The following is a 72089-nucleotide window of genomic DNA, read 5'->3' as shown; positions in this document are numbered from 1 at the left end:
TGAACTGGCTGCTAGCACACAGATGGACGGAAAAACAACCTGTGCATCTCATGCAGGTGAAGACATCGGTATGCCCACGTGAATGAGGCCTTAGCAACTGGTACTAAATTTAGTTCACTTGTTAGTAAGTCCCTTGTGATATTCTCTGTAATTATGTTATATGTACAGTGTGTAGGAAGGGCAAAATCAGGTACCAGCATCACCACCATCCGAACAAAAAGATTTGTGTTTTGTCTGTCTGTGGGTTTTGTGGGCGAGCTACAAGCCACGGGCTGCTTGTTTCCTGAGTTAGCACTATAAATCTAGCATAACTCAGACTCTACCTATATTATCTTGGCCTTTCAAGACTTTGAACATTTGTTAAAACATCTGTTTTTTTTCCTAGTATTTCCATATGTTGTTTTTTTTTTTTTTTTTTTACCACATGTTCAATTAGATATTTTGTATGATCCTATGTTGAGTTCAGTCTGCTGTTATTAAAAATTTATTGCAACACAGTGAAACAAAAAATGGCCAAAATCAAAAGTGGTATCTGAATCTACAAATATTTGCAGACCAAATTAAGTAACAAGTGTTAAACCTGAACAAAGTGCTGTTTTAAATTAATATACTATGGCAATCATAAAGATCTGATGAGATGATTTAAACAATGAGAGTGTAGCCTGGGTAGAGATAGAGACAAGATCGGGGAATAGTTGGTTAGACTTGGGATAAGTATGAGGTGAGCCTGTGCCACATAGAGAGTATTTTTTAAAATGTGTGCTTATGCCTGACATCTAAGCTAAATTGGGGTAGTTTTATCTATCCTATCTAGATGGCAGCAATTCAAGTTTGCTAGCTCCCGATGAAGAATACCATGTCCCTGAAACGCGTTGAGCGGAAAGACTTATTATAAATCACTGCAGTGGTCAAAAAAATGACTTTTTTATAACTGTGTTTTATTATATGTCTACTACATGCTGAAATACATTTTTTTTAAGTGAAATGAAATAAAATGTTATAAATCTTACAAAAGAGTTGTGCCTCAAAAGTCCCTTATGTTACTATAGTTAGTTTCGATACATTAGCTTAAGAATACATTTGGAATTTCAAATTCTTAAAAAAAAGATCAATAACAAATTACCTTAGTTGCCAAAATAGCCATTAAAAAATTATACAAACTATGGGTGATCGAATTTGAATATGCAGTCTTTTCCTAGACTTCTAAGCTTTAAAAAAGAATCCCCTGGGTTGAGTACATCCCAAACTATTCCATTAAAGAACTCAAATAAGTGTAGGAGTAAAAACATTGTCCTTTCATTTTTGTTGCCTGTGTCCTATTGGGGAGATTTGCCATAATTCTCTAGCCTGGATGACACAACAGGAAATTAAAATAAATGTATACAGTTGACACCAAAACAGGTATTACCACTGGAAGATTTGCCCTTTCTTTTTGTTCCGTGACAAATAAAAAAATTTGGACTTCCCACCAATTGGCAGTGGTCACCTTGGGCAAGTAGGAGAAAGTGTGAATCCATCTAATGGGGATAAGAACAAAAATAAGAACTTGACAGGGGTTTAAATTCTTTCATATGCTATCCAAAACTAAAACAATCTGTACATACGCTTTAGGAGGCACTTGTCATGCTGGTAGGTCATACACCCTATTTTCTCTCCTCCACCTTGCTATCTTTCTTTCTTTTCTTTCTTCTTCTTTTTACCAAACTGTTCCCCTTCTAGCTTATCTTCTTCCGCCAAACGCAATTGCTCTCTTTGTCATACAGGTCTCTACTATTTTGAGTTCCGCATTGGGAGCTGCCATATACAGAAAGGTCTAATTGCAGAAAATTTAGTTGCAAAAAAAAAGACATAACCTTACATTTTTCATCTCTTTCTCTAATTAAATGGAAAACACACATATGACTGGATATAGAGAAAAGTGAAGGTACATTTAGCTTAGTGAATAGGATAAAGCTCTGTTCACTTAATTCATCCAAACACATGCAAGGCAAAAATCATGTTGTGCTTCTTTTTCTCATGATTGGGGGTACAAATTGAACACCTTATTCCAAACACTAAATGAAAATCCTCTACCCATTTAGTAAATTAACCCCATTTTCTTGTGTCTATTTTGAGCAATTTTATTATTCTTTAATCAAAATATTAAAAACAATAATGTTAGCAATTTTAACACAAATCCAGATGTACAGCATATGACCTTTTGATTTATATAATCACGTTAGGTAAGCATTGTTTGCTAAGGGCCATGTTTTCTAGACATGTGCACACTGAAATATTTTATTTCGGAATTTCGTTTTCGTCCAAAAAATACATTTATTTAGTTACTCCCGAAATTCGTTTTTATTTATTTCGGTTTTCGTTAAAAATTGCATTCGTCCGAAAATCCTAATTATGGTTGAATCTGTCATTGAATGCTTATGGTGTCTGTCGAATGTTCAAAGAAGATTCGACGGAGCAGCTAAACTGTGCAACGCCATATAGTTTACCTGCTCCGTCGAATCTTCTTAGAACTTTCAACAGACACCATAAGCCAAAGTACGTGTGTACTTAGTTCTAGCTATTTTACTGCTCCTCCTCTTTGGTTACAATCAGCCAATAACATTCATCATCATCATTATTTTTATTTATCTTTCCTCCCTTACGTCGAATCTTTTCTCCCCTACGTCGAATCTTTCCTCCCCTACGTCGAATCTTTCCTCTCTACGTCGAATCTTTTCTCTCTTTGTAGAATAATCTTGGACTAATAGAGTTAAGGTTAGGCACATTCGACCACAGGTTTGATGGACAGATTGTTATTGTCATCATCATGTCGAATCTCCTATCTATATCGAACTGTTGTAGCAACGAAAACTAAAATAAAGCATTTGTTTATGTCGGATCTTTCGTTTTTCGGACTCTGCACTTTCGTTATCGTTTGTTAAAACGATAACGAAAATACCTGAAATTCGGACGAAAATGCATTCGGACGAAAACGAATGCACATGTCTAATGTTTTCTGAAGTACAATGTGAGGTGATTTGGGCGAAGCAAGCCTTTACTTTCACTTTAAATGTCCAATGATAAGGAAGAAACCTTTAAAATAAAATATTGCATAAGATTGGATGGTTGAAGTGATTTCTTTCAACTCCCTTCATTTAACACTTTAGTAATTCAAGGCCAGTGCATTGTGAACATATTAGTATTTTATATAGATTTTATACCATGGAATGGTATTTTTTGCACTGTTTACGGAGATATCTATATTTAGCAGTCAATGGCCACACACTCTGCTACCCTTGCCACAGGCAATGAAACATTACAAAGGTAAAGTAATGGGGTGGCGGTAGAATGATATAGAAACCAAAAGGAACTGATTCAACCAACCAATATATATACACTGAGCAAAATTATGAAGACAACACTTTTGTGTTTGCCCCTATTTATCATGAGCTGAACGCAAAGTTCTCCAACTTTTTCTATGTACACAAAAGGCTTATTTCTCTCAAATATTGTTCACAAATCTGTCTAAATCTGTGTTAGTGAGCACTTTTCCCTTTGCCGAGATAATCCATACATCTCACAGGTGTGGCATATCAAGATGCTGATTAGACAGCATGATTATTGCACAGGTGTGCCTTAGGCTGGCCACAATAAAAGGTCACTCTAAAATGTGCACTTTTACTGTATTGGGGGGAGGGGGTCCGGGGGGGTCCGAAAACCAGTCAGTATCTGGTGTGACCACCATTTGCTAACGCAGTGCAGCACATTTCCTTTGCATAGAGTTAATCAGGTTGTTGATTGTGGCCTGTGGAATCTTGGTCCATTCCTCTTCAATGGCTGGATTTTGACGGGAACTGAAACATGCTGTCGTATACGCCGATCCAGAGCATCCAAAACATGCTCAATGGGTGACATGTCCGGTGAGTATGCTGGCCATGCAAGAACTGGGATGTTTTCAGCTTCCAGGAATTGTGTACAGATCCTTGCAACATGGGGCTGTGCATTATCATACTGCAACATGAGGTGATGGTCGTGGGTGAATGGCACAACAATGGGCCTCAGGATCTCATCACGGTATCTCTGTGTATTCAAAATGCCATCAATAAAATGCACCTGTGTTCATTGTCCATAGCATACGCTTTCCCATACCATAATCCCACCGCCACCATGGGCTACTCAATCCACAATGCTAACCTCAGCAAACCGCTCACCCACACGACGCCATACACGCCGTCTGCCATCTGCCCTGTACAGTGAAAAACGGCGTTCATCCGTGAAGAGAACACCTCTCCAAAATGCCAGACACCATTGAATGGGAGCATTTGCCCACTCAAGTCGGTTACGATAACAAACTACAGTCAGGTCGAGACCCGATGAGGACGACGAACATGCAGATGAGCTTCCCTGAGATGGTTTCTGACCGATTGTGCAGAAATTCTTTGGTTATGCAATCCTATTGTTGCAGCAGCTGTCCAGGTGGCTCGTCTCAGACGATCTTGGAGGTGAAGATGTTGGATGTGGAGGTCCTGGGCTGGTGTGGTTACACGTGGTCTGCGGTTGTGAGGCCGGTTGGATGTAGTGCCAAATTCTCTGAAACACCTTTGGATATGGCTTATGGTAGAGAAATGAACATTCAATTCAAGGGCAACAGCTCTGGTGGACATTCCTGCAGTCAGCATGCCAATTGCACGTACCCTCAAAACTTGCGACATCTGTGGAATTGTACTGTGTGATAAAACTGCACATTTTAGAGTGGCCTTTTATTGTGGCCAGCCTAAGGCACACCTGTACAATAATCATGCTGTCTAATCAGCATCTTGATATGCCACATCTGTGAGGTGGATGGATTATCTCGGCAAAGGAGAAAGGCTCACTAACACAGATTTAGACAGATTTGTGAACAATATTTAAGAGAAATAGGCCTTTTGTGTACATATAGAAAAAGTTGGAGATCTTTGCGTTCAGCTCATGATAAATAGGGGCAAACACATAAGTGTTGCATTTATAATTTTGCTCAGTGTATACGTAAGCTGATATGAGATCAAGTTAAATGCAACCTGTACTTTCTGTTTCTGCTTCTCTTATACTAACCATTTAATTGCAAATTTTGCAAGCTTTCGATTAGCTTTTGACTTAAACGTGATTACATAGAGTTCAATCATTCATGGCAACTAGTCAAACACAGATTTGAATATTTCATGGTTTGGGTGACCAAATGATTAAAAATTAACTGTAAATTGATTCCAAGTGGCTTTAGACTGCCATTGCAGTGTTTTCAATATGATTCTTCAGCAGTTTTGATCTTTTGTTTGCTTCATAAATGGAAAAGATGGATATAAGTGGTAGCGGATCACTATAGTTGAAAATTGATGGTACATTTTACAAAAACTGCTTAGTGTATTTCAATGTGTTTGCAAATGTGTGCGGACTAAACCCCTGTTTTTAACGCATACTGTTAGACAGGTCAATTTGGTTGTCTGCGAGCTGGTAGTAAGTAGGCTTGGAATTTTTTCCTGGGCATTCCCCAGGCTTTGTTTGTATCTGTTTGTAGCCCTCCAATGCCGCTTACTGCGATAGCCAGCTATAAATGAGAGTGGTGGCAAGTTTTTTGAGATCACGTTTGTGTGTGTATTGGTCCAGCAACGCACCAGCACCTTTGCAGCCATGGTGCTATCTGCTGGGTGTTTGGTGTGCTCCTGTACCTTTAAGAAGGGGTGGGCTGCCCTTCAGTCCACCTACCCACATTTATCCATCAGAATGCATGTGCCTCCACTGTGGGGACACTCATATTTTAGTGTTAGGACCACAGATATCAGGGTGCCGTGACGAGGCTCTGTGGCTTATGCATGCGTTTGCAAATGCCTGTGGACTAAACCCCTGTTTTTAACGCATACTGTTAGACAGGTCAATTTGGTTGTCTGCGAGCTGGTGGTAAGTAGACTTGGAATTTTTTCCTGGGATTTCTTTAGGCTTTGTTTGTATCTTTAGTGTATTTCAAGCTCACTTCAACAGACTGCATTATTTTGCTATGTTTTTAAAGCGCATCTGTCATAAAAGAGATACAGTCATAGCCAAAAATATTGGCACCCCTGCATTTCTGTCAGATAATGCACCACTTTGCCCAGAAATTGTTGCAATTACAAATGTTTAGGCACTCTCATGTTTATTTCTTTTGTTTGTATTGGTATGACACAAAAAAGTGGAAAAGCAAAAAGCCAAATCTGACACATTCCAGGCAAAACTCCAAAATGGACTGGACAAAATTATTGGCACCTTCTCAAAGTTGTAAGAAATAATTGCATTCCAAGTTTGTGATGCTCCTGTAATTTGTAATCAAAGTCACCTGTATCCGGTAACATGTGCTGACAATATAGAAATCACACTGGCAACCAGTTAAAATTGTGAAAAATTCACTCAACCTTTCTATTGTGTGTCTCTGTGTGCCAAACGAAGAATGGAGAAGAGAAAGAGCAGCAAAGAATTGTCTTGAGGATTTGAGATAAAAAAATGTGCATGGACAATCTTAAGGTAAAAAGTCCATCTCCAGAGATCCTAATGTTCCTGTGTCCACTGTGTGCACCATTGTGAAAAAGTTTACAGCCCATGGCACTGTATCTCCCTGCATATGGACGAAAGAGAAAAATTGATCAAAGATTGCAACAAAGAATTGTTTGAATGGTGGATAAAGAACCTTGACCACTTTCCAGACAAATTCAAGCTGACTTTTAATCACAGGGTACAACTGTGTCAGCTCGCACTATACGTCTCCATCTTTATGAAAAGCGAAAGTATGGTAGAAAACCCAGGAAGACCCCACTGCTACACAGAAACATAAAAAAGCCAGATTTGGAGTTTGCCAAAACTTAACTGAGGAAGATAAAATCCTTTTGGGAGTATGTGCTGTGGACAGACGAAACAAAATGTACAGCTTTTTTGGTAAAGCCTGTCAGTCTAGTGTTTTCAGAAAAAAATGAGGCCTTCAAAGAAAAGAATACAGTCCCTACAGTAAAACATGGTAGAGGTTCACTGATGTTTTGGAGTTGCTTTGCTGCTGCAGGCACTGAATGTCTTGACCGTGTGCATGGCATTATGAAATCTGAAGACTACCAAAGAATTCTGGGGTGCAGTGTAGGGCCCAGTGTCAGAAAGTTGGGTCTCTGTCAGAGGTCATGAGTCTCACAGCAGGACAATGACCTAAAGCACACGTCAAAAAGCACCCAGAAACGGTTTAAGACAAAGTGCTGGAGAGTTCTGAACTGGCCAGCAATGAGTCCAGATTTAAATCTCATAGAGCACCTGTGGAGAGATCTCAAAACAGCAGTTGGGAGAAGGAACCCTTCCAATCTGATAGACCTGGAGCAGTTGGTTAAAGAAGAGTGGTCCAAAATTCCAGTAAAGAGGTGTAAGAAACTCATTGATGTTTACAGGAAGCGATTGATTTCAGTTTTTTTTTCCAGGGAGTGTGCTACCAACTATTAAATTGAGGGTGCCAATAATTTTGTCCAGTCCATTTTTGGAGTTTTGCGTGGAATGTGTCAGATTTGGCTTTTTGTTTCTCACTTTTTTGTGTCATACCAATACAAACAAAAGAAATAAACATGAGAATGCTCAAACATTTGTAATTGCAACAATTTTTTGGGTCAAGTGGTGCATTATCTGACAGAAATGCAGGGGTGCCAATATATATGGCCATGACTGTAGATATGTGTTATGGCTACCAGGTCTGACCTCTCCATCTGAAGTTGCTGGTTAAGTCAGTAAGGCTGATACTTAATACTTTAATCTTCCTGAATAACTGACTGAGAACAAGTATAGATACAAGGAATTCTGACTTTCTTCAGACTTTAATTTCAGTGATTCCCAAGTTTTAGAGTCAGACACAGGCAAGTAGCAATTTAGAAGGAGACAGGAGACAGGTTGGCCACCCGCACATTTCTCTCCTAAAGTGTACTTTAACTCTTTCACTGCTGCTGCTTTAACTGTTATGGCGGAACATCAGGTAAGTACCCTTTACTGCGACTGCATTTACACATAGTGCAAGTTCATAGTTACTTCAGCGATCCTGAACTTGTACTGACATGGTACCCAGAGTGCTATCAGCGTAGTCAATGAATATGTTATGTATTAACTTTAAACAGTTCAACTTTTTACATTTCATTAAAATGTTGTAGTTTACATAGTGTTCATGTGCACTACCAGCAGTTGGATTGCAATTTAGTAAAAAATACAGCTTGGCTGAATATGCTTTGATTTACTATGGAATGTAGAAAACCACGAATCCTGCCTTTTTGTTCTACAGCAGGGGTGTCCAAACTTTTTTCAAAGAGGGCCAGATTTGATGAAGTGAACATGCTTGAGGGCCGACCATTTTGCCTGACATTCTTTAAACCATTAAAATTCGGTCTAATGCCCCGTACACACGGTTGGACTTTGTTGGCACATTCCGACAACAAAATCCTAGGATTTTTTCCGACGGATGTTGGCTCAAACTTGTCTTGCATACACACGGTCACACAAAGTTGTCGGAAAATCCGATCGTTCTGAACGCGATGACGTAAAACACGTACGTCGGGACTATAAACGGGGCAGTGGCCAATAGCTTTCATCTCTTTATTTATTCTGAGCATGTGTGGCACTTTGTCCGTCGGATTTGTGTACACACGATCGGAATTTCTGACAACGGATTTTGTTGTCGGAAAATTTTATATCCTGCTCTCAAACTTTGTGTGTCGGAAAATCCGATGGAAAATGTGTGATGGAGCCTACACATGGTCGGAATTTCCGACAACAAGGTCCTATCACACATTTTCCGTCGGAAAATCCGACCGTGTGTACGGGGCATTAGTGTGTTCGTCCGAGCACTAATACACTGCCCAACAAGGATTCTCTTGCCTTTGTGCTCTGTGTGGTGAATAGATGAGCTTGGGTGTGTTATTTGGATATCGTATTTATCGGCTCATAACGCACACCTTAACTTTAAAAAGGAAGTTTCAGGAAAAAAAATCTTAAACTTTAAATAAAGAACTGTGAAGCAAAATAAGGGTCAGTGCCCATCAATGCAGCCTAATCAGTGCCCATCTGCAGCCTCACAAGTGCCATGAATGCAGCACCCACCGTATTGCCATGAATGCAGCACCCAACGTATTGCCATGAATGCAGCACCCACTGTATTGCCATGAATGCAGCACCCACCGTATTGCCATGAATGCAGCACCCACTCCTTTGCCATGAATGCAGCACCCACTCCATTGCCATGAATGCAGCACCCAATACATTGTCATTAATGCAGCACCAACGCCATTGCCATTAATGCAGCACCCACTCCATTGCCATTAATGCAGCACCCACTCCATTGCCATTAATGTAGCACCCACTCCATTGCCATTAATGCAGCACCCACATTGACATGAATGCAGACTCACCATTGCCGTCAGTGCAGCCTGATTCATGTCTAACTGCAGCCTTGGAGGAGACAGGGAGGGGGAGGGACGAGCGCCGACAGACATACAGGAGAAACTCCTGTTTTTATCGGCAGCCACTTTAATTGAAAGTCCCGCCTCCTATGTTGGACAAAGCAGTTGTCCAATGGCAGTGCAGGAGATGGGACTTCCTTTTACACAGGACGCTATGTAAACAGGAAATACTCCTCTCCTGTATGCACAGCACTCTTCCTGTCCCCTCCAAGGCAGCCAGCATATCTATCTTTTGTGGCCCCCCGGCACTCGGGGATTCGTTGGGGGCCACAAAAGATATATATGTCAAAATTACCAGGTGGGCCGTCCAAAACCGGATTGGCCCGTGGGCTGGACTTTGTTCTACAGGACATATGCTTCAAAGTGCCTTGCAAGCTAGTATACAAATTGCGAACATGACCATGGCAGTGAAAGCATTATAGCCCAGGCTATTCTACCTGTGCTCTATTCATTCCTCCTATTATAAAAATAGGTAACACGTAATTATCCTGTCTCAACCCCCTTAATAAACAGTGAACAATTATGTGTGGTAAAATTGAAGCTACATTCAAAGACGTTGCAACACTTATGACGGTTTTGTATGTTTCACAACTTTTAATGTGTTATTAAATTAACCCAAAAAAAGCCTGTCGCAATAGTTTCAAACCTTAAAGAGAGGTTTTACGTAAAGTAATATTGCACCAAGTTTAAACAAATTTAAAATCTTGTATACCTAGCCGTAACGCATGTATGCAACAGCCTAGAGCACTGGCAGGTCAGTGTAAAATAAAATCTAGAGTTGTTTATATTTGTATATGTCACAGAGTAGCCAGACAAATTCTGAAGGTAATTAAAAGGTTTAAATTAAATATTAATTCTCCACTGACCAACAATGTATGGGGGCACTTCTTCATTGACCACAAATGTAAGAAAACATTTCTTCAATGACCAACAATTTAAGAATTATTGGTTGAACTAGATATATTTGTGTCTTTTTTCAACCAAACTAACATATTTAACTATAAAAGAAGAAGCTTCTCCACTGACCAGAAATATAAGGGGACCCTTCTCCACTGACCAGCAATGTAAGGTGATGCTTCTCCAATAGCCACAATTATAAGGGGAACCTTCTCCACTGACCACCAATGTAAGGGGGCACTTCTTTGCTGACTATTAATATAAAGGGGCAGTAACCCACTAACCACCAATGGAAAAGGGCACTTCAGCACAGACCAACAATTTAAGAGCCCTTCTCTTCTGAACACCATTACAAGTGAATCTTTTCTGCTGATCACCAATGTAAGTGGGCCTTGTCCACTGACCACCATTGCGGAGACTGTAGAAGGCACCAGTGTCTTCATTAACGAAAAATATATAGGAACACAACAGTTATCTCTGTCTACATTGTTTGTGACCATTACTATTATTCATTACATTTCATCAATATTATTGAAATTTATTTTGTTTTATACGGCGTTGGGTATTAAAAAATGATCCATTCATAGTGTCACTTATGCTGGTTATGCCACTGACAAGAGACTAAATTGGGATGTAAAGGCAGTTTACAGGTGGGAAAAGCAGAAGGAGGAACTTATGAGTTTGGTAGTGTTAATATACTGTCCAGTGTGCCTCTGTGCTAAATAAATATTTGAAGTTAAAAAAGGAGCTTAGAACTGGACTAGCTTAAGGGCTTAATTGAGAACCTTTTTTGTAGTTTCAGGTCATGTTGCCTGGGGTACTCTTGCATTGGAGCAAAGCAAAAAGTAGAGTGAGGGTGGAGGCAGGAAAGGGTGTCATCCACTTAAGTCAGGGGTGGACAACTGCTGCTCTCCAGCTGTTGCGAAAAACTACAAGTTCCATTATTCCTCTGCCTTTAGGAGACATGCTTATATCTGTCAGTCTTGCAGTGCCTCATGGGACATGTAGTTCCACAACAGCTGAAGGGCCACAGTTTTCCCACCCTTGATTTAAGTGAACCTTTTACTTTTCCCTTCTTTGGGGAAAGCACAGGTTCATTTTAAACAGAGTTCTTCCTTGCCTAGAAGGTTATCGAAGCTTACACAATTTTACCATGGTAGTTTCTATAGCCTTCTGGAAGAGATGCAGAATAAACTTTGAATGGCACAAGTGCTTTGAGAAGCTTTGATAAAACAAGCCTCTACAGAGAGGCAAACTTGAGGAATGCAAGTCTTTTCACGCGGTAAAGAGATTTTAGTTGCCCTTCGGTTTTTCTTTCTGCGGCCTTCCCAAAAAAACAGCACAGCCAAGTATATTTAAGCTTAAACAGGCCAAGGGCATGTGTTATATTTGATTGAGGTTTTTTTTTTCTGTTGTCATTTTAGAAACATGGTCAACTGGGCCACACATACCAGTGTATGTAAGTAATGGGCATGGCCTTAGAAAGTGTGGTCCCCAGGTAAATATTATGATAGGTTCTGCCTGATGCACATTGCCAGTTAGGTTTGGTGCCAGAGCAGATGGCCTACTCTTCCACCTCTAATGTAGGTCTGTGTAAGCATTTTCCCACCTTTAAGAAAAATTTTGTTAGAAATCTGGTAGGAAGTGAAATTCCTAATTTTAAAGTATAGTATCCCATAGCAAACAGCCTGATTTCAGTTTACCGTAGTCAAATCGGATGATAGATTAATTCAGACTGGGTGCCATGAGTACACTATAAAATAGTCTTTGCAGAATGCGCTAAATTGAAACTGCTTGTGGGATAAGACGGGGGTTAACAGAAATCTACTGTAAGTTTAAAGCATTAATAATTCATTCAAATAAACTAGGTTGGGAGCCACATGAATATTATAGATATTTCTGATTCCATTTATGTCAGAAAAGAGGATAAAAGGAAACATGTTGGTGCACACCCAACATGTGTCACCCACCATGAATATACCAAAGCAATTTTCCTAATGCATTGTTTATTTTTTACTGTACATGTATATATGACTCACAGTTACAGTTAATGCTATGTTTTTATTTTCAGCATTCATAATCATTGATCTGCCCATAAACAATTCAGTTATTAATATTATTACAAAAAATCGCCAAATTGAAATATATGAAAGATATGATCTAAGTTCTGGAAGACAAAACCTCTAGTTTTCATAACCCATCTAAACAATTTGATATCAAGAATCGGGCAGATTATCTCAGACTGAGTTCACTGTACACATCTCCACCCTCCTCGCTGTCTCATCTGCTTCTCCCCACCCTACTCTTATTTCCCCCTTCACCCCCCCCCCCACAGGATGATGGGCTAACTCTGTGGTCACCATTAGCTGCAAACATATGTCGAAATATGTACATCTCCCACAGACTTTCATAGAAAAGTAGAGGATGGGGAGAGACAGCAGTAAAGAAGTGAGAGAGCAGGTGAGAGAGGGGGACAGATAAGGGCAGATACAGGGGCTTGCATAGGTAAAATATGATAGGGAAACAAGATGAGGATTAATATTGTGGACATCTGGTAAGACAATTGCTAGAAATAATCTAACAAAGAGATGAGCATGGAGAGAGAAGATTCGAGACGGCCAGTCATTTAGTTGTTTCACTTCTTCTTGTGTCTGTTTCCTTGTACATTTATAAACACATATTGCTATATATACATATATTCCTTTATTTATAGAGCTAAAACACACTTCTGTTCCTTCACTTCCCACCCAAGTCTATGTCTGTCACGAACATGGATGTTAATAAGAAACCACAAGTTACCAGAGAAAAGAAGCATATTCAAGGGGGGAGATAGGTGAAATGTCCTTATGTAGATGTGAGTTGATATTGCATGAACCATTGGGAATCAGTAACTGTACATTTAACAAGCCTATTCTTGTATTATGATTAGCTCTAGGCTATCTTTTTCCACATGAAGTCAACAGTTTTTAGTGATCACATATCAGAAAGAAAGATGTGTGATAGGGGAACCAATGCAGCTGGTTATCCCAAAGAAAAATGTCTACCACGTTTTTGCTTTAAGGCTCCATGCACACTGGCTTAAAAAAAACGTTGCTTCTACAGGAGTTTTGTGTTCTGCCTGTAGAAGCAGCTCAATGTTATCCTATGTGTCCATGCAGATTAGGATGTTTAGAGGCATAATTTGAGCTCAAAGTTTAGAGACAGGAAAAAAAAAACCTTCTGGTTCGCGTTTCTGATTGGAGCTCACTGGCAGAAAAAATGTAAAACTCTTCTAAAATCATCTAGGCTGTACAAAAAATGCTCTATATGAGCGTTTTTTACTCCCAAGAGAACAGACTAGTGTGCATGGAGCCTTAGACAACAAGAAAACCAGTTTGTATTTCAGAGGAAATAACTGTTATACAAAATTGATATACATTATTTAACAGCTAAAAAGGTGTTTTAAAGGCATTTTATGGATGTTGGTTCTCTGGACAATGAATGTAATTACTTTAGGAGTGTTCAACAATTCATACGTTTAATTTCAAAAGAACAATAATGGTAATTCCAAAGTACATAATGAAAAATACAGAGTACTATTTTACCTATATGAAAAACAACAGCCACAAATATATCGGCTCACATCCATAGTCCACACTACAGAAACATATTATCAAATTTTTCATACAGCCAGTTAGGCCAGTTAGTTGTACATACGAGCTTCAGGTAGTGTAAGAACAATTTGCACAGCAAGGTTTTTCAAAGCATTTGAAAGCTTAAAGAAGGTTTCTTGAAGCCTTTAAAGAAAACTTATGTTCCAGTTTAGTGATGTTAATGGAAATGCTGGCTGTTCCTTTAAACAAGCTACCATCAAGGTTCAAAAGGCTTTTAACACATTTCAAGTAGTGCTGAAGCTTGTTGAAAGCCTACTGAAGTCTGCTAGCAGCTTGTTTAAAGCTACTCTGCAACTAAAATAAAAATGTAAAGCAAAAGGGGAATTATTAAAACTGAAGTAGACAGAAGTTGGAGCAGGAACCAATCAGTGCAAGTACCATCCTTTGTGCTGATTAAAATAAATAAATAACCAAAGTCTTTAACATCTCTAAACTGGAGTTAAAGAGGTCGCAAACCTTCGAAAAAAAAAAAATACTCTGCAAGACAAAGGCATAATGAGCTAGCATGCATCGCATGCTAGCTCTTTATGAAATGCTTACCTTACAACGATGCCCTGCAGTGCTGCCCGCACTTTGCTTCCACGGCTGACATCTTTCAGTGGAGTTACTTCCGGGTTCGCGGACTCCGGCGCTGTGATTGGCTGGAGCTGCGATGAGGTCAATCGCGCGGGTGCCGCCAGTCACGGCACGGGCACTGAAGAAATGGCACGAGCAGCCATTTCTTCAGTGCGCATGCGCTGATGACGTCGGCAGCAGTGCATATAGTGAATATCTCCTAAACTGTGCAAGTTTAGGAGATATTTACAGTACCTACAGGTAAGCCTTATTATAGACTTACCTGTAGGTACAAGTGGTGTAACAGAGTTTACAACCACTTTAAAGGTGGCTTTAAATGCGTCAAAAAAGCTGACTGAAAGTTATCTAAATGTAAAAGTTTACTATAGACACTGTTTTTATACAAACTAAAGGGCATATGTAAAAGACCTGAACATTTACACAGATTGCCGTCTTAGATAAAAAACACATGTGGTGAATACTTTCAACAGACGTGTTGTACCAGTAATGTAACATGAACTAGTGCCAGCCTAGAATCAGTTTGTATACAATATATCTTTATGCAAAACTAATCCTTTTTATTCTTGGATGTACATTTATTTAGGTGAACACAGGTCCCACCCAGAGTCTATTAAAGCTGGTATACTATAATAAGCCCTTTTCAATCATTATTTATGGCTTTCAGTTACAGCCACCAGCTCCTTTGGCTAATGCAGCCGCCTCAGGAATTTGCCTGAAAACCCCTCGCAAAGCTTCAAGCTCTTGGTTCAGCTGTTGTATGCGACTACGCAGCTTCTCATTCTCAGCCATGAATTCTAGGGCTCGCTGCTGAGTTTCCATATTTCTGCGTTTGGCTTTGTCGCGGCTCTTGCGCACTGCAATATTGTTTCTCTCTCTACGTAGGCGGTACTCCAGACTGTCTTTACTCAGTAGCTTTTTTCCTTTGTGGCCTGGCTCTTTCATTGGAGAGGCAGGCAGCATCCCTGAGAGAGGTCCCTGTAGACAAAAAAAAAAAGAGGTTACAAAGAAGTTGCATTAGGAATTTTAAAAAGTTTTCATACCTAAGGGTTTCTGAACAATCAGGTAGAAATGGCCCATGGAAGATCACTTATTAAACTGACATGCACATCCTCTGGTCAGTGGTTTATCCACACAAACAAGCGTACAAACAAGTGTACTCCATGCTTTTAGAATTTTTTCATGAGATAAAGTTCTACAATAGCAACAGACTAATATACAAACTGGGGGTTGCTTCCTCGGCACAGACATCATTCGGAGAACACTTTGCTTTTTCACAAGGAATGCAAGGTGTCTTCTGATTTAGCAAGGTGGAGATTGCGATGTCACAGCCACGCCAATCTATCTCATCCAATCAGAGAATGCTTTGCATTCTTTGAGATAATGCAAAGTATGCTCTGAGAGGCGCTCATGACAAGCAAGTGATCCCCTGTGTTCACAAAGCAGCCTTGCAGCAAGGGACGGATCAGCCCGGTATGCCACATGCATGCTTACATTGGTTCAAGCAGGACCAATGTAAATATGCAAAAATATCCATACCTAAGCTTCAGCAATAAATGCAAGCAGTGTAAGTACTTGAATTTGACCTGGTATGAGCCTCCAGAAATCCTTGTACAGCTGAGCTAAAATGTGAAAGGAAGAAGCAGCATAAGGAGCCAATCAGTTCATGTGTTGATGACCTTGCTTAATGGGAGTTGCCTACATGATGCTGGCCATCAGATTAGGGACATCTAGCAGCAGAAAAAATTTTACAGGGGAAATCTCTGGATTGAAGGTGAACATTACAGAAAAGTTGTTTCTTTTATTTCATTAAAAAAAATCTTTTTAAGAGCAATTCATTTATCTTGTTATCTTTGGCTAGAGTTCTGCCTTTTACTGCCAAGAGAAATGAAATACAGGCATCTAAAGGTTCTTGTGTTGTCTCTCTGTCACCCGGGCCTGGTAGAGACAAGTTTCTATGCTTATACATGTTTGCAGGGCCGCCATCAGGGGGGGACAGCTGATACAACTGTAAGGGGCCCTGGGGCCTGAGGGGCCTGCCCGGGGCAGAAGAAGGTAGGAGCAGGTGAAGGGGAGCCGTATTAGGAAATACACAAACGATTTTGGCAGCTTCTGCTGCACTTTGTCATTGAGCTCAGACATCGAGCTCATTACTGCCACCTCTGGCTACTTTGTGCATGTGTACTCTTCGTGTGAGCTGCCTGTACTGTGTTATGTAGTGTGATCAGCTGCAACTCTTGTGTGTGTCTCAGCAACATGTCAGGTTTGTGAAAATGAGCTGGCACTGGGTAGGAAGACCTTCTTTACAAGTAGGGGCTGTGGAGGAAAGGGAGGGGGCTGTTTGTGTACAGGGAAGGACCAGAGCCTTGTGTGTTTACAGATCTGTGTATGTGGGGGGCTGACATATATACAGGTGTGTGTGAGGGGGGCTGACATATATACAGGTGTGTGGGGAGGAGGGGTGACATTTATACAGGTGTGTGTGTGTGTGTGGGGGGGGGGGGGGGCTGCCATATATACAGGAGTGAGGGGGGCTGACATATATACAGGAGTGAGGGGGGCTGACATATATACAGGTGTGAATGGGGCTGACATATATACAGGTGTGAGTGGGGCTGACATATATACAGGATTGAGGAGGGCTGAGTGCGTACAGGTGAGGTGGCTGGTGTGTGGATTTGTTGGGGTGGCCCGTGGCAAGCCCTGGGGAATGTTGGTGGTCAGGCTGAGGGGGGGGGGGGGGGCAGGCCTAAAGCTGTGTAAGGGGCCCAAACATTTCTGATGGCTGCCCTGCGTGTTTGTATAGGCATGGTCCACTGTTGTCACTACCAGAAATCAGGTCCATAGCGATAAGGTGCAGCCAATTCTGAAGTGAGTGCATGTAGACAGGAAGTGTCCAAAAGATGCTAACGGAAATCATCAGCACTGAGATACAAAGGATAAAAAAAAAATGAAGATGGTATTTTGAGGGAACAAAAACCTGCCAATCGTTTATGAAGCACAATGCTTTAGCAAACAAAGTGTTGAGCAATCAAGATCAAATTAACTTTATGATCACTGGGAGTACTGAATACAGAGCATACATTTATACAATACCAACTGCCTGAATATCTCCTATACCAGAAGAGTTCCCCACATTCCAGGACGCCAGGGGACTTGAGGAGAGCTCTGCATTTGTTTTTCATTCCAATGTCAGTTTAAGCAGTATAATATACTGGTGAACTTAAAGAGAGTATTGTGAATTCCGTTTGATTAAAAAATACAACAAAATTTAAAGTGTCTCCATATTATGTTGGCCAAAGTAACCAAAATGTTGCCTTGAGCTCAGCAGAACAGCTCAGAGGACTTATTTATAATTTACAGTATGATGTATATACAATATTTGTATATATGTATTTATGTTCTTTATGATGCCTCTGGCTTTTCCTATGGACAAACATGTGAGTTTGTTTTGATTACAAAATTTATTGAATCAAATTGCACTGAATGAAGTTGTATAAAAATGCATTAGGCAATATATCATGAAATAGTGTTTTCAAAATCCATGTCTTTCTAAGAGTTGCTTTAGTTCTCAATTAGAAGCAGGGCCAGACTGACACATACAGTACATATAGCATAGTAGAGATAGTGAATAACCCTACTGTATAACTCCTTTATATGCATGTTTATATGGCGCCAAACTGCCCAAGTCCCCACCCCACTTCTTCTGGGATAGAACAGGTACCCACCTGCTGGTGGTTGCATCCCTTGGCCATACTGTGCCAAACTTCTGGCCATAGGACCTTTTACAACATCCCTGGCCATAGGCCTGAATATTTAAAAAAAAAGAATGTCCACACAAGAGACATTCTCCGCACTTTACTTTAGCTTTTAAAGATGGTCGTGACTTCTAACATCACATAGACATATTGACAGAACTCTTCGGGCAGAATGTCATACACAGGAGCAAACATTCTGTAGCTGTTATTAGGGCTGTAATGTCAGCACATAATTTTGTAAGCCATCTTCCCTTTTCATCTCTTCTCCTTGGGAGCAACGCAAAGTTGGGACCACTTTGCCATGTATACTAAGTCCACAGCATTCAGCTTCTGTCACTGAGTCTATTCAAGGTGCTTTTACTTAGTATACCAGACTCTCTCTTTCTGTCCCATTCTATAACTTTGTGCAGGTGTACTAGTACTCACTTCAGAGGACACTGGCCTGAACTAAAAGGCCTTTTGCATCCTGCCCATGGTCCACAGACAACCATAAAAGACTCATTATGACTACAACTGGTCCTTGTAGATGTTAAACTACCTTACCCGGGGCTTCAGCACTGTTAAGGGCCTTTGGCAGTAGCTGACTACATATAAATAAGGGATTTTCACCTCCCACGGCCCAACTCACAAGGCTCCTCTCATCCTGGCATTTATATGGGCACTAAGCTCACCCACTACATCACTACAGGAAGGTTTCCTCTTAAAGGGGCCTAACTCCCAAATACATAATTCCCTCTACCACACTATACAGAACAGAGGAACAGGAACAGAGGAACAGTGCCACCTAGTAGCAGACAAACGAACTGCACCTGCTATCATGCTTCCTGTTCAATACTTTATTAAGGCTGGGTTCACACCTATGCAAATTGGATGTGGGGAAAGCCCTTGACAGGAGATTGTGACCGGCTCTCTATGGAGCTGGTTCACATATCTCCGTTGTGGCTGCGGAGCGGCTTGCACAGGAACGCTGTGCGTATTTGGGTCCGTTTCAGGGCCGAATTCAGGCAAAAATTTGTCCCTCATTCGTCCCTGAAATGGAGAACAGTAACGCACCGGATCCCTGCTGTGAGCCGCATCCGTCAGAGGTGTGAACTCAGCCTTAGACCAAATATTGTGGGTAATTGAGCTCAATAGTCATTTTCTATAGAACATATTTGTTTTTTAAATCCCCTCTACCCCATATAATTGGTTAATTGTGACTTAAAATATATCTGAAAACCAAAACTTTGTTTTTGGAGATTGGTAAGCTTTCTCTTTACTTACTGTGCCATAAAAAACATCAGTAGGCAAGAGAAAACCTTTCTGATTGAAATTTTCTCCCAAACTGGTCAAAGACTCATAGATTTTCGAACAAACATCCATATGAAAATTCTCAGTAAATTTAATGAATGTTGTTTCAAAGTACTGCAAATTTAATTTGCTTATAACATTAGATTTTGGAGTGAATTTTCCCGAATGAAAACCACATACATTACTAGAAATTTGTTTGTTTGAGAAAAATTTCCTTCCTGCTACCTTCTAAATGTTCTCGTCAGTGTGGTCAAAAACAAACGTCGCTTTGACCCCACTAATGATCAGAATATTGAACGAACATTCTTAAAATTAAAATATTTTAAATGGATTCTACTAGTTTAGACAGCTGTCACCACAAGTGTCCCCATTGCATGATTTCAAAGTGTTCAGGATCCTTTAGGATAGTTCTGGGATTTTGGAAGGGCAGGACTAACAGACAATGCCCAGACTAGCTAGTGGCAGAACGAATGTGCAGTTAGAAGACTGACATACTGTACCAAACAACCAATAGGAATCAAGTGATGGTAACACAGGATTTCAGCATGTTAAAGGTAATAGTTTACTGAAACAGCGGGGAGAGAGGCTTGTAGGATGTTTCAAGGCTGGTATGGTGGGTACAGTGGAGAGAGGTAGAGGGAAGCATGGCCAAATGGACACAGCTTATTAGGTACAGAATCCGCCCACCACCTGCTGTGAATTACAGGAGCAAGAGCGGACCTGATGGGGATCTAGTGTCTCAGCTTCCCCATCAGGCTTCCCCCATTGCAGCTTCACTGTTGCTGGAGGCAAGGAGTGGGTAACTGGAGTTAAAGCAAGTCAGGATTTGGTGAGCATGCTCCAGAGACTTGTTATTGCACTGGCAGTTTTGTGAGACAATTCGGGTCACATTCCACGGTGTTTGCCTACACACGTGTTATGTTATTATAGGTGTCAGGGATTGCTACAGTACTGGTTAAAAATTACCTTCCATGGGTAAAAGCTATATAAATATATACAGTATACCGTATATATTTTTTAACATTATAATGCAGGACTTAGGTAAGAGATGAACCTGAAAAGAGTCTTGTTGGCCAAGGGAGAGTTGTTTTTTTATAAGCAACAGGTGGGTGGTCAACTGAATCAAAGGCATCAGAAAGGTGTAATAGTGTGAGTAAGATGTAGTGGTCAATGGTTTTAGCAGTTAGTCAGAGTGTATGGGGCCAAGAAAGCTGCTGTCAGTGAGATAAAAACAAGATTGTGGACTAAGCATTCTTGAAGACTAAAGGTAAATAGGATTAGGTAGATGGGTCTCAAGTTGTTGTTGGGGCCTTTTTAGGTTTGGGGTGACCAGTGCATGTTATAGAGAGGAGGGGAAGAGGCAAGTAGAGAGGGAGAGATTGACAATGTGAGTCAGCAAGCATAGAATAGAGCAAGATCCTCATTGGAGTCGTTGTGAGGAAAAAGGGGCAGGCGGTTAGGTGGGTGTCTGAGAAGACTTTGGCACCCTTCTTTATAGTAACAGGGTTAAAAGTGGAAAGTATTGAATGTGGAGGTAGAAAAGTTAAGGTAAGAAGAGTTAGGTGGGCAGATATCTGGATAGTGGATATTTTTTTGTGAATTGCATTTACAGGCACTCCCCGGGTTACAAACAAGATAAGGTCTGTAGGTTTGTTCTTAAGTTGAATCTGTTTGTAAGTCGTAACAGGTACATTTTTTAAGTGTAGCTTCAGCCAAAAAAACTATTTTTAAGCTTTTTGGATAGCATAGGGAAGGGTTAACACCCCTGTAATGTTTGTTTTGCTGTCTATGCCCCTGTTTAGACGATTTCACCTCACTTCCTGTCCCAATCACAATTGGATTTTGAAAATTTTGGTTTGTTGTGGAAACAATCCTTCGTGATAAAGCATTAGTGGAGGTACCTTTTTCCCATAATAACTCTTACAGGAGTGAATTCCTCTTCCTAGGGGTAGATTTCCTTTCACTTCCTGTTGTCTCCCTCCGTTTGTAAGTAGGAGTCGTTTGTAAGTCGGATGTTTGTAACTAGGGGACCGCCTGTATCTTGTTTTTTAAATGATTGGTAATGTGCTGGGCAGTAAATGAGTTGGTTGGTGGAGGCCGTGGGGGATGAAGTAGACAGTTAAAGTTTAAAAAGAGTATACAAGGACTGGATGAAATTATGTTAGTAGGAGTGGTTAAATAGGTCAGTGTCAGCACAGAGTTATTGTTTAGGCGGGCAGACTTATACTGAGTAATGGGAGATTTAGTTTATGCCATAATATCCTTAGAGCAGGGCTATGTCTGTTGAGATTTCTGGTGTCATCAGTGGTGGTTGAGCCTAAATCTGTGTGTAATGAGTGGAGCAAGTGTGTCCCATGGGGATTAAAGTGTGCTGTTGTAGACAGAAGTGGCCAGATCAGGCAGAAAAAAAATCATCTGGTTCGTGTTTTTGATTGGAGCTTGGAGGCAGAAAAAATGTAAAACTCTCCTAAACTTGTCTAAACTTTGTACAAAAAATGCTCTATATGAGCGTTTTTTCCTCCCAAGAGAACAGATTTGTTTTTAAGCCCAGTGTGCCTGGAGCCTTATGCCGTGTACACACGATCGGATTTTCCGACGGGAAATGTTGGATGTGAGCTTGTTGGCGATAAGTCCGACCGTGTGCTCCATCGGACATTTGTTGTCGGACTTTCCGCCAACAAATGTTGGTTAGCATGCTCTCAAATTTTCCGCCAACAAATGTGTGTTGTCGGACTTTCCGATGGTGTGTACACAAGTCCGTCGGACAAAAGTCCAAAGTACAAACATGCATGCTCGGAATCAAGGAAAAGCCGGAAGCACTCGGTCTTGTAAAACTAGCATTCGTAATTGTTGGTCAACACCCTTCGAACAAAATTCCACGGATTTGTTGTCGGAAAGTCAGATCATGTGTACGAGGCTTTAGAGTTTCAAAAGATTCTACAGATAACTGCTAGTTGCAGGGAAAGGTGGCTGAGGACAGGGAAAGAGTGAAACTGATAAGGTTGTGATCAGAGAGAAGAAAAGGGATGCTGTAGAGGCTACAAGGAGCACCCAGGCTGGAGAATACAGAGTCAAGGGTGTTATCATCAGAGCAAGCAGGTGTGTGTGTCTATTGTGGAAGGTCAAAAGATGAGGATAAGTTGAGATGTAGCCGGGTTTACATTAACAAGGATGTTATAGCCACAAAGAATGATAGTGGGGATTTTAGAAGAGAGAAAGTAGGTTAGCCAGGCAGAGAAGTCATCAAGGAAATGTAACACCAATCCAATAATTTAGAATAACTATAGAAAACAATGAAAGCAGAGAGCCAAAAGATAAGAGAGATAGAAAAGGAAGTGAAGGAAGAACTTGAAAAGTGCTCAGTGGGGGGAGAAAGAAACAATCTCCTCCTCCCATTTGTACACTGGATCTGGGTGAATGAGTGCAGAGGAGGCCACTATGGGAGAGGGCAGCTTTAGAAGCAGAGTCAGATTCCTGAAGCCAGGTTTCAGTAAAAGCATTCCAGAAAGCACATGGTTCTTGGTAGGGGAGTAATAACAAATTGAGTGGATTGCGGTTCCTGTCTTGCACTTTAGGCAATGTACACTTACTCAGTGTGGTACCCCACTCAATTCCTGCTGGATGAAAGGGCAAATAAGAACCTGCGGGGGGGAAAAATAGCTACATAATATTCTCCCCTTCCCCAACTTCCATAATGTGCAGGTGAAGTCATTCCCCCATCGAAGAGATACCAAGGAAGCTGCTCCTGTGTGCACATTAGCCTGGTACAAGCCTGCGGCCATGTGCTAAGGACCAGAGTCGCTCCAGACTGGTCCAGAAGTGAGCTGACATTGGGACCCCTGTTACTGTATCACTGGTACTTGTGAGAGGACACTGCTGCCATTAACCTGTTGCTGCTAACAGGACTGGCCATCTAACTAGCAGCTTTATCAAGTCGCTTCTCACACCTACAGTATTTACTTCTAGAGTGGAGAAGGGTATTCCTGTCTGCTTCCAGAGGATTGATCTGCAGCTGACTAATGACATTGAAGCCCTCCTGGTTCAGCTGAGAGTGACAGATGCCAACCCAGGGAGTTCAAGTCAGGTCACTTCGACAGAAGGAACTGCTCAGCCAGCACCTGTGGCTATGATAGGTCTGAATTTATTGCTGCTCTGGGAGACTTTGCGGCAAAGTTCCAGAAGAATAACCCAATGTACCCTGGATCTGGGTACAGGAAAACTGACGGCCTTTTCAGGGAAATAGCCAGTGCCTTTCATTGAGGACAATTTTGAGGAGTGGCTAGAGCAAGCCACACAAGCCTTGGATGAATGGGACATCCCTGAGGCCCAGAAAAAAACAGAATCACTGAAAGTTTAAGAGGGATTGCCTAAGAGGTTATTTGTAACCTGGAATTCAGCAAACAGGATTGTACTGCCTATAATTACTTACTTACTTACTTATGCTTCAAGGTGTGTTTGGGAGAGCAGAGAAGGCCTCCAACCTCATGTACCAGTTTGAACATACTTACCAAAATGAGGAGGGGAAACTTTCAGAATACATGGCTTCACAAGATAATGCATCAGCTGCTGCTGAAGAAAAGTATAGACCACAGAACTGTAGATGGTGTGAAAGGTTTTAAGGGCAGCTCAAACCCTAGATCCTATCACGATTTAGCTGAAAACTCAAGGGGATGGTGGAATCTTGCAGTATCCTGAATTAATCAGGACTGTACAAGAAGTGGAAGCCATGCTGGAGAAAAAAAAGAATAGCACAAGATCAGAACCTGTTGCTGGAGTCAGGGGAGTTTGTGCAGTCAGTGTGACCCAGAGAGCTTTTGAAAACCCAGATGACCCAACTGATGAAGATGATGACTTTACTGGCGACCAAAATTGTGACATCACCTAAAGAGAGTGTTCCAGGGCTCAGTCAGTCTTCAAACTCTAAGGCTGGTTCTGCTGAGAAGCAAGAAGTCAAGCGATTTGCTTCAACTGCGGAGAAGTGGTACACTACAGATGAGTATGCACAAGCCCACTTAAGCCTGAAAGCCAGCACCAAGAGCGAACCAAGTGCCCATCTCCAACAACCAGATCCAATTCTAAAGAAACAAACAATTGACAATGGTGGCCTAAAGCCTCACAGTGGACTCCCTATGCTGTTTCTGAGAGACTGTCCAACTCACTCTCTTTGACCTCGGGTATGCAGCCCCTGAAGGGCAATGCACACCAATCTCCCAGAACTCAATTCAGACACAACGTAAAACGGCAGCCAGACAAGAAAGGGGTGCAAATACAGACCCCAAGACCTGCTTGCCCCACTGTTCCAAGCAAAATCCCTGACAATTTAGTAGAGCCATCCCCAACTGTACCAGTTCAAGTAGAAGGCATCTACTGTAGAAGACCCTACTGGACACAACAGCACAGGTGACTGCAGTATCAGGACTTCTACTACAAATACCTAAAGCATATACCCCTACAGAAGTTGGAAGTGCTGAAAATTTGGGGTCTTGGAACCCAGATTTTCCCCTATGAAGAATATGTACTGATCAAATTGGCTTTTGACCCCTCTGTAGTTGGGCAATCAGAGATATTTAATATATTAGACATTGTGTGCCCTCATCCACCTGGAGCCAACAAGAGTTCCCTGATAGTAGGAATAAATACCATTCTCATCAGGAGACTAAGACTACTCATTCCCCTTGTCTCCAAGCCTGACATGTAGTCTGAGAGTGTACACCCCACGCTATGACAATTGTATCTGAGAATGGTTCAAAAACAGGAAGCCACAGTGGAAGGAGTGGAGAAGTTGTGGTGACTAGACAGAGATGAGAAGATACTGCAGCCAGGGGAAGTGGCATGTCTATGAGCTACAGTCATGTTCAACTGAGATCAGCCAGAGACTTTTGTTGTCTTTGAAGTTGATTCTCAGGGACGCACACGCGGGCGGAGTTGATCCCTAAAGTAGTGTCGACTAGGGCCTTACAATGAAGTCATGGCAAGATTCCTGTCAGTGTTCACAACATTACTGACTCTCCAATGAAGTTACTGGACGAATGCTGATCAGGCAAGTAAATACAGCTACTCCAGTCTCACCATCTGATCTGGAGGAAAGAGAGCAGTGGACAAAATCCCAGTAGAAAGATTCTACTCGCGGAACGCCCCACTTTCACCCAAAATGGAGGGAGAGAGCAAAAGCCCAACTCTTGAAATGGCAAGAGATGTTCTCCAAAAACAACTTCACTGTGGGATGCGAGTTGAAACGAGTTGAAACGAGAGAGTCACAAAGTTCTTATGCCTCTCCCAGAAGAATGGCTCCCTAAGGATGTGTATCGACTACAGAACACTTAACCAGAGAACTATTCCTGATCAATACACTACCCCATGGATAGAAGATGCTCTTCAATGGCTGTCCAGAGTGATGTGGTTCAGTGTGCTAGACCTAAAGAGTGGGTACTATCAAGTTCCCATGCATCAAGGAAACAGAGAAAGAACAGCCTTTATCTGCCCACAGGGATTCAGTGAGAGCAACAGTATACCCCTAGGCCTGTCAGCAGCTCCAGCAACTTTACAATGTCTGCTGGAACATACAGTGGGAGACATGACTTTCATTGAAGTTTTGGTATACCTAGACAACATTGTTTTTGGCAAAACCCTAGAAGAACCCAAGAAGCATCTAGAGAAAGTGATGGGTTGACGTTGTCTCTAGAGAAGTGCCAGTTCTACCAGCCTTCTGTCACTTAACTCGGGCATGTCATCTCTGCTGAGGAAGTGGCCACAGACCCCAAGAAGCCAGAAGCTGTCACTTCCTGGCCAAGATCAAACAATGTGATTGAGTTGAGGTCATTTCTGGGGTTCTGCTCATGCTACTGAAGGTTTGTTGAGGGACTTTATGAGACAGCCTGACCCCCTGATGGAGACTGAGGATGAGGGAGATAACATAGAAACTGAAACCAACCAAACTAAAGGACCCAGGAAGCCTCGAGAATACATCCAACACCAGTCTACTGATCAGTGTGAGCAGGCTTTCCGTCAGCTGAAGAGGGGCTTAATGAATGCCCCTGTCTTAGCTTATGCTGACTCAACCCAAACCTACGAACTATGTCAATGCCAGTCGAGACAGAGTAGGTGGGTTGTTGTATAAAGAGCATTATACTTGCGACCAGCTGCATATGTAAGCAGAAGTCTTACCCCTGCTGAGAAGAAATATCCCACACACAAGTTAGAGTTCTTTGTCTTGAAGTGGGTAGTGATGGATAAACTGAAAGATTACTTGTATGGAGCTGACTTTGTGGTAAAAAATGACAATAACCTACTCGCATTTGTACTTACCATAGCCAAGTTGAATGCCACCAGGCATACTGTAGGTGGTTGGCCACCTGCAGTATCACCCATGGGTCGGGAACAGAGATGCCAATGCCCTGTCTAGAAGACCTTATGACCCTGAGACTCTTCCAGAACAGTGGACACAACTAACTTCGGAAGGGATAGAAGACTTGTGCCAAGGAGTAGAGCATGGGGCCAGAGCAGCGGCAGGAGCTGAAGCCATTGGAGTCTCAGCTGCAGGGGTCCCAAAATACTACTGTGACCTTTCCCAAGTGAGAGATGAATGCCTGCTCTAGTTTTCAAAGAAACACTGGGGGAAGGATCAGATGGATGACTCTCTCTGCAGGTTAACATTAAAGGCTCTGGAGGGCCAAAGTCCAGATCTGCTACTGCAAAAGAAGCATGTCTTTTTCATAAGGAATCGGATTGGTTACAGCTATGTGACAGGGTGGTTTACTGAAGGGGCTCCTAGGACGATCTCGAAGTTAAAAGGACTGCTGTTCCTGCTGGAAAAGCATAGAGAGACTGCATCGGCTGCTTTGCATGATGATTATGACCCTGCATGCGGCCTGAAATCGAAGGATACTATCACTCCTGCATATGATGCATAAGTGGTATCCCGTGGCAACAAGTGAGAGCCAGCAATTGAGGAGATGCCAAGGAGATGCCAAGGAGTTATAGTTCAGCGTCTAGTGCTGTGTTTGGAGTGTGGGCAAGTGGGACATGGGATCTTTACTTGCCCAAGGTTCTGGAACGCTGCTGTAGTCTGGAAAGGCTGCAGTGTCGCCCTGTGGCCACAAAGAGGCAGTAACTTGTGAGGATGTATCTGTGAGACAACGCACTCAAATGAAGCCAAAGTTTCCTGCTACAGGATATGGTAAGACTGTTGCAGTTTGTGGGACTAATCCCAGTGAAGTGGGAGTGTGTCCGGCTGGGAGATCTGCAGAAGATGTAAAAATGGACTCGCTGAAGTGTGCTACCCAGAGCAGTGGGGAGACACAGATTAAAACCCAGGTTGCAGCAAGGTCAAGGACTGAAAAAGACATATGGACTCTGTATGCACCTAAGGTAATCCAGCAGAGTGCTGGGAAAGATGTACTAGGGGTGACCAAAGCAGTCTGTGTGCCATGTTGCCTAGCAACAGTAACAGGTGCTATGGAGATGCCCAGGGAAACCTCCCAGGAGCCCGCAGTGGTGAGGCACGGGGTTTCCCAGGACAACTGTGGAGTCGCTCTAGTGGGCAAAAGAATCCCTTTGGAGAGGAAGGGTGGTGTGCTGAGCGGCACATAGGGTGCAGTGCATTCTGACCAAAAACAGCCTGCTAAAGCTTATAACACTGCTATGTCTATGAATGCTGATGATAAAGGTATTGCTGATGATACATGTACTTATGTAGATGATGTGATCACTAATAATGAGGAAGGGGGGATGTCTCCCTTGGATACCAGAAGCAGAGCCACAGTGTTGTCCATGGAAATCTCTGGGGGTATCCATATGTTGGAACCAGAGATTGTCCAGGACAGCCCTAATATTGCTCTGGTGGAACAGACTGGGTCTACACCATGCTGTGAGAGTTTGTGTGAGCAGTCCACTTACCCTATGGGTAACCCATTTGATAAGGGGTTAAGTTAGCTGGCCAAAGATGGAAGTACACAGCTGAGTGTGTTAGCGCCCCCAGGGCAAGCTGGCCAAAATGGTGTATTGCGGCCTGTCTTGATTGATGCTGCATTAGCTAAGAGTAAAAGCATGTTGCCAAAATGTGATTTATATAGAACTGACAAAGATACTGTTTGTGCTGCAGAATCACCGGTACCTCCTATAGCAAGTGATGAGGTACTGCGGAGCACTCATAATGGAAGCACAATGGATTGGGACAGTTGGGTCAAACAATTGCTAGCCATGCTGGACAAGGCTGTTAAGCAACAAGGGTGTGGACAGAACAACGGCTATGCCAGACAGGGGGATTGCAGAGCAGCCGGTGGTTGAGGGTGCGTTGGTCCGTGGTACCAATGGGTGGAGCCAGGTAGTACAAGCTGTACTGGGTAACATTAATCACCAGTGGAACTGGTTGGTTCGGTGCTTTTTAACAGTGTGGAAAGTGATCTCCCAGTTCCCTGTGAGGGTGCTTCCAGATACGATTCGGTACGGAGGGCGCTCTGGAGAGCTGAAGGAGACATCGGAGCTCTCTCGGACTTGCTAGTGCGGTCCAATGGTGCAGCTGAGCCGGGATTAGTAAATGGCACGGATGCTGCCTCACCCGCTAGACCTCCTAAGAAGGAAGAGCCTGATATGGACACGGCAAAAACAGAGATTCTGTCTGTCACCTGCAAAGAGGTACAAGTTCAGGTACCCGGAGATGCTCTAAAATATAGTACGTAGAGGAACAAAAATTGTAACATGGAAAAGTGTGAGCTGGCAAACATTGGTACTGCTAGCAACGGGTCATGCGTTGCTCAATGTCAGTTGTTAGGACAACTGCCCACAGAGGTTTGGACAACAGGTGAAGTGAAGCCTTGTGAAGGTCCCATAGGGATAGCTGCCCATCTGTGTTTTCTACCTCCTTAGGCCTGGCCCTAACAAACCCTAAGAAAGAAAGAACTGCTGGTATTGGTAATTGGCGAAATGGCAATTTATTACTGAATGTTAATGTAAATAATGCCCTTATATATTATATATGAAAATGAATCATTTCTTGGTAAATGAACATGATAAACAGATGTAGAGCTCTGGAGATTTGGTGGTCAAGGGTAAAGGCAAAGGAGTTGGTAAACCTAAGAGACCTACTGTGATGGGGAAAACAGGTACCAGTGAAGGAACAAGTGGTTCCTCATCAGGCATAGTGTCAGGAGCAGGTTCCCTACAGAACCCAGAAAGTGTGTTGAAAGGCAAGGGGCCACCAGAAAAGAAATGTGAGCTCAGGAACCCCAAGGACAGAGGGAGAAGGCTGAGGATACAGAACTGTAGGACCCCACTGCAATCCAGGCTAAGGCATGTCTAGAAACACAACCGGAAAAAAGATTGGGCCTACGCAGCTAACAGCTGGTGCTGAGGTGTCCCAATCAAGGATTCGGGCTGGTGTGTTTTTCGCCCTCTTTCGGATTCAAAACGGGGGGGTTATGTGACAGTATGAGATGCTGTCACTGGAAAATTGGTGATTTAAAGGACAAAGAGTATGCACATTGGCTCAGTGTAGGACTACAGAGTGTAACTTTGGAGTGGAGAAAATTGCTTTTGAAGCTTTCTCCATGTTTTGGTATACCTGGATAGGGCTCTGTAGTTGGAAGATCCCATAGTTCTTGGGTGGGACGAAATCTCCAAACCTGTGTCCAGGTTTTGAGGAGGACAAGCATAAAGAGCAGAGGTACTGCTAAAGAGAGAGCCAGTTGGGCTAGCATTTTCTGTTTATGTGTATTTGCTGGAGAAGAACCCCTGCGTGGGAAACCCTAGATGTTTTGAACTTTTTATTTGCCTTTTTAATAAAAATGGGCTACCAGGCCCTTAAAATACAGTTCCTAACTTCAATGAATCATTAGAAAACGCATCAACCACTAGAGCTAATGGTCCCCCATGTTACAAGAAAAAGACTTTACCCACCAGAGTTGCCCCATGGGTGATCTCCAAAGTCAAGGACCAATGGAGTTGGTGTGAATTGGCTTTCTGGGCTTGGAACCTAATTCGAGTGGACAAGGGAATGAACTAATGGTGACTGACCACTTCACCTGGTACGCCCAGGTGTTCCCAACTAGAGAGCAGCAAGCATCTACAGTGGCCAAAGTTCTGGTACAGAAATGTTTTCTCTAATTAAGGCCTGTCTCAAAATATCCACTCTGATGGATAGAGAGACTTTGAGTAGACTCATTAGGAGACTGCTATACCTATTGGGTATTCAGAAGTCCAGAACATCCTCCTTATCACCCGCAAGGAGATATACAGTCAGAATGATTCAACTGCACCCTATTAGATAAGCCGGGACGCTCCCCGATGAGAAGAAACAACACTGGAGAAGGAATATCTCAGCAGTCATACATGTCTATGACAGCACAGAGAATGATGCCACAGGGTACTCCCCCTATATGGTCATGTTCTGGAGAGAGGCTCTGACTTGCCATTTGGCACATCTCTAGCCTGGGTGTCTATGACATTTAACAGGGGTTATGTACATTGCCTGAGGAAGAATCTGAAGACAGTGTATGAGCAGGCTCAGTCAGATTCAGACATCCGTGGTCAGCAAAACTAAAGAAACGCCAGTCTGAGTGTGAGGGTGCAGGACCTGCAACTGGGTGATTGAATGTTGCTGAGAAATCCCAGCTCTATATTGTCTGTAAGCAGTTGCCCAGATTGCTGATATACCAGATCTGCCCAGAAGAAAGAACCAGCCCATTAAAGACCTGGCACGGTAAAAATCTCTTATCAATCATGGAAGCAGTTTGTGAACCTCAGCAACCAGATTCACAACCTCCTCGGGCTGTTTCTCAAAGGCTATGCCCAGTGAGTAGATCTCAGTTTTTTCCACCGGACACAGACAAAGGAGAGAGCAGTGAAGAGGAAGGTGGATGTCTGCATGGTCTGGTTGTGGCCTCCTATACCCCCAGAGGTCATCCTTCCCCTTCTGGGGAAACAGATCCAGGAACCCTCAGGCCTCATGGAATTCATACCCCATGGTTACTCACTAAAAATTTAAGAAGACCCACCAACTTCCCTGACAGCAGTGAAGACAGAGACTTCTCAGCTATTCATAAAACTAAAGAGAGAGCCGGTTAGAGAAGGGCCCTCCGAGTTGAAAGAGCAAATGAACAGTTCCTCCCCCGAGGAGACTTCGCACACTTTAGGTGAGAGTTCTGAAGGAGCCATTTTCAATACTCAAAGGACTTGTGAGACACCAACCCTTCCCACTGCAATTGGCTAGAGACATAGAGTGATTTAAGGCACTGTGCTGCAGTGCTGTCTGTGCTCCCGATGGACTTCAGCTGAATAGGTTAACACTACCTCGCCTGCATTCACCAGGGGGAGCTGACAAGTAGAAGGAGCTCAAGAGACTTGATGGTTGGCAGCACTGAATCATGGGAGATGAAGTTCAGGAAAGAAGCTTTAATATGGCAATTATTGGATGATTGGACTACAATTCCCACTGCAAACCGGGTACAAAGACAGAGAGAGCTGTATTTTCTCAGGATGAATACCGAGGGATTTCTCCTTTGCTGTGAGAGGACCGAGGTGTGCACATTGCTGCTCCTGTGTGCACATCAGTCTGGTACAAGCCTGCGGCTGTGTGCAGAGGAACGGATTCACTTCAGACCAGTCCAGAAGTGAGCTGATATCAGAACAGCAGGACAGCTGTTGCTGTAATGCTGGGACTGGTGAGAGGACACTGCTGCCATTAACCTGTTGCTGCTAACAGAGACTGAGCACATAGGGACTGGCCATATAACTAGCAGCATTTTTTACTGCATGCAGACTATACTGGGACTATATTCATGTGCACCACCATAAAGACTGGGCTCAAACACTAGCCGGCTGGAGAACTAGGGCTTAAGACTGCTCACTTAGATAGCTGCTTCGCAAGAACTTTGCCTGTTGTCCACAGTAAGAGGTACCTCTTTAGGGGGTCTTAAATTTGATCACTGACCTTCATATGTAGAGTGCACTCTAAAGTGGTTATAGCCTACTGTTTACAGAGGGGTTATCACAGTATTGAGTATCATTGCTGTTACTGATATCTAATGCCATTACTATTGCTGATTTTGTGGATTACCAGTTTTACTCTAATTTAGCGGCATAAAACTCCATTCTATGCTGCTATAGCCTAGTGAACATATTGTCTAGGGGACGGTGATTGATCTAATCCTTTACTTACTGCTTTATGTGCATACTACTATTTACTGCAACTCGTGACAATATATTTGGTTTCTTTACTACTAACCAATCTGATGTTTACTTTTTGATACTAAACCTTAGATATATGAAGGGTATCTATATTTTTGCTCCCAGTAGCAGTGCAGTGTCCATTTGCTTAACCTGGTGTGTTAGTGGGACTGGTGTGTCAGGTTGTTCTCGGAGTTGAGGCAGTAGAACAGAGAACCCAATCTAGTAAGCGGCTCCTCCAAAATTTTTATTCACTTCAGTCAAGGATTTTAGGGATAGGGAGTGGGGCACACCTTGAATTAGTGGAACTACTAGGTTTTGACACTATAATCTATATACAAGATACTAACTGTATTGAAGTCTGACTGATTTTGATGGATTCAATAACCTCTTCAATTTTCTGTAACTGGCTAATTAAGGAATTCAAGCTTTACTGACTGATGCTGCCTTAAAATAACTTATTACAATCACAGTTTACAGTTTATGCACAGATGCTCAGTGAGCCTGATTGTATAAAAGTGGCTCTAAAGGTAAAAGGTTTTTTACCCTAATGCTCACCCCCCCCCCTATACTTACCTGAGCCTAATCTCTATTCAGTGCTGTGCACGAGAGCAGCAGCGGGAGCTGCTGTCAATCACAGCCAGTGAAGTGAGGAGCGGGGCCCAAGCTGCACTCTGTGTGTCTATTGACACACAGAGCACTGCCCGGGATTGAGCCCACACGAGTGCGCCCGTAATAAGAGGCCTGCTTTGGAGGCACTCGGCATGGGGAGGAGCCAGGAGATACCCAAAAACCATTGCACAGAGCAGGTAAGTATAACATGTTTGTTATTTAAACACAAAAATATCTTTTAGTATCACTGTAAGCTACATAGAAATTCTCTGACACTGCTCACTGGGTACTCTAAGCCTGATGACCAGTACATCAACTGTGTACATTGGGATTATGTGATACTGCCAAACACAAGCACAAGGTTGCCAGGTTGCTATTGCCTTCTTGTCTCTGTAGGGAGATTTTCTCAAACATTCTAATCCATTGATAACAGCAAGTTATGAAATCTTTAACAGGAAAACAGAAGCAATAAAAATCCCCCTTTTTTAAGCAAAATGGGGAAATGTAAAACCTCTATAATGTTTTATCATTGTCTTTGTTCTCGTAAGAGTGCGTTCCCCTCACTTTCTATCCCACTGTCAACTTTGTCACAGTAACAAAATTGATGGGAACTCTGCCAAATTTGGTAGAGGCTCTAGTCTTCTCTACTCTATTTAAAATAAAATAAAAGGTTTTAGCTACAGGCAGATCTCTCATTTAACAAATATCTTGCATAAAGATGCAAGGTCTGCCTATTTGTTAGCCCCGTCACTTCTGAATAAAAAGTACATTTTGATATCTAATAAAAATAATAATAATAAAATGTGCTGGTATTTGGGATCTTCAGCTTTCCTTGGATCCCATGAGAATTCTAAGTGTTTTAACGTTGCTTAGGCAAATGTTTTAGAAGCTGGGATGCAAGATAAATATGCAGGGGTATGCCCGAGAGCAGAGACTTTCTCCGTTCTCTCCCTCCTCACAGGGCAGATTGAGAGCAGCGGGAGCTTTTGTCTGTGGACACAGGCAGCGCAGCTTGGGATCAAGTCCGCAGGTGTGCCACGATAGGAAGCAGCTTCCTATCGTGGCACACCAAGAAGAGGAAAAGCCAGGAGCGCCAACGGGGTTCCCAAGAAGAGGAGGTTTGGGGCCGCTCCGTGAAATACAATTTCACAGAGCAGGTGAGCATAACATGTTTATTATTAAAAAAAATAAAAATGAATAAGGTTTAGAATCACTTGGATTATATAAAAAAGAGGTGGTAGAAGAGGAATAAGAAATGGTGCTTAGAGAGTGCCAGACATTTCTCACCTTCAGTACACGGAGTGTTGGGTGTACCCTCTCCATTGGTGGGGGTAGATGCATTGAAGTCTGTGCACACTGTGCAGCCTGGTACTGTAGAGTATTACACACAGCTCTGTGTGATCCACGGGTCTCCTCCTTCACAATCACTCCTCCCGATTCATATCCTCCCATTCTGCGGTCTGGGACCATGCTGTGTGGGTATCCATACAGGGCACTAGCGGGAAAGCCCTCTGAGGGCAGGTATTGATATGTGCTTTTCACACGTTCCTGCGTAAGAGGAAATACATCAGACAAAAGTTCTTCTCCTGCTTCAATGTATGTGGACAAATCCACGGAGGTCTCAGGATCACAGAGATTACTCCCTACAATCTCTCCATGGGATGCTCCAAGACGGTTAGGGTAACTTGAGCTTGGGCCTCGTTTCTCACACTCATAATAACTGTTCTGAGACATTGTCTGGGCTATGGCTTTCTTCTTCCAGGTGATTATGTTCCTGTCCAGCACTCTTCAACACGTAAAGGCCTTCTGTTGACAAAGTTCTCCTTAGTCTGTTGGCTAATCACTCTCTTCTTTATTTTATCAGCATAAGACAGCTGGAAAGACAGAATTTGGTTACAGAATTTCCTCTAACACATATTTATTATTGTGTCATCTTTTGTGTTACTGGTCAAATCCAGAAAACATGGAGTAAGGGGAAGGAAAGGTGACACAACAGCAACTACACAGTTTACAGATAAGATCTTTTTTTTTGTGTGATTATAAATCATGGGAAGCACGTACCTGAATGTAAGCTACATGTACACCTTCCAGGGTGCCATTGTTATGCAGGAGAGTTCCTGATTTTAAATTCATGATTCAAGAGGTACATTGCCTTTATGTATTATTAAAAACATAACCATTGGTTCTTGTTCCATATAGCTAAGAGACATAATGTATACAATTTTGACATCAGGGGTTTCCCATCATCTTTGGCACACCAGTGACATGAGATATTTAGACTTTTAGCCATATTTCTCATATCAGTGAATAAGGCAGATCTAGAAAAAAATACTTATATGGACAACTAGCCTTGGCTATTGCATCTTCCCATACTTATGGCCTATACAGCCAGAACTTCCAGTTGTGTAATTGGTGCTGCTTTCAAGCCAATGTTTCTTGTATATTCATCTATACCCCAGTTCTACATTCTACAAATCCCTGATTAAATATGGAGGTTGCAACCTAAAATCTGATGCCCACCATTTACAGCTTGAATTTCAGTTAATTCCTGCTGAATCAGATGAAGTTCAGGCTGTGGGTGGCTCTGTTGGCATCATCCAGCTTGACAAAACTCAACTGGAAAATTAAAAGGTAGAAAATTTTTAACCAAACAGTGACTGCATCCAATCAGATGCTGTCACTGTTCAGCTACTTAACCAGCTACGGATGTATCGTCTGCTAGAATACAATAGCCTGCCATGCAAATTCCTCTACTCATGCTGTGTGCGCAGGCAAGTGCAGTCTATTTTCTCCACTGCAGGGGACACTCGTCCCCAATGCAGATGGGAGAGGAAGTCAAGATGAACCTAATTCCACTATGGTTTTCTCGTTCACAGGGAGGCAGCTATCCGATTGGATGCTGGAACCCCATGTGACTTTGGTGGCCATCTTGAGTCAGTAAGAGTCTATTTTAGACCCTGGCTCCCAGGTTTGGTGCTCATTTTATGAGTGGCTAACGTAGGGACAGGTCACCCGTCTGACAGGGACAGTACTTAGAGCCCGGGAAAGGTTCCTGAGGAGTAGGGAAAACGAAAACTTCCCCTTTGAGTATGGATTGGCAAGGCTGCATTATGCTCCTCTTGGCAGATGATGTCGGCATCAGCGGGTCTCCAGGCTACTGTCCCATCACTGTTGCACCTTGTAAGTGTTCTCAGCCAGGCTGCTTCCCTGTTGTGTACTTCTAGACTTTTGTTACAATATATTCCTGTTACTACATTTGGACTCTGTGGGGTTGATTTACTAAAGGAAAATAGACTGTGCACCTTGCAAAGTGCAGTTGTACTCTGCAAGAGCAGTTGCTTCAGAGTTTAGTAAATGAGCAGAAGCTCTGCTGATTTCCATCATCCACTCATGTGCAAGCAAAAATCCATTTTTTTAAATTTCCTTACATGCCTGCCACATCAGGCTCCACCTACCCACATGTGGCTAGAAGAATCTACTGATTTTCTCTCATTCAGCTAATGTATGGCTAGTTTGAGATCCTCATTTTCCAGTTTAACAATTATTACTCTAGGTGTCAACTCTGCTTCCTGACATAAGTCTATACTGTACTGGACATTTGAGTGATATCTACATATTTGCCACAACTTGACTCCAGTGCTTGTAATTTATTACCAAAACTGCAGACACCTTAAATGTCATGTTGTGTCAACTACTGGTGCCACAAACGCTTATTTTCCATTCCGCAACCAATATATGCAGTCCTTATTAGCCTGATTTAAAATGGAATTGGTGTACAGGAAAGTATGTTAATTTTAAGACAAGTATTATGGGAAAGTACACATAGCCAAGTTAAATAAAAACAAAAAACTTTACCAACTGGTTGAATAATATTCAAGGAAAAATTAAAAAAAAAAAAATATTTAAGAAATCCTTTTAAAAAGAGTTCTGCCACTTAACATCTTCATTGAATTGTTGTTATGCAAAATAATTTTCTGACATGATCAAGAAAACTATATTTTCATAACTTATAAGTAGAATTTTTTATTTTTTAATCTTTAGGGTTACAAATAGTTAAATTGCAAGATGTCTGCCACCTCCTGGATTGCTGCCTGTTCTTTACAATTTACAATTTCATTGAAGCCAGGAAGTATAACTTGTGCTATACGTCCGGTGCTCCGGTGCGGGGGACTTGCAGCTGTCCTTTAAATGAGCCATCCTTTCTGGCCCTCCTCTCCCTTGCCTATTGAAAGAATACAAATCGTTCTGTGATTGAACAAGAGGAGAGGAGGGGTGGACAAATGACTCCGTGGCTTGTGTGTAGGAGAGTGTGTAGGAGAGCTGCAAGTCTCCTGTCACAATAATAGAAGTATAGCAAAAGCTATACTTCCTGGCTTCTATGAAAATTGTAATTTGTAAATTGTAAAGAACAGGCAGTGATCCAAGAGGTGGCAGACACCTCATGAGATTTAGCTATTTGTAACACAAGATGTTTTTTAAAAATACATTTTTCTGGCGTTTGCCAATTCATCTCTGCTGACACATGTCCAGAGATCAGTTATCTCCCCAGCGGCCTCTCAGATCATGCTTCATTAGAGATCACCTTGAGGATATGTCAGACACGAAATGCATCCCTGTGGCACCTAGGTACCCAGTGGATTTCTCATCCAGATATATCTGATTCAATTCCGCCTTTACTAGAGGAATATTGGCTCGAAATGACCAGATGTCTGATTCGGAAGCACTACAGGGTCAGGTAACTACTAGTACTTAGTAATATGCTTTGGATGGCACCCCGGCCAATTTTGTTGCCCCTGAGGTCAAGAAACTGGATATCCACAAGAGTAAATATTTGTTTTTTGAGCAGGGGGATAGAAATGGGAGGTTCCTGGCCTTGTTGGCGCAACATGATACTCCACTTACTATCATCCTGGAAATTAAAACAAATGAGGGTTCGGTAGTGACTTCATTAGATGACATACTTAATGAGTTCAGGTCCTTTTATAATAGTCTTTACACCTCTTCTTTGCCCCCAAGCTACAACCCGGTGGACATGCATCCCCTTTGGGATACAGTTGCTAGGGGTTGGCTCACAGACGCTGAGTGAGAACTTTTGGTAAGGCTGATTACTTCTGAGGAGGTCCTTTTTGCTATCAACTCCTTCCCGAGTGGCAGGGCCCCAGGCCTGGACGGCCTCCCCAAAGAGTGATATATAACGCATAGTGTACAGCTGGCTCCCTGATTAGCTGCCCTATTCACGGGTTGTCTGGTAAATGATATTCTTCCTTCCTCCATGAGTGAAGCTCATATTATTTTGATTCACAAAAGTCCTAAAGACCCAGCACTATGTGCCTCTTATAGACCAATAGCACTATTAAATTTGGATTTCAAAATCCTTACCAAGCTTCTCACCAGCAGACTGAACAATGTCCTCCCAACTGTCATAGACCCGAATCAGACTGGTTTTATGTCTGGTAAATCCACGGACATAAACATTCATAGACTTTTCACCAACATACATGCTCCCCACACCAACCAGGGTACACGGGTAATTGCCTCCCTAGATATAGAAAAAGTGTTTGACATTGTTGAATGGGAGTACCTATGTGAGGTCATGAGGCGTATGGGTTTTCCAATTATCTTTATTCAATGGTTGCGTACCCTATATAAAAATCCATCTGCATCTATTAAACTGGGGGGACGACTTTCAGAACCTTTTTCACTCCATAGGGGCACGCGGCAGGGCTGCCCTCTATCCCTGGCTCTATTCGCCATTGCTATGGAACTGATTGGCTCTCTGTAATTGCCCAGAGATCAAAGGCCTTCATATTGACTGGCTGGAGGAGAGGGTAGCCTTGTACACCAATGATTTACTTCTTTTTCTTAATGACCCGGGTCCCTCTCTGAGAGGTGCTCTCCGGATCCTCAATATTTTCTCGGAAGTTACTGGCCTCTGGGTGAACTGGACAAAGTCTTTGCTGTTTCCTGTTGACCCTGCGGCCAGGGAGAATGCCCCATCTGATGTTTCTCTACAATGGGTAGATAGGTTCAAATATCTAGGCATTGTAATTTCTTGCTCTGCTACTGATTATATACAGTTGAATTTGTTACTTACTCTGTCCATTGTAAAGGCGAGGCTTAAGGCATTGGAGAACTTGCCACTGTCACTATTAGGCCGCATAAATCTTAAAACAATGAAAATCCTGCCCAAATTCACCTATTTATTTCGTAACTCCTCCCAATGGCTACCTAAGAAAAATATTTTCCATTCTCAATCAACTATTAGTCTTGTTTCTGTGGGGACCTTGCCCAGCCCATTACAAACTATCTATGTTAATGAGACCTTCCTTGCAGGGGGGCCTTGTCATGCCTGATTGTTTTAAATATTTCTTAGCATCACAATTAGTTACAGCCTGCTGGTGGCTATGCCCGGATACCTCTAATACTGTGATGGTTTTGGAAGCAGCAATGCTCTTATCTATGGAAGCCCTTCAACTGTTGCTCTATCGTGGGGGTAAGGTTCCATACCATTTGATGCCATCTATGCTTACCACCCTCAAGGCTTGATGGTAGGGCTTGAGCTTCGAACAGGGTAATTCCATGCAGTTTTCCCGGCTTACTCCCTTATGGATCAGTCCAACTCTCCCGCATCTATACTCTATCCCAGATCCTCAAGCCTGGACGAAAATCCATAAAAAGCATTATCCCATATTGTGGACCAAGGTAAATTAATTTAATTCCCTACTATGTGCTTGAGATACAACGTCCCACTCTCCTATTACTTCAGATATTGCCAACTCTCCCATATCTTTAGCAGCCAATATCCTGATTCTTCAGTGCGCCTCACTATGTCATCTCTTGAGGAGACTGTGCTGTCTGACTGTCCAAAAAAACCTATGTCGGTCCTCTACAGTCACCAATGCTTTGTTACCCTCAGGGAGATATCGATCCTCTGGAAAAAATGGCTAGTAGACATTCCGGACCTTGACAGGGACGATTGGTCTGATATATGGGACCTCTCATTTAAGCAACTTGTCTCTCTCAGAGACCGCTTTATTCAATTCAAAATAATACACTAAGCTTACTATATACAATAAAGAGTGCAAAAAAATGGTTCCTGCCATGTCACCTGATTGTTGGAGATGCTCTCACTCTAGGGGAGACTTCATTCACATTTTTTTGGTCCTGCCCAGCCATCACACAATACTGGGAGTCAGTGGTTCATGCCATACAAAGAGTCTCCGGTTGGAACTTCTCTCCCTCCTTGCGAGTCTGCTTACTGGGTCTGGTTGAAGAATTGGCCCCTACAGTGGCAGAACGGACATTGCTGGGACTCCTTCTATTCTTTGCAAGGAAGGCAAAAAACTAGCCTGGAAAAAGCTACTCATCCAACAGTATCAGCTTGGATGAAACTGGTCAAACATGCCATTCCCCTCTATAAGGATATCTACTATAATAGGGGATGCCCACAGAAGTACAGAAGTTCGATAAAGTTTGTGTTAAATGGCTTAAGGATGACTCTACAGCAGGGATATGCAATTAGTGGACTTCCAGCTATTGTAAAACTACAAGTTCCATCATTCCTTTGCCTCTGGGTGTCATGCTTGTGGCTGTCAGAGTCTTGCTATGCCTCATGGAACTTGTAGTTCTGCAACAGCTGGAGGTCCGCTAATTGCATGTCCCTGCTCTACAGCAATTGTGTCTGAGGTTCTGCTTTATATTTATATATTTAAATATTTATTTATATTTATATTTTGGTGGGAGGGTGCGCAGGGCCGTGCCGGCCTTCTGGGGTGTTTTTAAGTTCTACTTACATGTAATGTATTGAGGAAGGCCATCCACACACACACACCTTGTGTTGTTTTGTATTCTCTTTTGTTTTTTATTGATGGCCGTTCGGGGCACCGGCGGTTTGTATAAGGTTACCCCTGCATGGGTGATGTTTATGCTCATAAAACCTCTAATAAAAAGAATATTTTAGCTATAAAATATGCATATTGACTTTCTAATTTATATTCAGTTAGTTTGTCTGAGATTGACTTGGAGCTAAGAGGTGAAAGCCTGCTCCCTAAACTCTGTGTGTTTCTGCCCAGAATTAATCTATTTATAAAAGATGAGGTAAAGTTGTGAGTTTGAAGTGTTTTTTCACTGGGCAGGCAGCTCTCATAAACAGAAGGGCCTCCACGGTCATATCGGATCGCAAAACAGGCCAACCAAATCAATTGTATCTTTACATTATTTACTATGCCCACATAATGGTCGTGATGTGCACAATAGCGAAATCTGAAAAAAAAACCTTTTCATTCTAGCTTTATTTTCAGAGAGTAAAATATTTTAGTTTGCTGAGGGCATATTTGTTCCTATTTCTTTGAGTTTTGAAAGGTTCACTCAAAATTTATATTGTAGAATTTGATAAAAAAAAAAAAATAATAAAATCTGCTTATTTATTTAGGGGCAATAAGACATCTTCTTTTTTGCATACTCTTCATATGTGAACCACTATCTGTTTTTTTGTGACCTTAAAGTACATCTGTCATAAGAAAGACATAGAGGCTATCATTGCTCTCCTCCTCTGTGTCAATCAGTGTCCTTCAGTGCCACCTCATCAGTGCCCACCAGTGCAGCCTATCGGTGTCCATCAGTGCCACCTCATCAGTGCCCACCAGTACAGCCCATCAGTGCCACCTCATCAGTGCAGCCTATCAATGTCCATCACTGCAGCCTATCAGTGTCAATCAGTATCCTTCAGTGCCACCTCATCAGTGCCCACCAGTGCAGCCTATCGGTGTCCATCAGTGCAGTCTATCAGTGTCCATCAGTGCCCCCTCATCAGTGCCCACCAGTGCAGCCTATCGGTGTTCATCAGTGCAGTCTATCAGTGTCCATCAGTGCCCCCTCATCAGTGCCCACCAGTGCAGCCCATCAGTGCCACCTCATCAGTGCTCACCAGTGCAGCCTATCAGTGTCCATCAGTGCAGCCTATCAGTGTCAATCAGTGTCCTTCAGTGCCACCTCATCAGTGCCCACCAGTGCAACCTATCAGTGTCCATCAGTGCAGCCCATCAGTGCCAACCAGTGCCACCTCATCAGTGCCAACCAGTGCAGCCTATCAGTGTCCATCATTGCCACCTCATCAGTGCCCACCAGTGCCACCTCAACAGTGTCCATCAGTGCAGCCTATCAGTGTCAATCAGTGTCCTTCAGTGCCACCTCATCAGTGCCCACCAGTGCAGCCCATCAGTGTCCATCAGTGCAGCCCATCATTGTCCATCAGTGCCACCTCATCAGTGCCTACCAGTGCAGCCCATCAGTGTCCATCAGTGCCTACCAATGCAGCCCATCTGTGTCCTTCAGTGCCACATCATCAGTGTCCACCACCGCAGCCTCAGTGTCCACCAGCAGAGTGCTCCCGGCTCTCTCTCGCCCCCTCCCCTGGCCACAGACAGAAGACAGAGCAGCCCGAGCGGCCACCCCATCTGTACTCCATTTGGCAACTTGGGCTGCTCTGTGTTCTGTCTGTGGCTGAGTGACAGGCCCAGTCAGGAGATCGCCCGACGCTCGCGGGTGTCCAGGAGCCCGCAGCCAAATGCGGGAGACTCCCCCGACTCGTGGAAGACTTGGAATGTCTGAGATAAGGGCTATTCGTTTTCTTAAAGACCAACTCCAGGATTATGAAAAAAATCCATCCTTGCAGTAGTACCCCCCTCCCCCCCACACACTGCAAAGGATAAAGCTTGTTATTTGTAGACAGTACTATACAGGTTTTAGTTACAAACACCATACCCCGCTCCAGCCAGCTCTGGCACTCTCCTACTTTTCCCAGAGCTTTGTGGGCACAGCCTTGGCACCTTCAAATACATCACAGTTTACAAAGGTGGCCGTGGGGGACCGGTGTTAGCACTGGAGGGACACCTAGATATAAAAAAGCATTTTTCACCTTTCTGGAGTTGGGCTTTAAACTTGCCAGGTGCGCATGCTTGTTCTTGGTCTCAGAAAGTATTGAAGCCAGTGGGCCAGCATAACAGTCATGTAACTGGAAGTTTCATTAACTTTTCAGAAATAGTATCCCACCAATGCCCTACTTTAAGTCATTCCATAACCCTGTGTAAGCTACAACTTCAATGACTTGTAGCTTGCACGGTACAACTTCTGCTGCTCCTGGCATCTAAATAGTGTGGCAGGGGAGTGAAGAAATTGTGAGTATTTACTGCTGGGGAGTAAGTAAAAAAGTAATCAGTGACAGATTGTTTTTTTAATTTTTTTTTAATTTTTTTTTTTTTAAATTAATTAAGAAGCCATTCCAAATATTGTCCTTCTAATCTTCTAAGCGTATTGATTTCTTTCTTTTTTACACTAGTTAGCTCTGTCTTCTATATATTCCTATGTTAAATACCCACATATGAGCTGACTCTTTTAGGAGATACAGAATGTGGTAAGTGGCATCAGCAAGTGCGAGCCTGATATGAACACTGTACCCACACTTCCTCTTGTGGTTAAAGGAAAAATCATCATCATCTCACCACAAATATTTTCTTCTGAAGTTTTGTAAAAAAAAAATATTTATTTAATAATTGTTTATTTATTTATTATAAATTATAATAATGAGTTTACGAATATCCTCAACTCAAGAGTCTGCATAAATAAAATAGGCAATGGTAATATAGAGAGTTTTGGTGAAAACCAGGAGATTTTAGCACGTTGTCACTATTTCGGCTAAATACATTGAAGCCATAGGGCAGGGTGAAATGAGAGGTTTTTTTTGTTGCACAATGAACTTAATAAAAGAGACAATACACAAATGAAGATCAAGTATACAAAAAAAATACAAAGAACAAAATGACACTGAAAACTAAACACTAAAAACACCAAAAAAAGAATAGATCCCTTATGTTCTGTTGAATTCATTCTGCTCATTCCTGCTTATCTAGACATACCCTGGGCAGGTCATCAAATGATACCTGTATGGCCAATCTTTCCTTTTTTTTTTCCCCTCTGCTATGAATAAATATAAATGGAATGTACCTGGGGGGATTTACTAAAGCTGGTGCATTCAGAATCTGGTGCAGCTGTGTATGGTAGGCAATCAGCTTCTAACTTCAACTTGTTCAATTAAGCTTTGACAAACAGGCCCCTTTCACATGAGGCGGACTCCGTTTCTATGGAGCCCGCCTCGGTCCGCCGGCTCAGCGGGAGATCTGTCCATTGATCTCCGCTGAGCCGGCGGATGACAGGTCCCTCTCTGCTCACTGAGTGGGGAGGGGCTTGTCAGGCGCCGCTGCCGCCTATGGAGGGATCGGACGAAAACGGACAGCGTGTCCGTTTTCGTCAGATCTCACCCGATCCGATCCGCCAGCGACGGATCTGGACGTAGAGCCATCCATCTGCTTTTAGCGGATCGGACGGGGTCGGATGTCAGCGGACATGTCTCTGCTGACATCCGACGCTCCATAGGCTAACATGGATCGCCCGTTCAGGTCCGCCGTCAAAACTGACAGGCGGACCTGAACGGTCCGATCGTGTGAAAGGGGCCTAAAACCTAAAAGCTGATTTGTTTATATGCACAGCTGCATCAGATTTTGCACACTCCGGTTCTAGTAAAGACACCCCCTCCATGGGACTAAATACATTTTTACATGTGTATGTATGTGAATACCAAAAAATAAAGCAAAGTTGGCGCTACCAAAAAGCAAACAATAGCAGCCAGCATCAACAATGATAAAAATTGTGGAACAGTGAACAAAATATAAATGCAGCGCTAAGAGAATAATTCTACCCCAAAAATTCTTGCACGGAAGGATATTCACTAAATAAATAAGTGAATGAAATATATGTGAATATATCAAAAGTGTGTATATAAACGAAAAAATAGAAGGTCTCATAGAGACATAATATAGTCACATATACAAACAAATAATGTTAATGTCCATCTAGTGACCACACCTAAAATATTGGTCTAATCCAGACCAGTCTCCTCATTAGGTGGAGTTTCATGATAGGTCCACCTATTGAGGAGACTGGTCTGGATTAGACCAATATTTTAGATGTGGTCACTAGATGGACATTAACATTATTTGTTTTTATATGTGACTATATTATGTCTCTATGAGATACCTTCTCTTTTTTTGTTTATATACACACTTTTGATATATTCACATATATTTCATTCACTTATGCATGTGAATAAACTACCAGCTACAAGTCAGTCATATTCATGACTTGAAATGTCTTCTGGCTGTAACATTACCTGAAAGGGGTGCAAAATGGAACTTTCTACTGTTGCTGTTACTTCTTTTGTACTACGGAAGGTTGCCCAATGAAATTATAAGCAATTTCTTTTTTTTTCAATTATGTCAGTAGATTTGTTGTCAAATGTAATATTAGTATGATACTAATATAATAAATGTCAGAATGAGCAAAAAAAAAAAAAAAAATTGGTGACAAAAAGGGGTGAGCTTTGGACAGCATCGGCTCTTTACCAAGATCAACATTGGGAGGGTACCTTGCATGGGGGGGGGCTTCGCCACCCCTCCCCCTTGCAGGGTACCTTGTTGCCATGTTGAGAGTACAAGGGCTTCATCCCTACATCCTGTCTCCCAAAGATGATGTAGGGGTCTGCAGGGGGGACTTAGCAGAATCTGAAAGCTCCCTTTAGAACAAGAGGGCGTTGTCTATTTTAATGGTTTTAGGGCCCTTTTTTACACACAGATTTACAGTGTAAATCAAAAGTCAATCACGTTGTCCAGCAATGTTCATCCACATCAATAACAATAAGCACTGCCTGACGTTGTTGACCTACTTCCACAAAGACTCGCCAATCAATGACGCTACCGCGCCACTGCTAGCATCACAAATGACAGATCCCTCCTGACTTCTGTATGTAAACAAGTCATCGGAGATCCTGGGTGATAACAATGACCAAATAGAACCGCCTCTAAATGACAGATTTCCACTGGTTTCTATTTGTAAGCATGCCTGCTGGAAACTGTCATTTACTGTGGTACTTCTACTGCGGCTAAATGGCAGGCCCTCGGCCACTGTTTATAAAGTGCATCATACTGCTACAACAACTTTACATACAAGTTTAAGGCATCCCCACTGAACAGTATTTTCTTATTTTTTGTTTTTTTGCATTGGTACATGTCTCCAAAGATGATGCCCAGCTACTTATGCCTTTTTTTTTTTTTTAATAAAAGCTTGCATAATTAGCCTTAAAAAAGGCCAGAAAAAAATAACATGATTTGACTTCTAAAGATTTAAATTGGTTTGGGCATTGGTGGCTGGTGCTACAAATTTGTTGGGGGGCACAAACAAATCCCTCCAGGTCTGCACACACCAGAGGACACCGTGAGACTTACCTACAAACGGAGCGCTCCAGCGCTGGGCTGTCATGACTCCCCTGACATCCGACGGCTTCTGTATTATTCTAGTGTTCTTTCCAGTTTCCAAATCTTCAGCCTCCTGATTGGCTGGACGAGAAGCCGGAAGCTGGAAGTGACGCAATTGCAAATATTGATTCGCTAAAAAACAAGCCAATTAGAGCCTCAGGCTCTAATCACATGCTTGTAAAAAATTGATGGATCTAATAGACACCCATTAGTCCGGTGCCCCGCACAATGCACACACATAGAACAGTTTATTTGTAAATACATGATAATATGACTAACATTTTTTAACTTTAAGATGTTGAAAAATGTTAGTCATATTATCAGTTATTCCTTATGGACTGGCCACCACTGGGTTTGGCGCTATGTTCAGTGTTTGCCCAGATCACTCATCACTAATGACAAATGCATTAAGGGGTCTAATTACCCAAAAGTGATATTTTATTAATATAAGAGTTGTTTGGCTAAGCCAGATCCTAGTTTCTTGCATATTTTGGATACTCTAACAGATTGATCTGGCTGTCATAACCCCCAACTGTGTTCCTGTTCACCGGAGAGTTTTCAGTGTTTCATCGGCCCTTTTTTATAGTTCCTCTTGTTGAATTCTCAATAATATAAAAAAAAAAAAGGGAAAAAATTTAGCGAGGGATCCCTTAAAAAAAGCCCACTGCTAGTATGCAGCTTCTTGTATATTTTGGATACTCTAACACAGGGGTTGTTAGCCTGGCATGCACCCCTGGTGGTCCATTAACCACTTCAGCCCTGGAAGAATTTACCCCCTTCCTGACCAGAGCACTTTTTGCGATTTGGCACTGCGTCGCTTTAACTGACAATTGCGTGGTCCTGCGACGTGGCTCCCAAACAAAATTGACGTAATTTTTTCCCCACAAATAGAGCTTTCTTTTGGTGGTATTTGATCACCTTTTTGCGCTATAAACAAAAAAAGCGACAATTTTGAAAAAAACGCATTTTTTTTTGCTATCATAAATATCCCCCAAAAATATATAAAAAAACATTTTTTTTCCTCAGTTTAGGCCGATACGTATTCTTCTACATATTTTTGGTAAAAAAAAATCACAATAAGCGTTTATTGCTTGGTTTGCACAGAAGTTATAGCGTCTACAAAATAGAGGATAGTTTTATGGCATTTTTATTGATAATTTTTTTTTTACTAGTAATGGCGGTGATCAACGATTTTTATTGTAACTGCGACATTATGGCGGACACATTGGACACTTTTGGCGCGATTTTGGGACCATTCACATTTATACAGCAATCGGTGCAATTAAAAATGCATTGATTACTGTGTAAATGTGACTGGCAGTGAAGGGGTTAACCTCTAGGTGGCGTTGTAGGGGTTAAGTGTGTCCTAGGGAGTGATTCTAACTGTGGGGGGAGGGGCTGTGTGTGACACATCACTGATCACCGTTCCCGATTACAGGGAGTGGTGATCAATGACAGTGTCATTAGGCAGAACGGGGAGATGCTTGTTTACATTAGCATCTCCCCGTTCTTCCTCACTGTGAGACGATCGCGGGTATCCCCGCAGACATCGGGTCCGCAGGACCCGCGATCGCGGTCACGGAGTTCCTGGCGGGTGCGCACCCGCAAGCCGCCTCTTAAAGGGCAACGTACAGGTACGTTAATCTGCCTGTATGTGCCCTTCTGCCGTAGTATATCTGCGTGAGGCGGTCGGGAAGCGGTTAATGGGTTTCAGGGGGTCCGTGAGGGTTAGATAAAAAATACATTCACTATACAGCTTCCCCATGCCTCAACCAATAGTTTCCCATTGAATGAAATATCAGAAAAAATATCAGAAAACCCTGCCAGTGCTTAAAGCATTGACTGCTAAGCATCTCTTCACTTGTTGGCCCAGGTTTACCATTTAAATTTGGATCATCATTCTCTGCCCAACTGCTATCTTGTGCCATTCCATAATAGCAAGTGCAAATTCTCATTTTCTAGTAGAAGTAGTAGCATATTTGAGCAGAATTAACATTGTTTTGTTTAATTTGCACAAGATCATTGTATTTTATTTTTGGAATGAGTGGTCGTTACTTTTTGCATGAAAAGGAGTTTTTTTGTTAAGATTGCTTACTTTATCCAAACTTTGTGTATGTCATGTACGTATGAGGCAATCCAATTTCAATAAAATAAAGTGTATGTATTCACTGCATGCAAAGCTGCTTTTATGTGAATATTTCTGGTGAGGTATTTCTGTCCATAGCTTTCATCAGATTCTTAAAGGGGTCCAACTGCTCTAACAGATGGATCTGGCTGCTATAATTTCTGACTGTGTTCCTGTCCACCTTTTTTTTTAATAGATATAGGGTCTAGTTTTATTAGTATGTAACCAAAAACTGACCTGTCAGTTTTGGTTGGACTTACCTTTTAAGAACCTACATATTCTTGAAGAATACTAACAATTTTTGTTTTGGACAATTTTTATGTAACTTTTCTTAAATGTTTTTCATATTTAAACGTATCAATTTTGAGAGATACCTTCCAAAAAATGCTGTCCTCGTAATTAACAGACTCCCTTTAATCTTATCAATAGTTTTAATCCAGTACATATAATACAAAGTCTTTTTGATATGCATAGTTCTGCTGTTATTCAGTACATACTTATATAATACTCAAGTAGGATAATTTGCCAAAGCCGTCATTACAATGCAGCTAGGCTATCCAACATTTACTGTCAGATATTATGCTATTGAGAATTATGTAGACTTTGTGTAACAAAGGAGAGTATAGGTAATTATTCAGAAATGAGACTTACTAAATAACACCGAAGGAAGCATATCTATTAATACTTTCGTATTTTGCACAGATTATATTATTTTAACACATTGCAACCTAATCTAGTCCTAGAATATAGAATATTTTTGTTTTTCTGCTTTCTGGAAGTAAATGACTTACCTACAAACATTCCCTAATAAGTCTTGAGTGTTTTGTGTGTGATCTCTGCATAGCTTTGGAACACTGCCTGGCTGCATAAAGGAGACAGTAGGAAACCCCCAGGGTCGCCATAGATAGATTGAAATACTGTATATCTCCATAAAAACACCTATGTGGAGCCCATGCTTGTATAAATAATCTGAATGCCAGAATCTGCCATAACACTAAACAAGTGACGTTCGCAGTGTACATGTAGATCCTTTCCTCTGCCCCATAGCAGTGTCAAGTTTGTTATTACACTGTAATAGTCTTTTGGGTGTAGCTAAACTAAATCATTTCACAACAGGGCTGAGAGCTTCTGACTTCTTGAGATATACTGCTGTTGTTGTTGATTTATGTTAAAATCCAATTTTCGCTGTTAATTACTCAGCAATTGCAGCACGGATTTGTAAAACAAATAGGCTACTTCTGTACTGTTACTATCCAAAACACTATAATAAGCACTTTTTATGTATATCAGGTAATATTGCTCCCATCAGTGTAAATAATACAAGGGAAAATTTAATTTGTACCATATTTTTATATAATATTACATTATACCTGCCATTGCAGCATAAGTGTATAAGATGCAACACCTAATTGTAAAATTTATTTTTGGAACCATTCTGAGATTACCAGAGACCCCATTCAATAACCTTACTTTATTTGATGATGTTGCTTTTATTTGACCTAAATTGTGTTAATGTAGTGATGCCATGATTCTACTGTCTTGGTGGGCGTTTTTACACCTGTGATAAAATGGGCTAGAAAAGATTGCTTCTCTTTATATAAGGTTGACTATTAGTGTTTTTAGTTTCAAATTACAGTTACCAAAAGCAGTATGTTGTTACCTGAATACCAAAGACTGGTTTGTACTTTAAAGTCACTGGCTTATTGTAGATTGATTGAATTTAGAAATAAATGAGGAGGCTGGGGGGATCAGGAGACCCTATCCCTCTATCACTTTTAAGTGTTGCCCTACTCTATTTATAATTGGATCATAAAAGATTATTCAGGATAATTAGGACAGTTCCTAAAGTTTTCTTCCTGTGTTCTTTGTAAAATAAATCACAAACAAAACTTTGGGTGAGATTTACTAAAACTGGAGCACTCAAAATTCAGTGCAGCAGTTCATGGTAGCCAATCAGCTTCGAACTTCAGCTTGTTCGGTTACGCTTTCACAATAAAACCTTGAAGCTGATTGGTTTCTATGCAGAGCTACGCCAGATTTTGCACGCTCTAGTTTTAGTAAATTTTGCCCAATGTTTTTTCATTTTCTACATAAACAATATAAATAACGGTACTAAGTTTTTAGCCTGTGCCAGTTTTATTAACATCTCTAATCAATGTAAATAAAGCTGCTGTTCAAGTCTTGAAGGATCTAATTTAAAAATAATTATCTGGCACCTGGACAACAATTTCTTCACTACAAATTAGTTGAAAGGTCTCCATATTTATTTAGGGGGGGTAACCTGATTTTTTTTTTCTCTTTTTTTTAAAAGCAGAGATGAACGGAACATTAGACAAAACTTTCTATCCCTCTACATTCTTGTCATCACCAGTTATGGATGAAACGATCTTTCTTACTTCATACAAAGACACAGTTGTGCCAAAACATTTGTATCAAGTGTCAACAATGGCCTACATGGCCAATAATATTGTACTAGCTTGACTTTCCATCTTCATTCACACTAAAACTTGTAAATTAATGTGGTGTTCCTTCCTCATTATTACCTAGTTTTGAATAAGGAATGAATGGAGATACAGCCACCTAAAAGAGATCATAGTAGTACGTTCGGATTTCAATATAAATAATTCTACACTTTCTTCGAATATGTGGAATATCTGCCTCCTCACCTGCACATTGTACTAGTTTGTCTTGTATTCATAGTCATCTTTAGTTTTACTTATAAAAAATGTTAGATAATTAGATATTCTGTTAGAGTATTATGTACTATGTTATTGATTTCATGAGAAAAGAATAAAAATAACAATATACTGTACTATATGTAATGCACTTTTCTTTTTTATCTAATGTACATGTCTGCTTAACAATAAACACATCTATCTATCTATCTATCTATCTATCTATCTATCTATCTATCTATCTATCTATCTATCTATCTATCTATCTATCTATCTATCTATCTATCTATCTTTCTCTTTCTTTATATCTATTTCTATCTACCTATCTACCCGTATGTCAGTCTTATAGCTTATATTACATATAAAACACATGAGTGATCTTAGCAATAATTTTTACCTGTGTCAATGTTCTTTTCTTTTGTATTCTTATACTTTCCTTTGTACAATATACTGTACTATATGTAGTGCACTTTTCTTTTTTATCTAATGTACATATCTGCTTAATAATACACATGCATAAATAATTATCAATTATTTTTAAGTATAGATGTGTATTAGGAACTGTTGTTTAAAAAAAATTAATCTAATTGAATCTATCTATCTATCTATCTATCTATCTATCTATCTATCTATCTATCTATCTATCTATCTATCTATCTATCTATCTATCTATCTATCTATCTATCTATCTATCTATATCTCTATCTTTCTCATTCTTTATATCTATTTCTATCTACCTATCTACTCGTATGTCAGTCTTATACCTTATACTACATATAAAACAGATAAGTGATCTTAGCAATAATTTTTACCTGTGCCAATGTTCTTTTCTTTTGTGCACTCGTCTGTCACTTGTGGGATATATGAAGCTTTGATATCTTGCACCCCAGAGTAGTTTTCTTAGGGGTGTCCTAAATACACCTTAAGTAAAATGCAGGTCTGAAGTGAACAAGTTTGGGGAGGGGGGGTCATCTCCTGCATCATTCTATGTACAATCCCTTTTGCTGACAGATTCCGCCCCCCCATGATATGCTAATCAGGAAGACAACTGATTTCCCAATGGGGCTGGTGCAATCCAGACACTGCTCTGAGTTTATCAGCTCTCACCACATTGCCCCCACAGCACCCAGTAACGGCTACCTCACAGCGGGCCTAGGACTGGTTATTAACCTCTTATCTTCTAACTTGCAGATGCAAGGTATAAAGAACGCATTGCAGAAATTAAGGAACAATTATAAAATCATTGGTTTTGTCTGGAACAATAAAATAGCAGGACATGTTTGTCTTAGATTTCTTAGTCTATGTGCACTTACTTTATGTAGTGGGAGTAAACTGACATTTTCAAAAGTGATCAGATGAAGGATGTGAAGACTTGTGCAGGGCCACCCCAAGACATTGTGCTGCCTAGGCCCAAGAATGAATAAAGGGAGCTGACTGCACACCGGAAGTGACGTGAGAAGGCGCTGAGAACGCCGATGTTGTTTACTTTTTACCTGTCTGTTTTATATATGCACTATTGTGGAGACATTATATTTATTCACTTTAATAATGTTGCACTTTAATCACTTTACAGTGGATCGTCTTTTAATCAGTTTGTTTTGGCACATTATTTGAATAATATTTTTTTTGGCACAGCCTTGGCCATCTATACATGTTATACACTTTTTATACCTACATCTCTTTGTGGTGACCTTATCATTTTGCACTTTAATATTTTGCTTTGGCATTTTACCTATGGTGCATTTTTCTGCCTTTGTATTTCTGTGCTTTTTTCAGCACAAGATCAATATATATAATTTTTGAATTGTTAAGTTATTGATCAGTAAGTTAGTGCTGCACTTTTTTTTTGTGGTGTGGGAACACATAACAGTGCTTAGTGGCAGGCCTTTTACTGACACTTTTTTAAATTTTACCTCCAGTTGTTTATTGTAAATGGTAGTATGGTGATTACCTATTATACTAAAGATTGGCATGTGGAATTAACCCCCCTGGCGGTATTCCCGAGTCTGGCTCGGGGTGGATTTTACATACCAAAAGCGGTATCCCCGAGCCAGACTCGGGCTTGCATCGCAGGATCCAGGAAGAGCATACTTACCTTGTCCCCTGGATCCTGCGATGTCTCCCCGCTGTGATCGGCGAGCCGCTGTGTCTCGCTCGATTCACAGTGCCGAGCTCCGTTCCCTGCGAGCGTTGCAACGCACGGGGACGGAGTTCGGCGGTAAATTCAAAAGTGAAACACATAGTATAGATACAGCATACTGTAATCTTACAGATTACAGTACTGTATCAAATAACTACACATCCCCTTTGTCCCTAGTGGTCTGCCCAGTGTCCTGCATGCAGTTTTATATATATAAAACTGTTCTTTCTGCCAGGAAACTGGAGATTGTCCATAGCAACCAAAACTGTCTCTTTACATCAAAAGTGGTTTTAGACCAGCTAGAAAAAAAGCGATAATAAATTATAATCACTTGCAGAATTGAGCGATAGTGATTTGTGGGGAGATCCGTCATCAAACAATAAAAGTAATAAAAGCTAAAATTCTGCAACTGTGCAAATTTCAGTGTTTTTGATTTGATTACATTATTATATAATTTTTATTATTATTATATTATTATGTGTTTTAATTATTTATAGTTATTTATTATATTATAATTTTTTATTTCATTTTTCAAACTTTATCATACCCGGGATGTCTACTAGACTCTTGTTTGGACAGATTTAAGTGAACTATTCCTAAGAATTACAGGCCTACAATATGAAACGCCATATTTCTGTGCAAAATAATTGTACCGCTTTCAGCACCTAAAATCTGAAATAATCATACCGCCAGGGAGGTTAATAAACATCAACAGATTTCAGTTGTGCCCCACCAAGCCGCCCCCCCATGGACAATGTACCTGGCTGCTGAGTTCATCGCCCCATCCCTGCACTCAGTGCACCGATTGGCACTGATTGGCAGTACTAACAGGCAGCAATGATTGGCACTGATTGGTGGCACTGATTGGCACTAATAGAAAGCACTGATTGGCACTGATAGGCAGCACTGATGGGCCCTGATTAGCACTGATAGGTGGCCCTGATTGGCAGCACCAATGGCACTGATAGGCTGCACTGATTGGCACTAATAGGCAGCACTGATTGGCACTGATAGGCAGCACTGATAGGCAGCAGTGATTGGCAGCATTTAGTGGCACTGATTGGCAGCACTCATGGGCACTGATAGGCAGCACTGATAGCACTGATGGGCACTGATAGGTGGCACTCATGGGCATTGATTGGCAGCACTGATGGGCACTGATAGGTGGCACTGATGGGCACTGATTGGAAGCACTGGCACTGATTGGCGGCACTGATTAGCACTGATTGATTGGCGGCACTGATTAGCACTGATTGATTGGCACTGGTATGTGGCACAGATTGGAAACACTAATTGGCACTGATAGGTGTCATTGCTTGGCACTGATATTAGGCGGCACTGATTGGCACTGACAGATGGCACTGATTGGAAACACTGGTACTGACAAGTGGCACTGATTGGCACTGACAGGTGGCACTGATTGGCACTGAATGGCACTGACAGGTGGCACTGATTGACACTGGCAGGTGGCACTGATTACCACTGACAGGTGGCACTGATTGGCACTGATTGACACTGGCAGGTGGCACTGATTGGCACTGACAGGTGGCACTGATTGGAAACACTGATTGGCACTGACAGGTACTAGCAGGTTGCAATGATTGGCACTGACAGAGGAGAGGGAGTTTCACACTAAGGCCGATATTGGCGCTTAGTGAAACTGTGTGTGACACTGACATGTAATGTAACTTCATGCAGAGAGAGACCAGCTGTCAAAATTGAGCATTGATGTTGGGGATGGGCGGGCCAGCAGCTATCAAACACCAGTCAATGGGATGGGATCTGGTCGGGCTGCTACGTGTATGTGGCCCCGCTCCCTTTCTTAAGCAGCCCAATCATTGGCTGGTGTTTGATAGTTGCTGGGTCCCACCCCAGGTCCCGCCCACCCCCGACATCATAGCTGAATTTTGACAGCTGGTCTCTCTCTGATGTTGGGGGTGGGCAGGACCCAGCAGCTATACTTGACCTTACAAGAAAAAGACAATTCCATAGCTCAACTCACCAACCAGTCTGCTGACCAACCAAATAATAACATACGGTTAGACAGGTAAATTTGGTTGGTCAGCAGACTGGTTGGTGAGTTGAGCTATGGAATTGTCTTTTTCTTGTATGTATATGCCCTCCATGTGCTCCTTACTGTGAAGGCCAGTTATGGGTGTGGGCGGTGACCAGTGTCTTGTTACCGTTTGTATATTTGGGTCGGGGACACACTGGACGCCTCTGCTGCTATTGCTGGGTGTCCAGTGTGTGTCCTGTCCCTTTAAGGGGGCTAGGGCGGCCTCCTGGCTCACCTGTCTCACACCTATCCATTCAATGCATGTGCTTCCACTGTGGAGACACTTATAAATTTAGTGTTAGGACTGCAAGTAATACAGGGTGCCTTGACGAGGCCTTGCAGCTTTCACATGCGTTTGCAAATGTGTGCTAACTAAACCCCTGCTTTTAACATACGGTTAGACAGGTAAATTTGGTTGGTCAGCAGACTGGTTGGTGAGTTGAGCTATGGAATTGTCTTTTTCTTGTATGTATATGCCCTCCATGTGCTCCTTACTGTGAAGGCCAGTTATGGGTGTGGGCGGTGACCAGTGTCTTGTTATACTTGACCTTAGTTGCAGGCATTGTTTGCCTGTACCTCAGTTGAACACCACCTTGTTAAGATTTCTACCTATGTTTGATCCCCAAACTGGTTTTGACACTGTAGACACTTGTTAACAGCTTCTGGATCTGCTCCCAACTGCACTCCATTTCTACTATATACACATAGCTGGATTTGACCCCTGGTAGTTTATCAGCTACTCGCTGGCAAACTGACTTGGTTTCACATCCCTACATTGCCCCCTCCAGTCTCTGGATAGCTGGTCCAACTGTTATTCATAACTTACCCCTGTGCACTACTATGGCCACTTAAATTAGGCTAATGGTGTACATACATAAAGTATTCCAAAAATGTGGCTGATAAAGATGAAGAGCAGTGCAACAGTAACGAAGCCTAATCTAGTGCCCACAACCAACATTAACAACAAGACACATAAGTTTCTAAAAGTTTGCTTAGCTTTCAGAAGTTAAAAGGGATGTTTATAGCAAGAGTTTCTCTGGAAATGTCTTCTTTCTGCAGCTTCTCTCTTCTGTTTTTGTTATGTTGACATGCTTTCGTACGCTGGATAAAGACATGTGCTTTATAGAAGCCATCTTCATTATATGGTTTTAGGCCTTGAACCAATCACCAATCAATTCCACAAGAGCAAAGAAAAAGTTATTTAAAAAGGTTTTTTCATTCTGAAGAGTACTTAATCCTTTAAAAGTTGTTCAAGGAAAAGCATGTCTTTAAAAAGAACTATCATTATATACAGTATGTTTTTAACTGTCCTGTTTCCTATGAAACAAAGTACATATAGTCCCAAGTTTCTAGGTTGTTCCTTTATCTATGAGGTCTGAAAAGCACCCCCTCTCCTCCTGCCACAGCAGATCTGACAAAAGTCTTGGCTCTGAGCACTTTACCGGGACAAGCAATGGCAAGAGGAATGAAAAGTGAGGAGGGTCATGACAGCCTCTGCATTCCTCTTGCCACTACTACCAGAACAAACTGACCTTATGAAGCAGCCATCTTCTTTTTAGCTGTTTGCAGATTCGCTGTGGCAGGAGAGGAGGGAGTTTGGACCTCATAGCTATAGTTAAGCACCTAACAACATAGGATAAAGTGCTACGTGTAATTTGTCCCACAGTGGATAGGACTGTAAAATATATAATGATAGTTCTTCTTTAATGACTAATTTGCCAAAAAGGTAAATTATTAGATGAAGAAAAATATTTGAAAGTTTTCACCTTAAGACTAGTGATGAGCCAAACATACCTGGGTTTGGTTTGGGGCTGGATTGGTCTTTACAGAAGTTAGGATGCTGATTCTGAACCCCACTGAAGTCAATGGGAGCTGAATCTTATGCCCTGTACACACGACCGGTTTTGCCGTCGGAATTCCGCTCAAGCTGTCTTGCATACACACGGTCACACCAAATTCCGACCGTCCAGAACACGGTGATGTAAAACACGTATGACGGGACTAGAAAACGGAAGTTCAATAGCCAGTAGCCAATAGCTTCTGTCTCGTACTTGCTTCAGAGCATGCTCCGTTTTTGGTGCGTCAGAACAGCATATAGACGAGCGTTTTTTCTGATAGTAATTTGTTCCGTCGGAAAAATATAGAACATGTTCTCTATCTAAGTCCGTCTGAATTTTCGACAGAAAAAGGGGCATACACACGGTCAGAATATACGATGAAAAGCTCCCATCGGACTTTCTGACGGAAATTCCACTCATGTGTACGCACCATTAGTAATCACTAATAGCCATTTCCTAGATAATTAGGCAAGAGATTGTCAAACAAATGGCATGGGGCCTGGGCACTGCCCAAGGGGACATGTACCAAAGCAAAAAAAAGTAGATAAATTTAATTTGGCAAGGAGTAGTGATTTTTGATAATGCTTAAAGTGAAACATTAAAAATGCAAAATCCCCTTAAATAACATGCTTGGGGGATGCCCTAACCCACTTATCAAGCCGGCATCTGTACCATGTATACAACCTACTACAGCAAAACTGATATTTACAATGAGAAAAATGTTGTTTATATTGCTAGTAAATGAAAGATCCTGGCTGTTTCCTTTTGTTTGAAACAAGCAGCCAGTGCTTCTCTATACCAGACAGTTCTAGATTAAGGTCTGGTATAGCTGTTAATGGGGGACCCCATGCAAAAAAAGAAAGAAAGAAACAGTGTTGGGTTCTCCCTAAAAAAACATACCAGACCCTTATCTATGACAAGGGTCTAGTATGGATTTCTAAGGGGACCCTATGGATATAAAACAAACAAATAAATAAATAATTCACCAGATCTTTGTCTGAGCATGCAGTCTGACAGACCTCCTAAACCATACCAGGTCACATGCACTTAACATAGGGAGAATACCTTGCCAGGGAGGACCCCCCCTGGCAAAGCACTTTGTCCCTATGTTAATTGCGTGGCTCAATGGTTCTGGGGATCTGCGAGCGGGGGCTTATCAGAATCTGAAAGCCCCCTATATAATAATAGTTCCCACAGATACCACCCCCCCTGGAAATAATTAAAAGTACATAGTACCCCTATTTATTAAAAAAGTAAATAAATACTCTGACAGTCCGTTATGAAAAAAAACACAGTCCCATAATTTAAATTCATTGTCAATCATGCTGTTCAGTGATGCAAATGCCTCCCACCGACCCGCCAAAGAGAAAAAAACCACCGACATGCTAAATCTTGTCCCTTACTCCACGCAAATGACAGCTCCTGGTCCATGCAGTAAAATGTAAAGGCAGTGTATCTTTATTGACCAAATATGGACATAATAATGTTTGGTCAATGACATCACCATCACCCTGCGCAGGGCAGCCATCAAAAATTGTGGGGGTGATTGTGTGATCACCAACATTCCCCAGGGCCCGCCCTACTGGTCGTCCCACCAAATCCGTCCACTAGCCATCCAACCAAGTCCTTCAGTGCCTTAGCCCCCCTTACACCTGTAAGCTCTCAGTTTCCCTCACACCTGTATGCTCTCAGCCCCCCCTCATACCTGTACGCTCTCAGCCTCTTCACACCTGTACGCTCTCAACCCCCTCACACCTGTATGCTCTCAGCCCCCTCACACCTGTATTCTCTCAGCCCCCTCACACCTGTATGCTCTCAGCCCCCTCACACCTGTATGCTCTCAGCCCCCTCACACCTGTACGCTCTCAGTCCCCCTCACACCTGTACACTCTCAGCCCCCTCACACCTGTATGCTCTCAGTCCCCCTCACACCCCCCCCACACCTGTACACTCTTAGCCCTCTCTCATCTGTACACTCTCAGCCCCCCTCACACCTGTACGCTCTCAGTCCCCCACACACCTGTACGCTCTTAGCCCTCTCTCATCTGTACACTCTCAGCCCCCCTCACACCTGTACGCTCTCAGTCCCCCTCACACCTGTACGCTCTGAGTCTCCCTCACACCTGTACACTCTCAGCCCCCCCTCACACCCCCTTTAGGCCTGGGCTCCCCCGAGCCTGATCACCAACATTCTCCCGGGCCCGCCCACTGGCTGTCCCACCAAACCCACCCACTAGCCATCCAACCAAGTCCTTCAGTGCCTCAGCCCCCTAATACCTGTAAGCTCTCAGCCCCCCTCACACCTGTATGCTCTCAGCCCCCCTCACACCTGTATGCTCTCAGCCCCCCTCATATCTGTACTTTCTCAGCCCCCCACACCTGTACGCTCTCAGCACCCTCACACTTGTACACTTTCAGCCCCCCCTCACACCTCTATGCTCACAGCCCCCCTCACACCTGTACACTCTCAGCCCCCCTCACACCTATATGCTCTCAGCCCCCTCACACCTATACTCTCTCAGATCCCCTCACACCTGTACCCTCTCAGCCCCCCTTCACACCTGTACGCTCTGAGACCCCTCACACCCCCCTCACACCTGTACGCTCTCAGCCCCCCTCACATCTGTACGCTCTCAGCCCCCCTCACACCTGTACACTCTCGGCCCCCCTCACACCTGTACACTCTCAGCTCCCCCTCACACCTGTATGCCCTCAGCCCCCTCATACCTGTATGCTCTCAGCCCCCCTTACACCTGTTCACTCTCAGCCCCCCTCACACCTGTACGCTCTCAGCCCTCCCTCACACCTGTATGCTCTTAGCCCCCTCACACCTGTATGCCCTCAGCCCCCCCACACCTGTACGCTCTCAGCCCCCTCACACCTGTACGATCTCAGCCCCCACACCCTCCCTCACACCTGTACACTCTCAGCCCCCCTCACACCTCCTCACACCTGTACGCTCTCAGGCCCCTCACACCTGTACGCTTTCAGCCCCCCTCACACCTGTACACTTACAACCCCTCACACCTGTATGCTCTCAGCCCCCCTCACACCTATACGCTCTCAGCCCTCTCACACCTGTACCCTCTCAGCCCCCTTCACACCTGTATGCTCTGAGCCCCCTCACACCCCCCTCACACCTGTACGCTCTGAGCCCCCCTCACATCTGTACGCTCTCAGGCCCCTCACACCTGTACGCTCTCAGCCCCCTCACACCTGTACGCTCTGAGCCCCCTCACACCCCCCTCACACCCCCCTCACACCTGTACGCTCTGAGCACCCCTCACATCTGGACGCTCTCAGGACCCTCACACCTGTACGCTCTCAGCCCTCTCACACCTATATGCTCTCAGCTCCCCCTCACAACTGTACGCTCTCAGCCCCCTCACACCTGTACTCTCTCAGCCCCCCTTACACCTGTACACTTTTAGCCCCCTTCACACCTGTACGCTTTCAAGCCCCTCACACCTGTAGCTCTCAGCTCCCTCACACCTGTATGCTCTCAGCTCCCCTCACAACTGTACGCTCTCAGCCCCCTCACACCTGTACTCTCTCAGCCCCCCCTTACACCTGTACACTTTTAGCCCCCTTCACACCTGTACGCTCTCAGCGCCCTCACACCTGTATGCTCTTAGCCCCCCTCACACCTGTATGCCCATACCTGCTCTCAGGCTCCTCACACCTGTACGCTCTCAGCCCCCTCACACCTGTATGCTCTCAGCTCCCCCTCACAACTGTACGCTCTCAGCCCCCTCACACCTGTACTCTCTCAGCCCCCCTTACACCTGTACACTTTTAGCCCCCTTCACACCTGTACGCTCTCAGCCCCCTCACACCTGTATGCTCTCAGCCACCCTCACACCTGTACACTCTCAGCCCCCTCACAAACCCCTCTTAGCTGTACACTCTCAGCCCACCTCACACCTGTACGCTCTAAGCCTCCCTCACACATGTACGCTCTCAGCCCCCTCACACCTGTATGCTCTCAGCCCCCTCACACCTGTACGCTTTCAGCCCCCCCTTACACCTGTACACTCACATCCCCCTCACACCTGTATGCTCTCAGCCCCCCTCACACCTATACGCTCTCAGCCCCCCTCACACCTATATGCTCTCAGCCCCCCTCACACCTGTACCCTCTCAGCCCCTTCACACCTGTACGCTCTGAGCCCCCTCACACCCTCCTCACACCTATACGCTCTGAGCCCCCCTCACATCTGTACGCTCTCAGGCCCCTCACACCTGTACGCTCTCAGCCCCCCTCACACCTGTATGCTCTCAGCCCCCCTCACACCTGTATGTTCTCAGCCCCCTCACACCCCCCTCACACCTGTATGCTCTCAGCCCCCCACACCTGTACGCTCTCAGCCCCCTCACATGTGTATATATGACACACACATACACACACAGGCATGTACAGACACACACACAGGCATGTACACACGCTCACAAACACACACAGGCATGTACACACACACAGGCATGCATACACACACACACAGGCATGTACACAGACATGTACACACACACAGTCACCCGCTCACCTGTACAACAGCCCTTACTTGTTGGGTAGTCTTCCTAGTCCCAGCTCTTGTTTACACATGTGGCTGAGACACAGATAGAAGCTGCAGTCTAGCATGCATTACACTGAGTACTGGCAGCTCACACGAGGGGTGCACATGCAGGAAATGGTCAGAGGTGGCAGCTCTCAGCCCCCTCACACCTGTACGATCTCAGCCCCCACACCCCTCTCACACCTGTACACTCTCAGCCCCCCTCACACCCCCTCACACCTGTATGCTCTCAGCCCCCTCACACCTGTACGCTTTCAGCCCCCCCCTCACACCTGTACACTCACAGCCCCCTCACACCTGTATGCTCTCAGCCCCCCTCACACCTATACGCTCTCAGCCCCCCTCACACCTGTACCCTCTCACCCCTCTTCACACCTGTACGCTCTGAGCCCCCTCACACCCCCCTCACACCCCCCTCACACCTGTACACTTTTAGCCCCCTTCACACCTGTACGCTTTCAGGCCTCTCACACCTGTAGCTCTCAGCTCCCTCACACCTGTATGCTCTCAGCTCCCCCTCACAACTGTACGCTCTCAGCCCCCTCACACCTGTACTCTCTCAGCCCCCCCTTACACCTGTACACTTTTAGCCCCCTTCACACCTGTACGCTCTCAGCGCCCTCACACCTGTATGCTCTTAGCCCCCCTCACACCTGTATGCCCATACCTGCTCTCAGGCTCCTCACACCTGTACGCTCTCAGCCCCCTCACACCTGTATGCTCTCAGCTCCCCCTCACAACTGTACGCTCTCAGCCCCCTCACACCTGTACTCTCTCAGCCCCCCTTACACCTGTACACTTTTAGCCCCCTTCACACCTGTACGCTCTCAGCCCCCTCACACCTGCATGCTCTCAGCCACCCTCACACCTGTACACTCTCAGCCCCCTCACAAACCCCTCTTAGCTGTACACTCTCAGCCCACCTCACACCTGTACGCTCTAAGCCTCCCTCACACATGTACGCTCTCAGCCCCCTCACACCTGTATGCTCTCAGCCCCCTCACACCTGTACGCACTCAGCCCCCCTCACACCCCCCTCACACCTGTACGCTCTCAGCCCCCTCACACCTGTACGCTTTCAGCCCCCCCTTACACCTGTACACTCACATCCCCCTCACACCTGTATGCTCTCAGCCCCCCTCACACCTATATGCTCTCAGCCCCCCTCACACCTGTACCCTCTCAGCCCCTTCACACCTGTACGCTCTGAGCCCCCTCACACCCTCCTCACACCTATACGCTCTGAGCCCCCCTCACATCTGTACGCTCTCAGGCCCCTCACACCTGTACGCTCTCAGCCCCCCTCACACCTGTATGCTCTCAGCCCCCTCACACCCCCCTCACACCTGTATGCTCTCAGCCCCCCACACCTGTACGCTCTCAGCCCCCTCACATGTGTATATATGACACACACGTACACACACAGGCATGTACAGACACACACACAGGCATGTACACAACACACAAACACACACAGGCATGTACACACACACAGGCATGTATACACACACACACACACAGGCATGTACACAGACATGTACACACACACAGTCACCCGCTCACCTGTACAACAGCCCTTACTTGTTGGGTAGTCTTCCTAGTCCCAGCTCTTGTTTATACATGTGGCTGAGACACAGATAGAAGCTGCAGTCTAGCATGCATTACACTGAGTACTGGCAGCTCACACGAGGGGTGCACATGCAGGAAATGGTCAGAGGTGGCAGCTCTCAGCCCCCTCACACCTGTACGATCTCAGCCCCCACACCCCCCTCACACCTGTACACTCTCAGCCCCCCTCACACCCCCTCACACCTGTATGCTCTCAGCCCCCTCACACCTGTACGCTTTCAGCCCCCCCTCACACCTGTACACTCACAGCCCCCTCACACCTGTATGCTCTCAGCCCCCCTCACACCTATACGCTCTCAGCCCCCCTCACACCTGTACCCTCTCACCCCTCTTCACACCTGTACGCTCTGAGCCCCCTCACACCCCCCTCACACCTGTACGCTCTGAGCCCCCCTCACATCTGTACGCTCTCAGGCTCCTCACACCTGTACACTCTCAGCCCCCTCACACCTGTATGCTCTCAGCCCCCCTCACAACTGTACTCTCTCAGCCCCCCTTACACCTGTACACTTTCAGCCCCCCCTCACACCTGTACACTCTCAGCCCCCCTCACACCTGTACGCTCTCAGCCCCCTCACACCTGTACGCACTCAGCCCCCTCACATGTGTATATATGACACACACGTACACACACAGGCATGTACAGACACACACACAGGCATGTACACACGCTCACAAACACACACAGGCATGTACACACACACAGGCATGTACACACACACAGGCATGTACACAGACAGACATGTACACACACACACAGTCACCCGCTCACCTGTACAACAGCCCTTACTTGTTGGGTGGTCTTCCTAGTCCCAGCTCTTGTTTACACATGTGGCTGAGACACAGATAGGAGCTGCAGCCTAGCATGCATTACACTGAGTACTGGCAGCTCACACGAGGGGTGTACATGCAGGAAATGGTCAGAGGTGGCAGCAAAGAGCCTGATGTAAGCTCAATGACACAGAGCAGCAGCTGCCGATTCTCACACATACAGAAGTATTCACAGAGCTCCTCTGCACCCGCCCCTGCCTTCTCACATCCTTGCCAGTCGGCCAGCCTCGTCCAGACGCTCAGGCCCCTACAAGTGTATGGATTATACCCCCCTGATGCTGTCCCTGACCCTGTGACATCTGTGACCAAATACGGTCATGTCCATATGTGGTCTATCATGTCACCGAGGACACCCTGCCCCTTTGTACAAGGAGCCGTCATTCACAGTGAGTGAGCAATAAGATTGGGCGTGTTGTTTCCTTAGGCTGGTTGATGGGCATCCTTCATTGTGATTAACAAGGCCGCCTGAGAAGGAAGCGTTCACATTTAGCAGTGGTAGCAATAATGCTGCTAAATGTATCAATTCTTGCTACAGTTGGAGGTTTGACTCATTTGAACACCCATTTAGTTTGGCTGTTTGCCAACCTTCCAAGCAAACAAAATTCCTGAGAGCTCATCCCTACTGAAAACATATGTATCAGCAAGTTCTTGTTGAGTTCAACTTCTTTGTTCATCCTAAACAAATAGGTCTGAGTTAGGTTTCTCATAGGTTGTATTCTGGCTGATATTGTTTTCTCAACCTTATATCACGTGATTGCCTCAGTGCTTCTGATGCCAAGCACAAAATGCAGCCATGCTGCCCATAAAGAAATAGCAGCAACCAGGGATATGGTTGAGGGAAACATTTTGAAACCAACCTTTAGTGGTCATGAAGGGTTGTGGACATGCTGATTAACACTGCTTAAAGCAGTTATGCTTCAGACAGCTACAAATGTAATTTGTGTTAATGGTTGCTTACCTGAGAGATGAGAGAAGAAGCTCAGCTGATTCTACTTCACTTGTTTTGTAGTGTGAGATTGGTGCTGGCTCTGTGCAGGCACCATTAGGAGGAGAAATAGGTTGCCACCTCTCCCTGCTCAAGGAAACCCCTGAAACCTCCTGTTTCATAGAACTCTGGATGGGCGGCACAGTGGTGTGGTGGGTAGCACTCTCCTCTAGCTGTAAGAAGGGTCGCTGGTTCAAATCCCAACCAGGACGCTACCTGCCTGGAGTTTGCATGTTCTCCCTGTGCCTGCGTGGGTTTCCTCCGGGTACTACGGTTTCCTCCCACACTCCAATGACATGCTGGTAGGCTAATTGAATCCTGTCTAAATTGTCCCTAGTATGTATGAATGTGAGTTAGGGACCTTAGATTGTAAGCTCCTTGAGGGTAGGGACTGACGTGAATGTACAATGTATATGTAAAGTGCTGCGTAAATTGACGGCGCTATATAAGTACCTGAAATAATAATAAGAAGAAGGGATGCTTTAGAGAACTGCTTCTTCTTACCTCAGTTTGTCACTAGGATGGGAAGACATGTAGTAGAATAGAACCTGGACAAATAATCTACACTGGACCCACTATGTCATCTCCAGTGGGTATGGAGCCATATGACTGGTTGATAGGGAGATTCTTCAAGTTAGGTTTGTCAATGCCCCACAGCAGTGCAGAATTTAATATTGTTGGATTTAGACTGATCACCAACCAGCCTTGAAATACTAAAGGGTCCATGCACTCTGGCTTAAAGAACACTGCTTCTACAGGAGTTTTGTGTTTTGCCTGTAGAAGCAAAACACAAAACTTCTGGTTTGAGTTTTTGATTGGAGCTTTCTGGAAGAAAAAAAGGCTAAACAATCCTAAGCTCTCCTAAACTCATATACAAAAACGCCCTATATGAGTGTTTTTTTTCTGCCAAGGGAACTAGCATTTTTTTTAGCCCAGTTTACATGGACCCAAATAGTGAAGATATATAGAGTCTATAAGAGGCTGTAAGTGACAATCCAGAGCAGCAGAGAACGCATGCATGACTTTAAGCCAGTTTACCCCTGTATACATTTACTTTCTCCTGCAAAAAAGTATATAGCTATTGTCTTTTAATTTTTTTTTCTAAACCATAAGTAATTATTATGTGCGTGACAAAAACGATTATCAACATTGTCAATCTTAACATATGTTTTTATCTGTAGTTTGTTAAGTAATCTTAATAATATTGTGTTCGTGTGTGTATAAGTAGGGAAGAGCATAAATAATTATAGAGTATAAAGATAGGCAGGGGGTACAAAACTAATTTTAAATATCATTGTTTTTGTCTACCTAACTGTGATATGAAGGGTTTGAATAAAGGCAGTTCCACTAAACCTGCTAATACTGCATCCAGGTAACTGCTTTCATAACATTCTCACACAGATGTCTGTATTTTATACAGTACACTTTAAAGGTGTCCAAAATTATTTGCCCAGTGATGTCCATGTTTGGACAGATCATTGTAGACAGACAGTATTGGGTTGTTTGTGTTGCTAGGTCCCATAGCAGTCACATGGTCTTCCATGTTTGCAATTATACCACTTCATATAATTTCCCTTCCTTATTAACTACATTGTAGATTGACAGGCAGACAAGGGCATTCTTTTTTTCATACAATTTTGCAAAATAATGTTGTAGCAATCTACACATCATTCAACACTTACCAGTACCAGAGTAGATGATTTGCCATTTTAAACTATTATTTTAGTGCATGGAGCAATAGACTAGAAAGCTTTACAATTGTTTACCTTAGAAACACACAAAAAATGATTTGTTTTTCATTAAAAGTTACATTTTTATTTCAGTAATAGCTAAAGTCTCATGGTCAGAGCCACCTTCCAGATTTTTTTATGAGTTAGTGGTGAGATCTCCTTACCGTAGCTCCTAAATTTTTTCTTTGCATCTTTGAGTGGTTACTCCTAGTCATCTTTGGGTGAAACCACCCCTACTGTTGTATTCTCCATAACATACTATAGGGCTCCAGCAGAGAGAGTGGAACCCACATACGGGAGGAGGCAGCTGTGCAGACCCAGGAAGTTATGTTCATGAGTCCTGAGGGATGTAATCATTATGCCCCGTACACACGGTCGGACTTTGTTCGGACATTCCGACAACAAAATCCTAGGATTTTTTCCAACGGATGTTGGCTCAAACTTGTCTTGCATACACACGGTCACACAAAGTTGACGGAAAATCCGATCATTCTGAACGCGGTGACGTAAAACACGTACGTCGGGACTATAAACGGGGCAGTGACCAATAGCTTTCATCTCTTTATTTATTCTGAGCATGCGTGGCACTTTGTCCGTCGGATTTGTGTACACACGATCGGAATTTCCGACAACGGATTTTGTTGTCGGAAAATTTTATATCCTGCTCTCAAACTTTGTGTGCCGGAAAATCCGATGGAAAATGTGTGATGGAGCCTACACACAGTAGGAATTTCCGACAACAAGGTTCTATCACACATTTTCCGTCGGAAAATCCGACCGTGTGTACAGGGCATAACAGGTAGGAGTTTGAGGGTATATTGTTTGAGGGTATATTGTTGTCATCATAACTAGGAAAATACAGGGCAATACAGCCATACATAAACAGGTTTCAAATATCTGGACAGGAGCTTTGATGTGTATACCCCTGGGATTTACATGAATATCATGTGCACAGTTCTGGCACTGACTAATTTGAGATGGCTGTAAAGTAACTGATAGTGTGCAAGTAAATATAAACATGAAATTGTGCTGAAAAGTTTGAAAGCAGCTGGCACAACAATTGATATAAATTGTGTATAAATAATTTACAAACCCAAAGTGCCACACTAAAAATAAAACATATATGAAGTCTTAAATAACCAAAATATATGAAATATATAAAGTGCTAATACACACAAAATGGTATCCTCAATACTGAGAAATACAAGAAGATACTTATTCATCATGCCATACCATCAGGGAGGTGTATGATTGGCCCCAAATTTATTCTGCAGCAGGACAACGATTCCAAACATAAAGCCAATGTCATTAAGAACTATGTTCAGCGTAAAGAATATCAAGAAGTCCTGGAAGTGATGGTTTGGTTCTGTCTCAGATTACATGAAGTGACAGAAGGATTTGAGGCAGCCTACATCCACAGAAGATCTGTGGTTAGTTCTCCGAGATGTTTGGAACAACCTAACTCCCAAGTTCCTTCAATAACTGTGTGCAAGTGTACCTAGAAATAAGCAAAGGATGGTCACACCAAGTATTGATTTGATTTGGATATCTCTTCTGTTCATTAACTTTCCATTTTGTTCATTGATAAAAATAAACAAAAATAAACTATTACCACTTCTATTTCTGAAAGCATTCTCCATTTACAGCTTAGCATTACACCTGCCTAAAACATTTGCACAGTACCATATATATATATATATATATATATATATATATATATATATATATATATATATATATACACACACACACATGCACTGTATCACATGCTGCATCACAGTATGAGTCCTGCATAGGTAACGGGGTTGGACAACAGTGTCATTCAAAGCTGGGTGTTTAGTCACATGTGATTGCCCCTGCTGGGGAGTGGTACTGCTCCTTAACAAAGTAGTCTTCCATTGAGGAGACAAGCACAGGACAACTGTAATGCACAGGCAACTCCATTAGGGTGGCTTCCCCTTATGGAACACCAAAATAGAAACTGAAAAGTGCTGTAAGTGCCCATGTTGGGAAGGGTTTTACTCATAGTTTAGGAGATCCTTTTGGGGACAGGCAGTATAAAGTTAATACCTTTTTAAAAGACTAATGTTTCTTAAACTGGCCATAGATGGTGTGATTTTCTTTCCTGCAACCATGGGTTGCAGGAAAGAAAATCACTTGATTCCCTCATCAACACTGACTGACTTGCCAATAAATCTGCTCTGCTGTGGTGTAGGGTCCATTGGTTCCCCTTCTCCTGAAATGTACCATAAACCATGTGCCCTGCTTTATTAAGGGTCTCGTGTTGCAGTAGGACCCTAGAGGCAGCTTCCTGGAACTACTGGAGTAAAGAGAAACCTCTCAAAGTAAATGTTTTTGAGAGCACTGAAGCTGTGTAGAAGTAAGCCCTGGGTTTCTGACCATCCTTAAAGTGGAAGTTCAGCCTAAAACTAAAATAGCTAAATCTACTTGCAGCCACAATCTAAGACTAGCCTATCTAGCCCTGTAAAGCAAAAATCACTATACATACCTTTTTTGAAGCTGCTCCGGTCCGATCCCCAATGGCGGAAGCTCTGTGCAGTAGACAGCAGACAACAGCTTGGAAATGCCTGGGAAGTGACGTCACCCATAGAGTTACTATGGGGCTTCCATTGTCGGCTGCCTCTTCTGCACCCGCCTACACAAAGAAGCTGCTGCAAACAGCTCAGCATGGGACCAAACTGGAGCGGCTTCAGAAAAGGTAAGTATTGCGATTTCTTCTTTACAGGGCTAGATAGGTTTGTCTTAGATTGTGGATGCAAGTAGGTGTAGAGAATTTAGTTTTAAGCTGAACTTCTACTCTAACTCCCTGGCAAGCCATCCAGCAGGAACTGGCTTAACAACTTGTTGGAAGGGGCAGTGATATGTTGGTATTTGTCATATCTCAGCCACCAAGAACAGCCTTACCTCTTGTGCGACAGGCTCGTCTTCCATATTTTGTTTCCTGCCTTAAGCCGTTAGCATTGGTCCATCCAGAGAAAAGTGGACAGTGTTTCAAAACTGTTAAAGATGTCCAGGTACAGGAAGGACATGTCCCTGCATTGTCATGTTCCACATGCCTCTAATTTGTTTTGGCACTTGGCTCCCCTAATTACCTTGCAGTTGTATGCTAGCACCAAACACCCAGGGCACTTTCTCCTCATCTCCTTCCTTGAATTTTAGACCCCACGATCGCCCACTCTTCAGCAGCTGGCACCTTTCCCCACTGTCTGCCTGTTAAAACATTAAACATCAGAGCTGAGAAAAGCTTCCTCTAGACTCCTCCTCAGCTCTGACATGTCTCATGCCCGGGAGGAGGGACATCCCCCTGCATTGAGCCATGCTGTATCTGAGGTCTGTAAGTTTTAGTGCTGGTGGTGATTTGGGGGGAGCAAGGATTTGTGTTGGGAGGGGTGATCTGGGATGTTCGGGGGGGGGGTATTGGAGGGAAGTAGGATTTGCTTTGGGGGGATAAAGAAGGAAGGAGGATTTGTACTGGAGGGAGAATTGGGGGGGGGATTTGTGCTGGGATAGGGAGGATTTGTTTTGTGATTTAGGAAGGGGGAGGAGGTCTGCTGGAAGGAGGAATTTGGGGAGGATATGTGCTGGGTGCAGGTGAATTTGTGCTCAGGGGTATTTGGAGGGGAAAAGGATTTTGATTTGTGGGGAGAAGATGTGTGCTGGGAGGGGAAGAATATTTGTGTTAGGAGGAGGAATTGAGGGCCACCAGTGTGCAAGGGTTCTAATTATTCAGTAAGGATTTCTGAAGATACAGGGTTTGGGGGCTGAGCTTAAGTCTGAAGTTTATGGATCTGGTCTGATCTGCAGTCTCACATGTATATACTGGGGCTGATCTGAGGTCTAAAGAGTATGAATTGGGGCTGATCTGAGGTCCAAAGTTAATGAATGGATAAGGGCTGATCTCAGGTCTGAAGCACATGCATGTATGGGGCAGATCTGAGGTCTGACGATGCATGCTTCTGGTAATCATTATTTTGCACCCTAACAGGATCAGTAATTGGCTGAATAGCCAAACTGAGATGAACTAGAACAAAGTATAATCAATAACGCAACACAGGGTCCTAATGGCAAAGTGCATGTATGCACTGCAGAGTAACACACAAAGATAAGAAAACTGCACAAACATGGACTCAAAATATCTGTGGTTTAATCAGGGTAACACGTGGCTGCATAGCATAGTCTTTAAAATATACTACAGCACATAAATGTGCTCAGCCTATTGCATTAGGGTGTGCACCCTAAAGCTCATACACGTGTGTGTGTGTATATATATATATTTATGGTTGGAGCCCTATGTCCGATATGGACATAGATAACATTTATAGTTAACATAAGACTTACCATCAGAAATAGACCTGGAAGTGTGGACTTACCATATGAAATGGACCTGAAAGTGTGCCTTGGTCTAATGGCCGGTATGCCAAAATAAGGGGGCATACCCTGGTTTAAGAAATGATTATTCTGTAAAGAGAAATTAATAGTTGAGAAATGCTGTGAAATGGGGATGGGAGGGTGGGTATCGCGCACAGGAAACCGACAAGCACCACAGGTGAGCGGGCTGGTTAAATACCCCCCGGGCTCCTCCCATAAATTCAGGCCACCATACTGGCCTTCCTACTTATGGTTGGAGCCCTATGTCCGATATGGACATAGATAACATTTATAGTTAACATAAGACTTACCATCAGAAATAGACCTGGAAGTGTGGACTTACCATATGAAATGGAC

General features: G+C 43.2%; 1 protein-coding gene across 1 annotated transcript; it reads right to left on the bottom strand.

The window, feature by feature from the left end:
• Nucleotides 1-13839: 13839 nt before the first annotated feature.
• Nucleotides 13840-52579, bottom strand: CEBPE (CCAAT enhancer binding protein epsilon). The gene is made up of 3 exons (XM_073632707.1): nucleotides 52373-52579; nucleotides 34684-35270; nucleotides 13840-15553 (listed from the first exon to the last, which is right to left on the bottom strand). The coding sequence occupies exons 2-3, from the start codon at nucleotides 35128-35130 to the stop codon at nucleotides 15239-15241; spliced, it is 762 nt and encodes a 253-aa protein (XP_073488808.1). The 5' UTR covers nucleotides 35131-35270; nucleotides 52373-52579; the 3' UTR covers nucleotides 13840-15238.
• Between the last annotated feature and the right edge of the window lie 19510 nt (nucleotides 52580-72089).

This window comes from Aquarana catesbeiana, linkage group LG01 (assembly GCF_042186555.1).
Source record: "Aquarana catesbeiana isolate 2022-GZ linkage group LG01, ASM4218655v1, whole genome shotgun sequence".
NCBI classification, from domain to species: Eukaryota; Metazoa; Chordata; class Amphibia; order Anura; family Ranidae; genus Aquarana; species Aquarana catesbeiana.
This window is presented reverse-complemented; position numbering and strand designations above follow the sequence as displayed.

What these genes read in the sequence shown, in the direction of transcription:
- CEBPE (XM_073632707.1), bottom strand. Translation starts at nt 35,130, where the DNA reads ATGTCTCAGAACAGTTATTATGAGTGTGAGAAACGAGGCCCAAGCTCA. An exon ending in CAACACTCCGTGTACTGAAG is followed by an intron (nt 15,554 to 34,683) that starts GTGAGAAATGTC and finishes TTTTGTCTACAG; the next exon opens with GGACCTCTCTCAGGGATGCT.